Here is a 72089-nt window from a genome sequence, read left to right on the forward strand (position 1 = left end):
TCCCATGCAACCCAGTGGGATCAGTAAAGAGAAATGTCAAGCCGTGACATTGCAGAGTGGAAAGACTATGGTGGGGGGGAGAAAGAAGCCTAGCCGGATGGCCCCAATTGCGCTGGAACCCGAGATTGCAGTGACTTGAAAAGAAGAAGGAGAAAAAGAAGCGATAGAGCTAGAAATTGTGTCCACCTCAGAGCTAAAAGAAATGGGGACCGTGAGAGTACAGTTGCCACCTTTCCCACAGAGACTCAGAAAGAAGAAGAATGACGAGGTACAGTATCAACGCTTCATGACTATGTTAAAACAATTGCATATTAACATTTCGTTCACTGAAGCGATTGAGGAGACGCCCGCATATGCGAAGTTTATTAAGGATATGGTGACCAAGAAGAGAGGTACTGGTAAGTTTTCCATGGTGGCTTTGACGCAGAGCTCGAAATCCATAATCCCATCAAATATGCAAGATCCTGGGAGCTTTACTATACCTTGCTCCATTGGAGGATTGTACATCGGGCAAGCATTGTGTGACCTTGGAGCCAGCATCAACTTGATGCCTGTGTCAATCTTTAAGCAGTTGAATGTGGGGCAACTTGCACCCACGATCGTGACTCTCCAATTAGCAGATAGATCTTTGGTGCATCCAGAGGGAAAGGTGAAGGACGTGTTGGTTACAATCGACAAATTTATATTACCAGCCGACTTCATCATCTTAGATTACGAAGCCGACAAAGATGTGCCATCATCTTGGGGAGACCATTTTTATCAACAGGTCGTGCCCAGATTAACGTACACAAAGGAGAGATCACCTTGAGCGTGAATGGATAGAAGCTCAAGTTCGAGATCATCCATGCCATGAAGTTTCCTGATGAAGAAGACCTAAATGAATTTGACGACGACCAGAGTTTGAATGAAGAAGAAAGGCCTGACGATGAAAAGGAAGATGAGGATGTAATCTCATCCATTGTTGCATGTAATGCAATCATAGAAAAAAACAAACAAGGAAGATGAGATGATCGCAACCCGAGAAGAAGAGCCAACAGTAAATGAAGAAAGAAAAACAACGCAACTGTCCTTAAAAGAACCATCAATAATAGAGCTGAAGACTCTGCCTAATCACCTAAAGTATGCATTTTTGGGGCAAAATGAAAAGCTGCTAGTAATTATTTCATCTGAACTTAGTGAAGACCAAGAGAATGCGTTGCTGAGCATTCTGAGAAAATATGTGCGAGCAATTGTATGGACACTCGCAGACATTCGAGGAATTAGCCCCGCATACTGTATACATCAAATTCGTCTCGAAGAAAACCACAGAGGATCAATCGAACATCAGCGCAGACTCAACCCTGCGATGAAAGAGGTCGTTAACAACGAGATAATTAAGTGGTTAGATGCGAGCATCATTTATCCGATAGCAGACAGCACGTGGGAAAACCCCGTATAGTGCGTACCGAAAAAAGGTGGGATGACGGTAGTCCCCAATGCAAATAACGAGCTGATACCACAAAGGACTGTCACCGGATGGCGTATTTGCATGGACTATCGTAAGTTGAATGTGGCAACAAACAAAGATCATTTCCCTTTACCATTCATTGACCAAATGCTAGATCGTCTAGTCGAAAATGACTTCTACTGCTTTTTGGATGGGTATGCCGGTTATAATCAGATTATGATTGCTCTCAAAGATCAGGACAAAACCACATTTACCTGTCCGTATAGAAGTTTTGCTTTTCGCCGCATGCCGTTCAGCCTCTACAATGTGCCAAGCACTTTCCAAAGGTGCATAATGGCCATCTTTTCAGAATATTTCAAAGACTCTATAGAAATATTCATGGATGACTTCTTCGTATATGGGCACACATATGAAGTTTATCTTGCCAACTTAGAGAAGATATTGAAAAGATGTGAAGAGACGAATGATGCGTTATTTTATGATGTGAAATTATGGATGAAATGCAGTGATGGAATTGCATTGAGCACTCAAGTTTTCTCAGTGGAGTCCAAGTGTAAGCCTCACTTAGTTTCCTGGTAAGTCCAGGGTCAAACTCAGGGACTTGGGAAAACAATATGCAGTGGTAATTTTCAGGAAAACTTTGTGGTAACCGGTAACTCAAATAGTTGTTTGATTTTGTTGATTGCGGTAATGAAAAATAAACAATTGCGGCGGATTTCAGAAAAGTTTGATTGTGTGATAGATGCACTGAGTATGCAGATGAACGGGTTGAGAAGGTCTTTAGCTAGCATTATTTGGGAATGCATCAGACTATGCGATCATGCTACACCCATGCACAGCAAGTCATTTTCCAATGCAAATACGGTGCTCCTAAGTCTAGAACGCATGTGTTGAATGCAAAAGTGTCCATAGAGCTTATTCCTAAGTCTTTACTCTTTTCCTATGCAATGATTCAAGATACACAAAGGCAAGGTGACCGCATAGAATCATATCCTATCTCTGGGATGCATGCGATGCATTAATAGCAAACAGTGCTTATTCTTAAACTCCTATCTCTTGATTATGCGTTCTAATCTGACTCTCTCGAGTCTAGATTCTAACCTGACTTTCCTAAGCCTAGATCCTGTCCTTAGACTACCCTCCCGAATATCTCTAATGGACGAATGAAGCATATATAACACAAGATAATCGCATAGAATGAAGATCCCCAATTGTGCTAACTAATTGTTTCTCAACCCATTCAATGGATTTAGCTACTCATGTGTGATAAACAGAAAGTGAACAGATATAGAGAAGTAAATTTCATTTCTATAAATGAGTTTGAATACACAATAACAATGGAAGATAAAGGTAGAGAGCCTGGTAGCAATCCTTTGCTGCCCAAGGCTTTTACACTGGCAACTCTATTCGGTTCAAAAGATATTCCTACTTCCGCAGGAGCTGGTCCTCTCTCTGATCTTGAAGCTTCTGGCACTCTCCCAAGCTTACTGGAACGATCTGTCAACACAACCTCCTTCTCTCGCGTCCGCCTTAAAATAAAAGAAAACCTAAGAAAAAGGCTAAACTATCTAAGGAAAAATTCTCTAACTCTCCGAACTCTTTTTCTGAAGGTTGCCTTCAGAATTTATAGAGCTTCTGGGGTGAAAAGCAGCTTCTCTCTTATGATTGCACAGAAGGGATGGCTTTAATTCTCTGACTGATGCGCCGAATATTTATCACCGAAAAGCTGAGTGTACTTGTTATCGTCAGCGTCTGTCAACTTAATTTAGATTTGACCGTCATCAGCTTTCTGTCCCATCGTGATTAATTATGCCTTTCACCTAGATGTACCCACCAAGTTGCGCTGGCTCTATGCGACAATCCTTCTTGAGCAGATGTATGCGAACACCAATCACCGCAAAGCCTTGCAATAATGCTGCACTCGTTCGTTGATTTCTTATGATCACTCTTTTCGCCTTGCGTCAATGCATATTCTGCATAAAAATACAAAAATCAATTGTTTCTATGCGATGAACACATGCGATCGCAATGTCATGAATTTAACACTTTTTGGACGCAATCTAACATATTTTATCAACACAAGCCAGCACTGTTTAAGAGCTTAGCACTGTAATAACGTGCGTTTCTGCCCATTATCAACGAATCTCGTACTTAACTGAGAAAAATGTCATTTTATGGTGAAGGAGGGCATTATGCTGAGGCATAAGGTATCCAGGGACGGGTTGGAGGTGGACAAAGAAAAAATTGAAGCAATTGAAAAACTCTCACCTCCAACAAGTATTAAGGCTGTAAGAAGTTTCCTGGGGCATGCCGAATTTTACAAACATTTTGTTAAGGACTTTTCAAAAATATAACGACCGCTGAGTGCGTTGATGGAGGCTAACAGAAAATTTGACTTTGACAACAATTGCCTCAATGCATTCAGGATTTTGAAGAATGCATTGATGACCGCGCCCATGTTGATCGCACTAGAGTGGACACTTCCCTTTGAATTAATGTGCGATGCAAGTGAATATGCGATGGGATCAGTTCTGGCACAGAAGAGAAAAACAATATTACATCCCATTGCATATGCGAGTAAGACTTTGAATCCTACTCAGACTAACTACACCACCACAAAAAAAGAGCTACTTATGGTGATTTTTGCATTGGAGAAATTTACAGGATATTTACTGGGAACAAAAGTACTCATCCACACTGACCACTTGGCGATAAAATATTTAATGACAAAAAAGGATGCGAAGCCGAGGTTGATCAGATGGGTTCTCCTCCTCCAAGAATTGGACATAAAAATAATTGATTGCATGAGGATGGAGAACCAAGTTGTGGATCACCTATCCAGATTGGAGAATCCAGAGGTTGACTACAATCAGTCAGAGGTGAGTGTGGTGTTCCCAGACGAGCAGCTGTTTCATATTGAAGAATTGTCGTGGTACACAGACGTGGTAAATTATCTAGTTTATGAGCAATTCCCTGAAGATTATACCGACCACCAAAAGAAGAGGCTCAGGCATGAATGCAGATCATATTTTTGGGATGAGCCAAATCTGTATAAGAAGGGGGTAGACAAGATTCTGTAACTATGTGTACCGAATGTTGCTCAACAACGCATATTATCGCAATGTCATGATTCACCATATGGTGGGCATTTTGGAGGACAGCGCACCGCAGCTAAAGTATTACAAAGTGGATTCTATTGGCCAACACTGTTTAAGGATGCAATTGACTATGTAATGAAGTGTGACTGGTGCCAGCGCACAAGTAACATTTCATGGAAACATGCGATGCCTATAAACACCATTTTGGAACTAGAGTTGTTCAACGTCTGGGGCATTGATTTCATAAGACCATTCCCACCATCGAATGGTCAAAATTATATTTTGTTACCTGTCGACTACGTGTCCAAGTGGGTAGAAGCAGTGGCATGTGCTACAAGCGATGCGACGGTAGTCTCTAAATTCTTGAAGAAAAACATTTTCACTCGTTTTGGCACTCCACGTGCCATAATAAGTGATGAAGGGTCCCACTGTCGAAGAATTGCTGCGCAAATATAATATCCTCTATAAAGTTGCTACCGCATACCATCCGTAGACGAATGGTCAGGTGATGCTTGATTTTATGATGTGAATTATGGATGATAAACGATGGTGAAATTGCATTGTGCACTCAAGTTTCTTCAGCGAAGTCCAAGTGTAAATTCCATTGAGTTTCCTGGTAAGTCCAGTGTCGAACTCAGGGACTTGTGAAAATAGATTGCGATGGTAATTTTTATGAAAAATTTGCGGCGATCGGTAACTCAATTAATTGATAGTTTGTTGTTGATTGCATTGATGAAAAATAAACAAATGCGGAAGATTTGAGAAAAGTCAGTTGTGTGATAGATACACTGAGTATGCGGATGAACGGGTTGAGAAGATCTTTAGCTAGCGTTACTTGGGAATCCTATTGAGAGTAATGTGTCCTAATCTTAGGTTCCAAAGTTGGGTGTTTTTTTTAGGAGAAATTTTAAGTCGCTTATTTTGAGTTACGACAATTTTAAACATCTATGTTATGGAGGACATTTGTTGCTAACGGTCTTAGCACATATAAATTACTTTCCAGTTGAGCAGAACAAACATCAACACCATTTTTGGTAATAAACACTTTATTAAATGAAAAATGTAGTTGATATTTACATTCAAGTAAACGCTTTACAAAAACTAAGTTCCTCTTTAAACAACTACAAACACATAATTCAGAATGAGAAATTTGTTCTATAAAGTTAATTGGAGACCTCCCACTAACACAACTGAGATGACGTGTCCAGTTCCAACTTGCATCGTCATCTCACCAGCACCAAGCTGCCACCAGGAAGTAATTCCCTTGTTTGGCCTTCTTCTTCTCTGCCAAATATATGGGGCAGATCCTCTTCGAGTGCCCATCCTGGTTGTAATGGAAACATTTTCCCTTTTCAATGCTCGATGGTTGCCTACCCCTTGGTACAACAGGTTGTGGGTTAGTAGGTGCCTTCCCTTTACCACCCTTCTTCTTCTTCCACTTTCTGATGTCGGAGGCAGAAGGTGCAGACTTAGTTCCAGAGGTCAAACTGTAAGACCCTAACACTAAATCTAAAGTGGGAGGTTAAATAGAGAAGAAAAATCCTAAGTAAGGATATTGGAGCAAAGGGAGAAAAATATCAAAATTATCCAAAAAGGTGACCAAAAGTCTAAATGCCTATGAAGGGCTTAAAACATGTTGGACGCAAGAAGGCATGGAGAAGGGAAGCAAGAAAACTTGAAAAATGGCTAAAGGTTGCATACACCCAACGCAAAGGCATACATGAGCCATGCGGATACGGGCATTATGCATGCATTGAAGTGAGCATGCAAGGTGCACCCATGCATTGAAGCCAAGCGCATAGGCCATGCACAAAGCACACAGCCATGCGTCGAGGACGAGCACGCAGCCCATGCGTCGATGGTGTATGACGAACGCACAGCCCATGCGTCGATGGTGTATGCCGAATGTGCAGCCCATGCGTCGATGGTGTATACCGAGCACCCTGTCTATACGTCGAACGGGCAAGTGGGCAAGCCAACCTATGCGTCGAGACTGCAAGTCTGTCGGTAGCCATGCATCGATGCACTATGCCAAGCGAACGCCCATGCGGCGAGCAAGCCATGCAGCGAGACACGCCCACGCGATCGAGAGTGCCTACGTGGTCGAGCATGCCTATGCGGCTAAGCGTGCAAGTGCCTAGATAGCACACCATGCGTTGATGGTCAGCACCATGCGTCCATGTTTAATAGGTCGAGCAAGCACCACCTAGCAAACCATGTTGAGGGTGAGCGGCCATCCTATGCGTTGGTGATGGCAAACTCATACGTTGCTAAGTGGGACTTGATGAAGGAAGGGTGATTTGCTATGCATTAAGGATAAATGGTAAGGCTAATTGATGGAGAACTTTAAGGGAGGATGCCAATGGTATACGAGCATAAGTCTTAAACAATTTAAGTAGAGAAATATGTGAAGTATTTAAGTAATTTAGGTGGCAAAAGGAGGATCACATAAAATTCTAGTAGGAGGTGGCTAAAGGAGATTCATTGCAACTGAAGTCTTATCACCCAAGAAGGAGGTGGGTGAAGGAGATTTCATGCAAAAAAAGAGATTTTGGCTGGCAAGCTAAAATGAGAACAACTCAAGGCTAGGCTTGGTAGGCTGAATGTTGGCAGCTCCAAAGTGAGACAAATGGGAGTTGAGTTGTACATGGGGTGAGTTTGAAATGGCTATAAATAGAGGGGTTGGGCAGGAGGAATTTATTCATACCATCACTTAAATTGTGTGTTGAGAGCATTATTAGAGAGTTACATTTGAGTTATTAGACTGCCAAGTTGATTTGGCAGATCGAAAGAAACAAAGGTTGCGTTGGTGAGGCATTGAGTCAGCCGGATGCACAGCCAGCCCACACTCTGCACGCACGCAGCGCTGCATTCGTCCGTCCGCACGCGCCTCCTTAACGCATCTCGCATGCCAGCCTAGCGTAGCTGCCTTCCCTGTACAACGCATCACGCCCAGCGCAACGCACGCCCAGACATGTCAATCCCCTGTGTGGCACAGCACGCCTACCCTGCCTACTGCCCAACACCCAGCTGCCTACCATGGTCCAAATAACCTCTAAAGAGGCTAATTTTAGTATTTTTGGCTAAATTGAAGTAGGGTAAGCTGATGTTTTCATTATATAATAATATTTTGGCTAGTTTGACATTATTTATTGATATAACAAATATTAATTGAGGAATTTCCATGGATATGGAGGAATTCTCAGGAAGGTATTCTCAAGGTGATTTTAGTGGAAAAACTTGTTAAGAGTGAGTGTTTACTTAGTTTAATGCGTTGATATGTGGATAAATGTATATGTAAGTGCCGAATGCATGCTTATGATGTTATGTTGTTGCCATGATATTGTTTGTGAAATTGCTATGGAAACTGAGATTATACCCAGATTACATAAGTTAACATGCTTAATAAAAGGTGCTTGGCGGGAAAATATAGTCGGCCTCGGTCGACGGGAAATAATAATCGGTGATGACCGGCGGGAAATCTAGTCAAGTACCTAAGCATGACTAGCGGGAAAAGAATTGTCGATGTGCACATTGGCGGGAGAAGTGGGTTATAGGAAAGTTTCCATAAAAAGTTTTATGTGATTGATAATGTGTCCATGATATGAGCATGCCACGTATAGCATGGAACTGGAGGATGATAATTGAATGAATGTACACATGATCATGCATAGATTATACTAGAATTGTGATTATGTGATTTCTTTCCCAAAAATATGTTTTGCAAAGCGGAGCATTCAGGAAGGAGTCTACTAACCATCAACACACCAGGACTTGGTAAATTCTCAGGGCATGGCTCGGATAATGTAATAAAGAATATAAGAAATTGAACTATGTGTATGAAAGTTAGATAGAGTGTTGTAAACATGTTGAAGCCTTTAATAGATAAGGGGGGGAAATGTTGAATTTAAATATTGTCTTAGAATACTACTGGTGTACCTTTACACTCCCTTCTAGGCCTTGGGGAGTTAAGGCTACGGAGGGGGTGTGACAGCTTGGTATCAGAGCAAAGGTTTACGTAAAACCTAGAAAAAAAGTTGAGTCTAGCATAAGTATAAATAGAATCATGGAAGAGTAAAGGAAAAAGGGATAGGTTAAAGCCAAAGCAGCATCAGGAGAAGCCAAATAATATTAGAAGATAGGCCAGGTCAAAACCTAAAAAGGAATAAATATAATGAAATATATTAGGAAAAACCTAAAGTAGAATCAGGAAAGGTTAGGAGAAAGAAATGAGGAATAATAAGTGGACCTAGGAAAATATGAAAAAAAGGGAAGTGAAAATAAAGAAATTAGTAAGTAATAACCTGAATAATGTCCACTGTAGGAAATGAATCCAAGCAGACAAGACTGGTGGTGGAATGACTCCGAAACGCGAACTGGAGACCGCAGTGCTAACCCAGTGGAAAACCTTGAAAGATCTGAGAATAATGTGAATAATAATACTGAATATCTTATTACTTTGAATAATGAAAACTTGGTGGAATCCCAAACTAACATGGGATGTCCACAGTGTGGTAAAAATCATAGCAGTCTGTGTCTGAAAGGGACCGAAATTTGCTATGGGTGTGGCAAGGTTGGCCATATCCGCAAAAATTGTTATACCTTTCAGAGAAAAACAAGAGAGATTCAGAAAAAATATCAACGAGAAATCGCTGGTTCAAGTTCAGGAAGTAACAACATACTGCCTGAACTGGCGGTGGACGAAGAATGGGCGCGTGCAGGAAAGAAGGATATTCCTCGACGTATGGTGATCGAATTCGAGGAACAGCCCACTTATGACTCTAACAACGCAGAATCCTATAAATTTTGTATTTTCAGTAAGGAAATAGGACATATTCAAAAGAGGTGTGTATAGAGGAACGAGAGGATGCGCCTTAACTTTAAAAACTTACGATTATTGGGGAATGAGTAAACAAATAACTATGTAGACTGGAAGAAACTACTAACGTAAATAGCAACAATGTTCATAAATAAAAATAGTATGTTGATAACATATGTCTAATTTATGTGTGAATGATTGTAGACAAAATGCTGAGAAGTGGAAAACGTAGAACAGGGCAACCCTCTGGAAACGAAAGTGAAAGTACCTCAAGCCATCCAAGAGAAAAATCCAGGGAGGAAGAACAAATGGATAAATTCACCCAAAAACTCCAAGCAAGCTTAGAAAATATAAAATCTGATCCCGAGAAGAAATATGGGATAGAACGATTAAAGGCATTGGGAGCCACAAACTTTGAAGGAACAAAGAATCCTGCAGATGCAAAAGCATGGATGGATCAAATAGAAAAATGTTTCGAGGTGATGAGATGTCTTGAAACTGTAAGGTAAGTCTTGCCATATTCTTACTGCAAAAACAGGCAAAAGATTGGTGGAAGCTACTAAAGAATAGGAGAGGCAAGCAAGAAGAAATATGTTGGGAGGAGTTTCGAAAAGCATTTTTCGAAAGATTCTATCCCCGATCATTCAAGGATATGAAACGAGATGAGTTCCTACAGCTCATACAAGGAAACTTGATTGTAGCAGAATATGAATTAAAGTATACAAAATTATCCAAGTATGCTTTAAACATAGTGGTAGATGAAAAGGAACACTATTGGAGGTTTGAAAACAGGATTAAAACAAGAAATTCAAACTCCTGTTACAACAACCGCGGAATGGGGAGAATTTACAAAGCTAATAGAAGCCGCGATGAGAGTAGAAAGAAGTTTAACGGCAGAAGAAGTAAGACCGAAAAGAGACTCATCAATGAGTCGGTGGCGGAGGAAAGAATCAAGAAAATGCTAGTAAGCCTTTTCAACCTTGTTTTATGATAATTTCTTCCTATTCCACATTGTTTCGCTATGATTGTAATCACCATCATCATTTACACTACCTTCGACACATTATCAGCCACTGTCACTCACACCGCACCATCATCCACTTCCATCATACTCATAGTTTAGTTATTTAGTTAGTTGTACAAAACATTCTCAATGCATATTTGAAAAACTCATCGCGTTAAGATCAAAAATTAGTTTTAATGCATCTCACTTAACAGTCCTTGTGTTCGACACTGTACTTACTAGAACTCTACTTAGGTTTACACTTGGGTTTTAAAAGATAAAACATTGCGTTTAAAATACAATACTCATTTCCATTAGTAGAAATGCATGGCATAAGGCTCTAAAATTACATATCACTCTGAAACAAAACAAGTTTTTGGTACCATTACTGGGGACTTCAGTAACTAATTTGTGTCCGAAATTTTTTATTTTGATTTTCACAGGAACTCAATAGCAGGAGTATTGTACACTTAAACAAGATGATCACTTACTTATACACAACTTACTAAAAATGCTAGTTTATCTTCCTCAACTCATTAAGATTTAATTGCTCATGCTCTCGAAAAGAGATATGGATAGATTGAATATGGAAGAAATTGTATTGATATTAAAAATAAAGAGTTTTTCAATCTCTACAACTTAGTACAGAATGAAGATGTGAAGAAAAATATGAGAAATAATATAGAATAGAGATGTGATGTCGTTGGTCGCAATCTCTTGCTTCTTTCAATTTGTTTGGTCACTGCTTCATTGTGGTTGTGGTGATAATGGAGCTCTTTCCCTCCTTTTCCGAGAAGAAGACTAAGTTTCCACCTAGAATTATTCAAAGAAGAGCTTGGAAGATTAATGGCAATGGTGGAGTAGAGGAAATTTGACCAGAGCTTTGGCCTATCTTTCAATGGGAAGTATGATGCTTAGTCATTTTTTGAAAGGCTATTTATAGGCGTCAAAAGGATAGCTTCCTTCTTCTTTAATGATTTGCTGACACCTTTGCATTTAATTTCATGCCCTTTAATTCCATGCTCTATTGCATCGACTATTTGCGTCACAGATTCATTGTTTTACTATGAATGACCCAAATTAGCTACCAACTCACGTCTTGATTTGACATTCGCCGCCCATGCATTTTGTCTTTTTTCTCTTCATGTTTCATCTCATCGTGTGGTTTCCTGTGTGCAAGATTTTGCACTGGTCTAATTTCTTTCTCTACATCCAAGACTCCAACTTTTTGTTTCCTTAGTCGATTTTTGCTTTATTTCATTCAAATCCTGCATTCAAAGATATCAGATTTTACAATTTTCAAGATTTATGAGTGTTGTAGTGCATGAACGCAAGGAGTGATTATCTTTATGAATTCCATGTCAAGTTAATGCCTTTTCCTCTAATTTTTTCTAATTATTCTAAATAAAATGATACAATAACTTGTATTTCTATAAATTATCACATATTCCTTGCAAATATTAGGGACGTATGTATAAAAGAGTAAGTGTCACCTAATTTATATGATTTTTCACCAGAAATTATTCGACCAATATTTGCAGGGGCCATATTCGAAATGAAGTCATTAATTGATAAATAAATAATTGGCAATGATAGGAGTTGGGTTACTTCCAAACTAAGGTTCCTATCCATGGTGAAGAATTGCAACTTTTCGTACATCTAAAGGCATATTTTCATCCAAAAGTCATAATAAATCTGAAATCATTGTCAATTATTTGCTTATCAATAATGCTCCAAATGATCTAGGCAATTGGAAAATTTAGAGGAGCGCCAGGCGAAGACCCTCACACCCATTTAAAGAGCTTCATTGGGATATTTAACACCTTTGTGATCCCAAATATCATGTAGAGGAGATTCAATTGTCTTATTTTCATTCTCTTTAAAGGACGAAGCAAGACAATGGCCTATGTGTTAGAACCAGGCAAAATTACTTCTTGGGAGCAAATGGCGATAAAATTTTATGAAGAAATTTTTTCTGCCTACTGAAAATGCAAAAAGACGAAGAGAAATTATCAACTTTCGACAAAAGGATCTGGTGACTCTGAGTGACACGTGGCAAAGATTTAAGAGATTAGTGAGAAATTGCCCGCATAATAGCCTACCAAATTGTGTGCAAATGGAGATGTTTTATGATGAGCTTACTGAAAATTCACAGACTACAGCAAACTCTACTGCGGTGAAGGGGCCTATTAGAAAAGACATATACTGAGGAAAAGGCCATTTTGGATAGGATTTCACATAATTATGAAGATTGGGAGGATAATGGTTTTGGATCACAATCAAACTTGAGAGGAAACAATTCAAGAGCAACGAACAATGATGCAATAGCTACTCTTAAAACTTAAGTGATTGCTTTGAAAAACCTACTGCAGATGACTATTGGGATTGTTGTCCTAAATCTCTTATATTTTCATAGTTTGTAAACTTGAATATACAAATTGTTATTAATAAAATAATCGTTATTTTATATGTACATCAACTCAATCCAATAAACTAAGACCATAGGTTATTTTATGTCACTTAAACATATATGTGGTAAAATACAGGTGAAACAACCTGACTTATACTAGGCCATAACTACATGCATGCATAAATCTCAAAATGACTCTCTCACAAATTTTAACTAAATCAAACAAATTTTATTTAATAAATAACTTTTGTAAAATGTAAATAACTGAAAATTTTTTATTGGAGTCCCCCTGAAATATAAGTTCAAAATAAATTTCTAGAAGTTTTATAAATAAAAATTTCAACAAGAAATTCTAAGTTCAAACATCGAGACAAGAACTTAAAATACTAAAACATGAAAACATGAGCGAAAGCATCTCTCTGGTCCCAATGACACGATCACGGATTTCTTTCCATTCGCCAGTACACCCTTGCATTTGAAAAACATAACATAAAAAAAGGATGAGTATAAAATACTCAATAAGTAATCTCACTACCGAGGTCAAGCTAAGCATCTACGTTCTCTAGATATCACTTTCTAGTGGGACATGCATAAACCTCTAGTTTACATGGGATGGCATCTAGTAGATAATTGAACCTACTCTACCATAGATGAGATATACCCACAAACCTCTGATGAAATCTCATAAGAGATCACTAACCTTTGGTGAAATTTCGAAGGAGATCACTAATCTCTGGTGAGTCCCAAAAGAAACACAATCCTCTAGTGAAATCTCGAAGGAGATCACCACCTTTGGTGAATCCCGAAGGAAACACAAACCTCTGGTGGGTATCTAACTATGGGTAGGGGGTAACTATCACTATCATAAATAACATTCATCATAAACTAAAGTCCCACAATCATGTAAATACATATCATCATGCTCAATATTCTTCTAGTAAATCATGTAAAAAATTTAATCCATGCTTGCACTCTTAACATGTTTTAAAACATAATTAAGATAAGCTTATTTTTCCCCATGCATCTCGATGCAAACAGTCTTAGAATCCTCAAAATTATTCTTAAATTTATCGTCTGGCACAAAGGTAGTTCCAGTAGTAAGATTACTTACCTCAAATTGAAATTCCAAAATTAATCCAAGAAATCAGTCTCCAACAAAAATTTGAATTAATAGCTCAAATGCTTTGTTTACTCCAAATTTATCCAAACTTCACTCAAAGATTCAAATGTATACATAAATCATAGAGAAGAAATTGGTTAGATTAACTTGCTTCTTGTGAAGTTGACCACCAATGAGTATTGTTTTAATCAATCTTGATATAAAATCATATTCAATGAGTTAATTGGGCGATTATAAATTATTTCGTTCATCCAGCGTAATTCCTTAAGCTTAATGCAATTAGTTCAAGATTTTAGAATGTATTATTATATTCGTATTGGCTAATTGGGTAATTATAATAGTTGGTTAGGTTTCTAATCAATTTGACTAGGATTAAATAAGAGATTTGATATAGAGTTCAATGATCAATTAAACTAATTGGGGAAACATCAAATTAAACCCAAGCTAGACCTTTTCATTATTAGTTTCACATATCTCTCTCTTGCTGTCATTTATTTTCATGCAAATTTATCTTTCATTGAACTCAACTCCAATCACAGACTCCTCATCAGTTACCTTGGAATCGAAGGCATTATAACTAAGAAACACAAAGGTTCCCTATGGATTCGACCCATACTTAAATTTATTTTATTTGATTGGAAGGATTCAACAACCTTTTGGTCCGATCATTCCCCTCACATTTACAACTGTAAATTAGAAAATTGGATCTTCGTAACAAATCCCTCACTTTCTTCCGGATCGACTTGATCTTTCTGCTAATACTACGTAGTAGTTGTTGCTGTATTTGATAAGTTTTAGAAATTTTATTTGATGGTCGGGAAGGACTCCACAACAAGTTCCTTTCCTTACAGTCAAATTCATGTCGTTGTCAAGGAAACTTGTTTGTTTTGCTTAGTTAAGTTTCTAGTTAAAGATTTCTTATGCTTTTGATTTGTTTTTTTTTTTTAATGTCAGTTCTATTATGGCAGATGAGGCACTTCATCAATGTTGTTCGTTGTGTGCAAGGCGAGCTACGCAACGAGGCCAAGGGGTTAGTGAGTTTTTTGAGTTTAGAAGTTAAATTTCTTAACTAATTTCTATTGTTCAAGTTTTGGTTGATATGCAATTGAAGAGTTTGAAGTTGTGCAGAATCTGTTCATATAAAGGTCACTTTTCTGACGCGTGCCCTTGTCTGTAATGGAGCCGGAGGCCAATAGTCACCGCCTTGATAGATTATCTTGGTCACTGGGAACCTAATCCTTATATCCATCTTGGATTAAAGGATCAATCTTATGGCTATAGAGAATCTATATGACTACTATCCTATCGTGTCCTATTGGTAAGAGTTTGCTCGGGCAGCTGACCAAGGTATGTTTCTAGAGGATATAGTGTTCTTTGACAATGACGACAATGACATGGATCTCATGCCATATATAGAATCAGTAGTCAAAACGTAGGAAGAACATGTAACGACCTAACTTTTTGAGATCTCTAATTGGGGTCATTATTACCGTGCATGTAATTTTAAAACAAAAGTATTTGGCTAATGTTGCTCTTAAACCCCTTACCTAAGTAAATAAAATTTGCAATTCACCGAACCTACTTCTTATACTAACTAGTAGTATAAGTGACAAATCCGAGGTCGAACCTTAAGGAACCTTATGACTGACTATCTCAATTTAAGAATTCCTTGACTAAAGGGGGCAGTTTGTTGGTTTGTAAAGAAATTAAAATAAAGAAGCGTGCATGATTTGATTAATGTGAGACAAACAAAATTGAGCACAAAACTGACATGAAATTCTCAATGTAAAAGTTCTTGGGGAAACATGTTCATTGGGTCAATTCTATCACTAAATTAAAAAATATTATAAAAATTCCATAATTCCCCAACCTATTAGGCTAAAGACCTAATATCCCAATTTGCAAACAAAAATTAAAATCTTTATTAGCCCTAAATTATTCAAAATCACTTCCTTGATAGCAATTTCATTTATCCTAATTTGCTTTAAAACTTAGGGTTTCTTTGTCGTGACATGCTTTAAGCCGGAAAGCCTAGGCGAACGATTTGTTGGAAGAATCTAAATTAGATTATTCATGTAAGAATTCCGAAAAAAGTCTTTATTCATTACAAGAAAACCTAATTCTGCAACTTTATCTACCATTATGCAAAGTAACCAAGTAGAATTTGCAAACAAAAAAACAAGAAATCAATGAGAATCAAATTAATATTGGATTAATTTGAATAGTTCAAATTAATTGAGGAAATTAATTATATAAGACATAATTAATATAAAATTAATTATATATAATATAATTAATATGATGTATATGATACATTATATTGCAAAGTTTTATTGAGAGGAAATAAATATTTGAATTTGATTCAAATATTATTTATATGAATGTGATTCATATAAAAACTATAGGTTAAATCTAATATGAATTTGATTCGTATTAAATACGATAGGTTAAATGAGAGATTAATAAACTATAGGTTATATTATATTTTATATAATATAAATTATAGGTTATTTGTTATATTTGATATGACATAAGGTTTGTTGCATATATATATTAAGGTAATTAATATATATATTTGTATTTTAGATTAATTTTTTGAATTTAAAATTAATCTAAATTAAGGGAGGGAGTTACCGTAACTCTATCTACTCACTCTCTCATTTAAACGTGAAAATTGGTTTCACATATTAGTTTTTACAGAGATATCTTCTCCTTCACAAGAAGCTCAAGTGATAGGTTCTGAGATCACAAGTATTCTTTATAAAATAAATCATTCCTCTCAAACCAAGAACTCCCCTCCCTTCCAAAATTAAAGCGAAGCCAACCACTTTCACCGATTCTCACACTCTGAGAATACTGAGGTTTCTTTGTGGTGGTGTCCACATTGGATTTTGGTATTGTTGTCTTTGGAGCATTTGAATTCATGGGAGAATACGTTGTGTTCATGACTGGAGAGAAAACATGAAGATAAATTGGTCTTCAAGGGTAAGTGTGACTCTCCCTTTGTTTCTCTTTAGTTCTGTTTTAACAGTATGCTGATTTTATGAATGTTTATCGCATAAGTTTTCGTCGATTCTCTGATTTGCTACTATTCTATAAAACTAAATTAAGAGACACAATGCCTTTCACGCTTCTACTTTAGTCTTCAAAACCTTTAGGCATACCCTGCCAAAAACAAGTCTATAAGGAGTAGTTCCTAACGGTGTTTTAAATGTAGTATGGTACACCCATAGAGCATCGTTGAGGCGAGTGCTCCAAATTTTCCTCTTGGGGTTAACTATTTTCTCTAAAATTCTTTTCACTTTTTGGTTGGATATCTCAGCTTGCCCATTAGTTTGAGGGTGGTACGATGTAGCTACACTGTGATGAACCCCCTACTTTCTTAAAAGTGCTTAAATGGTTTGGCTGCAAAATTGGGTTCCTTGGTCACTTATTATGGCTCAAGGTATCCTGAATCTACAACAAAATGTTATTTTTAAAAAAAAACCTTGAAACAGTAACAGAATCATTATATCTAGTAGGGATAGCCTCAACCCACTTCGATACATAGTCAACTGCTAATAAAATGTAAAGATACCCAAATGAAGAAGGAAAAGAGCCCATAAAGTTCATGCCCCATACGTCAAACACTTCACAGTCAAAAGTTGAGTTTAATGGCATTTAATTTCTCTAAGACAATAAACCTGACCTTTGACATTTTTCATAAGACTTACAAAAGGTACGCACTGACAAACAAATAATTCCAAAATAAGCCACAATCCAAGACTTTCCTAGCAGTTCTTTTTGGGCTGAAATGACCATCGCGTGCGTGCTCATGAAAAAAATATAGAATAGATTGAATTCCTCTTCGAGGACACACCTCCTAGTGACTTAAGCAGAACAAATTTTCCAAAGATGGGGAGGGCCACACACAAAGTATTTTGAATCACTCTTAAGCTTAGACTTCTTAGATGAAGGCATGTTAAAAGGAAACTTACTGGTCATAAGGTAATTTACCATGTCGAAAAACCATGGAATGAAAGTGGATACCATGAATAAATGCTCATCTGGGAAGTCTTCTCTCATTGGAATTGGTTCTTCTTTTTGCACAATCCTACTCAAGTGGTCGGCTACTGAGTGCTCTAATCCTTTACACCAAAAATCAGAATTTGCAAAAAGAAAGACCAAACAAAGAAACACTTCTTCCGATCTTTCCATGCCATCTATGTTATTCAGTCCAAGTCGGATGGGGCACCAAAGATTTTTGGTTGTGTCTAGGTCTCGTATGGTTTTGGTTATATGTTGAGCTGTCTCAATTGGATCAATAGCTTTGTTTCCACCAAAAACTAATCTTCCCTGGTCTAAGGCAACACAACCAGATGCTATGTACAGAAGTATACACCTATCTTCTATGCATTCCTTCGCTGTTCTTAGTGCTACTTCCTTTGTTTACTATCGGAGTATGATAGGGCTCATCCTCTCAGTAATGTTTTCTGCTACTTTTATTTCTTCATCCTCGAACCCCTTTCTTATCCTTGGTTTTCAAATTGAACTCTTGTAGAAGGAGGATCCATCTCACTAGCCTTGGCTTTGTTTCCTTTTTCAACATAAGGTATTTAAGAGTGATAGCTGGTAGAAATACAAGCTATTGAGGCCTTTTATTTAGAATTATGAGGGCTAATAAGTAGAATATTGTGTTGATAATACTAAGAATTCATGTGAAAAGTGAGCTTGCATCGATCAACACTGAAAATCTCGGCTAACCCAATATTATGCATTATTCGGCGTCAACATGTCTATTTTCGTAGCTATCGCAGGAGTTGATCGCATGTGTTCATCGCATGGATGTTGCGGCTACAGAGTGATAACCATGATAGAAGGGTGATCGTAAGGTTGGTGGAATGCGATGGTACTTCGGAAAACAAACATGAATGCATACCTTGGGAGTATAAAAAAGATGATGTTGACATTTCACCTACCGCACCAAAAGTGACAGTGATTCAAAGTGTGACCACCAATGCTGTCGGCATTTGAGCTCTATAAATAGAGCCTTAGAGCCTAAATTCAAGGTATCTGAGCTTCTGCCTTAAGGCAGATCCTTTTGATCATAGATGAGAGTATGAGCAAGATATTCTTTGAGAGTTCTTCATTCCTTCAACCCATTCTGAGTGACGACTGGAGCTTTTCCAGAGATAGAGCTTGAGAGAGACTGCTCCACCACCCATCCATGCCACCACCGACAGCCTTGACATACATCTGATGGAAGCAAGTGATTGCCTACATCTAGCCCTCCACCTCTCTTTTTATCTGTGTATTGTATTACATTTTGGCTTAAGACATTAATACATTTTGTAATCAATGCATCTCTTTATTTCCTTCGACACCATCTTCATTATCTTCTTCTCTATCATCACTTATTTTCATTGCAACGAACTAAGTAAGATCACAAGCGTTATCGCATATTCAATCATGCGTCATAGAGATATGAAACATGTAGTAAACCACCGAGAGGTGTGCATTGTGCGAGCATAGTGAGTCAATCCTCTTCGCTTAGTGTGAGGTTGTCACAATGCTTGTCTATAGCTGATTAGCCGCAACTAACTGCCCAAGAGGGTAAGTAGTGAAACTCACCAAACAAAGTAAGTAGTGTTCCTAGAGATAGGAATAATCTTATGTTCAACCCAACCATGCGTTATAGAGATATAAGCTGCGGCTGACCACTGAGAGGTGTGCGACGCGTTAGTGTGGCGAGCTGGGATTACCCTTGCGATCAAGCTTAATGATGCGGTGATTTATCTCCTCCACCATTCTATTTATTTTTCCATGCATCTTATTACGCGTTAACAATTACCACGTCTCTACCAATTCTCATAGTCATACTTCCATTACTCAATCTGTTTAGTTAGGAGGAGTAGCACATAGTTTTTTAACTTCTTTATTCTTTTATTCATCGCCTCAAATGCATTGCTTCGTAACATTTAGCTACAAGTCCCTAAGTTCGACCTCGTATCACCCGAGAAACTTGTGATCTCGTTATACTTGGTGAGAAAGCAAGAAAACTTGTGATAGGAACGAATGATCATCGCATACACAATTAACGCATATTCTTTAGTTCAACGCATGATCATCGACGCATGGAGATCAACGCATAGCATAAGATATGCATTCCGTATTTTCCTCCCATCAAGTTTTTGGCGCCATTGTTGGGGACTTGGCAGGTAATAGTTTGTTAAGTTTTTTGTTTTCATAGGCATCTCATGGGGGTATTGTAGCTTGTGTGACCCAGTTGTAAACAATATTTCAATGAAGGTGATGTGTTGAGAGCCAATATTGACCCCGAGATAGAAAGGCTATCCGTCGCACGAGCTGAAAATAATCTGAGGCGCGTATCAATCAACATACGACCATCAAATGCTGGAAGCTCCGATGGTCAGGACGAGTCTCTTGACCTAAGCAGTTGAGATCAATCTCCTACATGGAAGACTCCTTGCGGTGGCTTCACTCCAATTTCTCTAGGACGTCTTCTACTCTATCTTTACTTTGCTTTCCTAGTTAACTTTATTTTATTTATTTGATTATTGTCATTTTGGAATTGCGGTTGCTTTCTTGTATTTGGTGTGTGTTCGCCCCTTGTGGATGCGACATTAATTCCCCTCGATGTGTAGTTTCAACGAAAGAATTCTCTCCATCATTCAACGCATGGCTATGACCGCATGAATTCTAAAGTATGGTCGCAATTGTTATTCTGCTCGTAGGTTCTTTTCTTGTTATCTTTTATGCATTATCCTTCTGAAATTCTCTTGTAAAAGGAGGATCCATCTCACTAGCCTTGGCTTTGTTTCCTTTTTCAAACGGTAGGCCCCATTGTGGAGGTTGAAGAATACAGGTGAAGGTCAAATGGCTTTTGAGAGTGTCAAAGGCATCCTTGTTTTTTTTTTTTTTTTTTTTTTTTTTTTTTTGTCAAAGTTGAACTAGCATCTTTTTGCAACAAAAATGATAGAGGCAATGCGATCTTTGAAAAATCATTAATGAATCGTCGGTAAAATCCTACACTTTCAAGAAAAGAACACACTTCCCTAACACATGTGGGATAGAGGAGGTTCGCAACAACATATATTTTAGCCTTGTCTACCTCTATTCCTTTTGCAGAGACTAGATGTCCTAATACAATACCATGGTTAGCCATAAAGGGACACTTCTCATAATTAAGAACTAAGTTTGTTTCAATAAATCTTTTCATGATTAAGCTAAGGTTATGCAAACATTCTTCAAATGAATTCCCATAAACTGTAAAATCATTCATGAAGACCTCTATACATTTTTCTATGAAATCAGAAAATATACTTAACATGCACCTTTGAAAAGTATATGGGGCGTTACAAAGCCCAAAAGGAATCCTCCTAAAAGCGTACGTTCCAAAGATGCAATTGAATGGGCAATTGGAATTTGATAGAAACCTTAAAAACCATCTACAAAATAGAAAAATTATTTTCCGACAAGCTGTTCTACCATTCGGTCAAGAAAGGGTATGAGAAAATGATCTTTTTTAGTTACCTCATTTAATCTTTGAAAGTTAGTACACATTTGGCAACCATTTTGAACTCTCATAGGAATTATTTCACCTTTTTTATTTTCAACAATTGTCATGTCGATTTTTTAGTACTCCATGAATAGGACTTACCCACTTACTGTTGGGCATGGGCTAAATGATATTGGCTTTGTGGAGTTTTATTATTTCCTTGAGCACCATCTCTTTCATAGCGGGGTTGTGTCTCTTTTGTGGTTGCACCGTAGCCTTTTCTCCATCTTTTAGAATTATCTTATGCATGCAAAGGGACAGGCTTGTCCCTTTAATTTCCTCTAAGATCTAACTGATTGCCTTTTTATACAACTTCAAAGTTTCCACCAAGGTGTTTTCCTGAGAAGCTGTCAATTCTCTAGAAATGATCACAAGAAAGGTGTTTTCTTCCTCTAGGTACACATACTTGAGATGAGAAGGGAGAGCCTTTAGCTCGATCCCTTGTACCTGAGGATCAACCAAAACATCATCGGAAGATTTATCGTTTCCACAAAAAAAACATTAGAAGAAAATAAAGAGTCATTTGAAGAACCATCATTATTAAAATCAATAGAAGAGGTCACCAAACCATCACACTTGTCCTTAACAGTAAAAACCAATTCATCAATAACATCAAAAGTATAAATCAAACATATAGACAAGTATTCTTCTTGAAATTTCATAGCATCATAAATGTTGAATGCAACTAAAATTTTTCTATATCTTGTAAATATTTTCAACAGTTTTACCATTTGAAATAATTTTCCAATTAATTATCTGTAGTTTTATATGAATCTCATTTATATAATTAATATTTAAATTTTATTCAAATATTTATTTCTCTCATATAACCTATAGTTCTAATTTGAATCTTATTTATATTAATTTTAACATATAGTTTTAATATGAATCTCATTCATATTAAATTTAACCCATGGTTATAATATAAATCTCATTCATATTATTTATTATTTAAATCTTATTCAAATACAATATTCTCTCATATAATAAAGTATAATTTTGAATCTCATTCAAAATTAACTTTATATTGTAATGTATTTATATACATTGTATTAATTGTATCTCATACAATTAATTTTCTTATATAATTTGAACAACTCAAATTAATCGAAAATTAGATCATTCCTCTTTTACCCTTTGTGAATTAGAAAATAGACCTAATGAACCTACAAATTAGAAGTTCCAATAATACGAGATAATTAATTAAACTCTTTAATTAAATTAACCAAATTTCATTAACTACAGGTCACTTCACTAAAGACCCACAGTTGCACTCTACGTACTGTAGATATATTTTTGTGTCCACGGATATAACCAATCAATAGTAAGTCGACTCTTCACGAATAGCTCATAATTACAACTGAGTGAAATTACCATTTTAACCTGTAATTACATCTAACTACTTAAGTCCCACTGATCTTCTAATGAACAACTTGTTTATGATTCTAATATTAACAAAACCTTCTCGGGCCAGTGAGAGGTAGGGCCCCATTGTTCAAGATCTGGAGTGAATGCTTAAGGGAACAATTCATCTGCTTACAGTAAAGACGAGAAGAAGTGAATTTCATCTTGTGTAGCTATGTTCCTAGCTCCATACTCAGACAAATCCCCAAAATGGTAGGCTTATTGAGTCGGTGGATTGGGTCAATCTCACCCATACAAATCAAAGGAGTGCCCTCATAGTCAGGAGTTTATAGCTCACTCATGATTAAGGTCGAGTTATCTATGGTCATCCTATGAAATGTTAATCTCTTTTATCAACAGTATTATAAAGAGAGATTAATCATTTTGTGATCTTTGTATAAGATCCTTCCACTTGCATTCTCTACATGAATAATTAGGATCAAGTCGCTTGTAACACTTTACAACTTTTGTAACAATTACAAAATGGGTCATATCCATAGTGTCACCAAGATAAGACACTTAACTTTATCCATATACTATAGACTATTTAGGTTATTATTTGAACATGATTCACCTGTATGTCTACTCAAGTTTCATAAAATAATCTTAGATCCTTCTTTAATGATTAATTGAATATATAAAATAATCAATCATTATTTCAAATAACTTATTAACTATGAGGGTTTAGGGCATACATTCCAACATGATTGTGGCTAAAGTAGACTATAATTAACCATTTTTAATCATCATTTTTATAAAATAAGATAACATTTAAATGTATATTGTAAAATATTTGTATAAATATTGATGCGAGAGTAAAATTTTAAAAAGAAATGAAAAATAATTACAAAATAATATCAAATATTGATAATTAATTACAAAATTAAAGGACATGAAATATTAGCATACAAAATAACGGTAAATTGTATATTATATTATAAAATGGGGTGGATACAAAAATGAAAAATCATAGCATTAAACTTACATAACATGATACTATATAAAAGTCAACGTTAAAGTAACACAACATAGTGGAAAAGTGAGAAGAAAAAACTTTAAGTATTTGTTTAAGGGTTGGGATTGGATGGGTTAGACATCCTAAGCCTAACCCTTGTTTGGGGCATGGCTTCCTAAATCCTTTTCCTATGGGTTTGAATAGTGTTTACTACTCAAACCCATGGGTTACCCCCTCATTTTCTTTTCCCAATTTAATCTAGGAAGTACATTGGCCAACCTTCGGTGACCACCACGGCCAACTCCGGCAGCCACCTCTAGCGAAACGCTGCTAGCCAACTTTGGCACACCTCCGGCGACCGCCAGTGGCCAACTCCGGCCGACACCTCCGACGATCGCCACCGGCCAACTCCAGTCACCACCTTCTGCAACCGTCATTGACCAACTCCAGCCGCCACCTCGACGACCATCACCAGCCAACTCTGTCCGCCACCTTGGTGACTGTCGTCAGCCAATTTCCAGTCGCCACTGTCCAACTTCGACTACCACCAACCAACCTTTGGCAACCCCCTTTCCCCCACACTAACAAATTCTCTCCACCCTCCAACTGCCACAACCGGCGACCACCACCAACCAATCTTGAAAAATATTAATAAAAATACTCTTAGTATATAATAAGCTAGACAAATTTGTATATAAAGACACTTTTAAGAAAAATTGCAATGCATGTATTATTTTTTATTTTAATGAGTTTTTATCAAAAATGTTTAATTAAAAATGAATTTTTGAAAGATTAGTTATATTTATTTAGGTTATATGTGTATAACTTATATATGTTTGAAAGCTTGAATTTAATTTAATAATATTTTAATTTTTTTGTTGGTCAATTTAACTAGCTCGAAAACTTAGAATCATTTTCTAAAGATTTAAAATGTTTAAAACAACTTAGCAACCAAATAAAAACTAAAACTCAGAATTTATGATTTTTTATTCCTCAAATGTAATTTGATAAGAAAAAAAAGTATAGTTTTTCAATCATTGAATTTAATATTAAAATACTAGTTTATTTCAATTTTATGTCAACATATTATGATAAAAAAAAAAGATCATTTTCAAATCAGTTAAAGTGACAAAAATCTATGAAATTTTATTTCAAAATATAGTAAGATTAAAATATTAAATTATTAAAATAATAGATTAAATAAAATTATAATTTTAGTCAAAATCTCTATTTCAAAATTTTTTTAAAAATATTCTTCTAAATTTTTTTAGTTTATTTTAAACTTAACTATATTAAAACAATTAATATGACAAATTTTAACTAATATAAAATCTAATTGGTGATTAAATACAAGAAAATATTTCACAAACTAAATATTTATAAATCTGTCATTCATTTCCAGGCTACTTTAAGCATGGACTCCAAACACATACATTTTAAACCCAGACTTCCAAAAACTGTATTCCAAACATACTTAAACCTCTGAGCCTAGGCTTAACTTTCACAGGTTTAAAATTCCAAACATGCGCCAAACGCCACCTACAAGTATATAGAGCTTGAGAGAAAATGAGAGGAATATTACTCACATCAATTGAAGTTTGAGGTGAAATGATGTGAAAGTTCAATGGAAAAGATGAATGAAGTTAAAAATAAATATATGTTATTTTCCTCCAATTTGATTTCTTGAAAATGAAATCATGGGATGATAAAAGGAAAAAACTTTGTTAATTCAATTTTGAGGTGAAATGACATAAAAATTCAATGAAAAAAGTTTAAATGGAGTTAAAAAATAAATATGTGGTTTCTGAAAATGATGTAACATAGCTAATTACTTAAAAAAAAATCTGAAAATTACTAGAAATTGGAATAAAATTGAAATTCCCTCCTAAAATTGAATCTGAAAACCGACATTTTCCTAACTCGTATGAAAAAAAAAAAAAAAAAAAAGTAATTACAGTTTACCTCTTTTTTGTCTTTTTGATTAAAAAAAAAAAAGCTGACTCTTTTATTTTTAAGGGAAAAAAAGAAAAGAAAAAGAAAGTTGAAGGATTTATTTTGTAATTAATAATCCCCCATTTTTAGGAATCCGGCCGAGGACAAGAAATCAGGTGAATTATTGGTTGTGAGTCTTGTGACGTGAAGCTTACGCAATTAAAAGATAAAATCTAAACAAAAACAAACTGATATATATATTTTTCTCTCTTATCCAAACAGTATTTATTATTTAATTTTGATTCAAAAAGAAAAAAAAAAAAAGCCAATTAATTTTGAATTAAATGTCTCAAAACAGAGTCCAAAGGCAGAATCAAATATGAAAAAACGGTCTCAGCAGAAGAAGAGGAAAACAAACTCACAGTCATACGGTTTCTTCTTCACCTAAAATCCTCCATTTTTATCGATAACCAAAAATCCTCCATTCATATCAACACAATTCCTCTGCTCCTCTTCTTCCTCTTCTTCCTTCCTCCCTCCCTCACTTTTCTCATTCATCCCTTTCTTATTGTTCCACTGACTACATCAAAATGAGGATTGAGATGGAGGCCGAGGCTGTTTCAGCGTCTCGAAATCATTTGGTTTTCGCTTACTATGTCACTGGTCATGGCTTCGGCCACGCTACTCGTGTTATTGAGGTCACTTTTCTTCATCCAATTCCATTGATTACGTTTTTAATCAACTCTTTTCTTTTCTTTTCTTGTTGAATTCTGATTTAATCAACGCTTTTTTTTTACATTGAAGTGTTTTAGAGGGGGAGTTTTCAATTTAAGCTGAATTAATGATCAATTTTTTAGTTTATTTTTCATGTTTCTGTTGAATTTCGATTTTGGGGTTTTGGTTTATGGGTTTTACTTGTTTGAGGGAATGATGATATGGGACTTTCGAATTTCCCCATTTTTGTTTTAGTTGAATTGGTTTGTTGACATTTTTCTGCGGCGATCATATCCTGATTATCGAAAATTTTGATGTAATGCTTATATGAAAAGGTTGTTCGGCATCTTATACTTGCTGGGCACGATGTTCATGTGGTTAGCGGTGCTCCTGAGTTCGTTTTTACTTCTGCAATTCACTCTCCTCGGTTATTCATACGAAAGGTAGTCCGATGTCCAATTCAGTTTTATTCTTCCCCTTGATGTTTGATTAATTTCTTGTGTTTTACGTTTGCGATTGTAAATTACTTTTCATTAGATGATTTATACCAATTGCAAGTTCATGCAATTTTGAATGAATGCCCATGCAATTGCATATGTAAACCATATCAATCCTACGCGAAAATGATTTTGTAGTGGTTATAAAAGTCTCATTACTTGTCAGGTATTGTTGGATTGCGGAGCTGTTCAAGCAGATGCTCTGACAGTGGATCGCCTGGCATCACTGGAGAGGGTGATTGGAGAAATTTTCGTTTCTCTTTTCTTGTTTTCTTCTCCCCAGTTGCTTGTTGATTGTTTCCATCATTTCCCCCTGATTCCTTAAGAAAAGAAAATACATTGGAGCTACTTCACTAACTTTTGATTCCTTTCTACTGGATCCTTTTATTTTTTCTTCTAACTTTGTTGATGATTTTTTCTTTGTTTTTTGATATATTAGTATCATGAGACAGCTGTGGTGCCACGTGCTTCTATTTTGGCAACTGAAGTAGAGTGGCTCAACTCGATCAAAGCTGACTTAGTGGTAAATGCTTCTCGTAATATGTATACTAAATAGTGCAATGCAAACTGCGTAGTATGATTATCATGATACATCGTAACATCTATCTAGTATCAGACATTAAATGACCTTGGCGAAATATTCTTTTGCTTTAAACCACACATTTAATATACAAAAGGTTTGTGTCAAATTTAATTAATTAATATAAAAAAGGTTTGATGGATTTACTTTTGTTGCCATGATTAAGCAGGTTTCAGATGTTGTACCAGTTGCTTGTCGTGCTGCTGCTGATGCTGGAATTCGCTCTGTTTGTGTCACAAACTTCAGGTAACTTTATTGTTTGTCTATTTCTTATTAGTCGGAACTTCAAGCATCTCTTAAATTTTAATGCTCTTTTTGCTTGGTACTAAGAGTTTAAAGGTTCGGCCAGATCTTGCATTGGTTCAAAACTTTATTATTTAGCTAATGATTGTATTAGTTGATACTTGCAGTTGGGATTTCATCTATGCGGAGTATGTGATGGCTGCAGGGCATCATCACCGTTCTATAGTCTGGCAGGTGAATCGTTCTCTTTCTGCATTGATATGTTGTAATATTGCCAACGAGAGAAAAAAAAGAAAGAAAGCTTATCCAATGAAGTCTTGATGATGATTTAGAGTCACGTTAAAAGAGTATGGCCTTGTTTTAACATTACCTTGTTAATTTCTTAGCGTCTAAATCACTCATTGAATGAACTTATGCTGATCTTACAAAGTGAATTGATAACATTTATCGTAGACTGTTATCATTTTTTTTCTGGATGTGATGTATTTTTCTCAGTAGGAATTCCATGGGGACCATATCTTCACAAAGTGAGTTTAAGTCAAGATATGGTTTTCCAGCCAACTTCTTGACCAGATGTAATTTCCATAATTGCAGACCACTCCGATGGTGGCTGTATTTTCAGATATATTTTGATGCATGGATCCTAAACTCTAAAAAGTATTTTAAAATAAATTTTCAATGACAATCTTCTTTCATCCTCAGTCTGTGTGGTAGGATAACTGAGATAATAATGTTTATAATTTAACATTCTGTAATCTTCTTATAGTAGCCCTTGATTGGTCATTTCTTTGTATTAACTCATTATATCTCTTTCCAGATTGCTGAGGATTATTCACATTGCGAGTTCCTCATCCGCCTCCCAGGATATTGTCCAAGTACTAATGTCCTACCAATTTGTCTCATTTTTTTAACTGTATCACAACCACCCGAATCACAAATTCTAGTTCTGGGAGCTGGCTTATTTAAATTTTATATTTATACAATGAACCCCTGTTTTCAGTGCCTGCTTTTCGTGACGTTGTTGATGTACCTCTAGTTGTTAGAAGGCTTCATAAACAGCGCAAGGAGGTACTGTCTTGTGAAGTTTTGTTAAATCTCTCGATCATTTTAAGTCATTAATGGTTAATTCACCATTCTAGGTCAGGAAGGAGCTTGGGATTGGAGAAGATACAAAGTTAGTTATCCTCAATTTCGGTGGGCAGGTCTGTCAAATTTATTTATTTTCCACCTTTTATTATGATCAGTTCTGGTATATTGTTCGTTAACTTCTAAATAATCCACAACTTTACTTATTGAAGTAACTCTATTAATTCTTTCATTGCGTTCTTTTCTGAAATTTGGATGCCTGTAAAGACAGTGTACATAACTTACTCTGTTGACCTAGATAAAATTTCAAATGTAGCCATATAATTTTTACAAATTATTTCAGGATTTCTTATATGATTGTCATTGCTTAGTCTTATTAACTTTTCCCTTATTTTTTCTCTCCCACTGGCAGCCTGCGGGTTGGAAGTTGAAAGAGGAATACTTACCCCCCGGCTGGCTGTGTCTGGTATCTTTTGGACATCTTATTTATATCATTTTTATTAGATAATTAGGTGATTCTATGATCACAAACACTTATATTGTGGCATCTTGACTATTGGTTCAGGTTTGTGGTGCTTCTGAAACAGACGAGCTTCCACCAAATTTCATCAAGCTTGCAAAAGATGCATATACACCTGATCTAATAGCTGCTTCCGATTGCATGCTTGGTGAGTTATAAATAATATTGTCAGTCGTTGGTCCCTGAGCTGAATCGGATTAATAAGGGTAGATTAATAATCTTCCTGTTCTTTCAGGCAAAATTGGATATGGAACTGTCAGTGAAGCATTGGCATTCAAGTTACCTTTTGTCTTTGTCCGCCGTGATTATTTTAACGAAGAACCATTCCTGAGGAATATGCTTGAGGTGAAATTGAATTGTTGTCTAACTAATCTGTCCTCCCTGTAACCTTGTTATTGATAATCTAATTATGTTGTCATCTCATGAACAACAGTATTATCAAAGTGGAGTAGAGATGATAAGAAGGGACCTACTCACAGGTCATTGGAAACCATATCTCGAACGTGCAATTAGTTTGAAACCTTGCTATGAGGGTGGCACAAATGGTGGTGAGGTATAGTCTTCTACACATTGTATCACCATTTTGTAGCAGTTCTTTAGGATTATATTTGGTTTGTTTACTTTCTTTTTCCATAGATAAAGATGATGTGCTTCTACTTCTACATCCATGTGGTTTGATTGTTCTATTTTCTAATTCTCTCTTTAAAAGTTTAGGTTGCAGCTCATATCTTGCAGGAGACAGCCAGTGGAAAAAACTATGCATCAGATAAGGTTAAAATCAACTTTTAAAGTACTCATTTCTGATTTCTCATAATGATGATTCTTTCCACAGCGTAGTGAAATTTGTTGTTTGTATATGGTTAGTGAATGAGACATCCTGTGTTCTTATTCTCATTTTTCACTGTCAAACTATAGTTTAGTGGAGCCAGAAGATTGAGGGATGCTATAGTTCTTGGCTATCAACTCCAAAGGGCCCCAGGACGAGATCTATGTATTCCAGATTGGTTTGCCAATGCTGAAAGTGAACTTGGTCTTGCAAACAAATCACCAACCTTACCTGTAGAAGGGAGAGTCGCTCATATGGAATCGTGAGAACTTTCTGTGCTTGAAATGTAGTTTATCTTGAAAACAGGTAGCTTCTTGTTCTTGAATCTAATTTCTGTTGCTGTGTGTTTATGACTTGTAACAGATATATGGAAGACTTTGATGTGCTTCATGGCGACGTTCAAGGTCTTTCTGATACAATGAGTTTCTTAAAGAGCCTGGCTGAATTGAACTCAGTATATGATTCTGGAAAGACTGAGAAACGCCAAATGCGGGAGCGGAAGGCTGCTGCTGGGCTTTTTAATTGGGAGGTTGCAATTTTGTAGTTGTATTTATTGTTATTGTTATTGCTATTATTATTATTTTGGTATGGATAAAATGGAAATTCTTGTATGTATATTTGCAACTACAGGAAGACATTTTTGTGACAAGAGCTCCAGGGAGATTGGATGTCATGGGAGGCATTGCTGACTACTCAGGAAGTCTTGTTCTTCAGGTAAAGTTACGCTTTTAAAACTCCTATTATATATTTCGAACGATGCCTTTCAGAAAACAGAAAATGCAATATTCATTTTTGTATTGTTTTTTCTTAAATTTAACCGTCCAAAAAACACAAGTGATTTTTACAGTAGTTTCAAATATTCTAAATAGATTAGTTCATAATTTGCTTAACCTAAATTTGACATTTTTTTGCAATGAAAGGAAAAAAAATTGGATAGATTCTGAGCTGCATCCATCTTTGCAGTTCACCCAGCTGTACAACTACAGTTTGTCACATAATAAACTCTTATTTATTCCTTATATAAATATCCTCTAGTTTTTTCTGTTGTATGGTTGGAGTGGGCCCCAAAAAAATAGGTGCAGCTTAAGATGCTCAAGTATTCCTGTTTTCTAATTTAATAAATTATTTTACATTATTATAATGTCTTTTATTTTGACTAATTCTTGGAAACTAAAATCTAATTAAAATGGAAAATTATAAGCATTTAAAAATCTTTTTCTTCCACCAGAACATGTGAAATTCATGTTGTGAATTTCAATCTCCATGATTCTAAAATGTTCTTTCCGCCATCTACTGTTGTAGATGCCTATAAGAGAAGCATGCCATGTAGCTGTGCAAAGAAACCATCCTACTAAACACCGCCTCTGGAAACATGCTCAGGCTCGCCAGAATGCCAAAGGAGAAGGATCCAAACCTGTTCTTCAAATTGTAAGCTGCAACCGTAATTTCCATGGACTTGTATTAGCATTAAATCTTTCTTTCTTTTTCTCACCAATCATTATTTTCTACTTGATTAGGTGTCGTATGGGTCGGAGTTGAGTAACCGTGCCCCGACGTTCGACATGGACTTGTCAGACTTCATGGATGGGGAGAGGCCTATGTCGTATGAGAAGGCAAGGAAATATTTTGCTCAAGATCCTGCGCAGAAGTGGGCAGCATACATTGCAGGCACCATATTGGTTTTAATGAAGGAGTTGGGTGTTCGTTTTGAAGATAGCATCAGCTTGTTGGTATGCAAAACATACCGTGTTTAAACTTTTCACATAAAGTATTTTCTAAGAGAAAATATAAAATGTGGAATAATAATATGGTAGTTTCTTATGTAAATAGCCTCTTTATTTTGCTCAATAATAATGGTTTTAGATAAATCTTCTTTCAACTTTGGAGATTCCTCCACCATTCAGGATGGAATTCCGATTGTCCTTAGTCATTGATGCTATTTAACGTGGGACAGGTTTCTTCCACAGTCCCAGAAGGGAAGGGTGTATCGTCATCAGCCTCGGTGGAGGTAGCTTCAATGTCTGCCATAGCTGCTGCTCATGGTAATATTTCTAAAACTATTCCTTTTTATGGAATAATCATTTGAAAATGAACAAAATAAATTGAAATGGAAAAATATTACAGGATTAAGTATCAGTCCAAGAGATCTGGCGCTGCTTTGTCAAAAGGTATGAACTTTAACTGAGGTGGTGATATTCAACTATATTGGCTATTTATGACTCTTTATTATCTTCATAATTAATATGCTAACTAATTAGGTGGAGAATCACATAGTCGGAGCACCGTGTGGAGTGATGGACCAGATGACATCGGCGTGTGGGGAAGCTGATAAATTGCTAGCAATGGTGTGCCAGGTATGATATAATGATATCCAATCCAATCGCTGCCAATTAAAGCTAAACCAGAAGAAGCATCATGTTCTTCAAAAGAAAAAAGATACCTCGCGAATGATCAACTTTTCTTATTCAATTTGGGATCTTTTTTATGCCAAGTGCACTACTCTTGGGGCAGGTCAGGTCACAATGACCCCCTTTTTGAGGACGAACCCCTTATCATAAAAAAGAGTCTTCTTGAACAGATAGGTTTTGCTCCTGTGAAGGAGGAAAGAGGTGTGGGGATAACCTCGAGTCCTGAAGGCCCTTTTTCATATATTTCATCATTAACAACCCCCTCTTTATCGTACATGAGTGTACATACACACGGAAAGCCTTTTTAAACAGTTCTTCACTAATACAAGTCAATAACTCTCACCAACTATCAATAGTTTTACAGAGTAATGATGTGCATTGGAATTTGATAATGTTTTGTTTTGCAGCCGGCAGAGGTGATTGGGCTAGTTGATATACCTGGTCACATTCGATTTTGGGGAATTGATTCAGGAATTCGACACAGGTAATTTTTTCTTCTTGTTATCGATTTTTGTTTTCCCTTTTTTTGCCTACCATTTTGCTTTTTCTCCTTTTAAAAAGTTCTATAAATAGGTTTATGTCTTTCAAAGTTTTATCTTTTCCATCTTTTCATCAGCATACAATTCGAATTGATGATTTAGCAAAACTAAATAAATATTATAAAATAATTATCTTTAAATTAAATCCTTTAATATCATAAAACAAAACTAGAAAATTCTCATAAAAAGGTTTAAAAGCACAAATACCAAAACAAAATGTTGAAACATCAAGACTTTAACTTTTAATACATAAAATCTTGAAAACATGAGCGGAAGCATAGGGGACTGGTTCCAGTAGCTCGATCACAGATTTCACTATACCTTTTTCTGAAAAAGAAACATGAGAAAAGATAGAATATAAAATACTCAGTAAGTAAACCCACTATTGGGGTCAGGCTAAACATTTATGTCCAATAAATACAACATGAAATGAAACACTATACTAGTGGGACTTGAAGATTTCTCTTATTTGAACCCTCTGGGAATGCATCACTTTCATACACCCCAGGTCTTCTCTACGAATGTAGGGATGTGCACCCCTTTCGTACACATGGTTATGTATACACCTCTTTCGTACACACATAGCCCACCGAGCGTACACCTCTTTCGTACACCCCAGTCCCCTCTAGGTATGTATCACTTTCATACATACTAACCCTAGTACATCTTTTTCATGCACTAGCGCCCTTGGACATGTACCACTTTTATGCAATCAAAGGGTGTGGAAAGGAAAAGAGATCACATCTAAATTCATACTATATAACATTCACATATTCATGAGTCTCATAAAATCTCGTAATCGATGTCATGTTGTCTCAACATACATGTTTAATGTAGTGTTCATAAATCATCCTTAGTACATCACTTTCATATACTAGATCACATAATAATTTGCATGGTATACATTTATACTCACATAATAAGTCACATGAAGTTATGCTCATCAACATATATCTTATTTTTGCCTAGCGCTAAGACGTTCTAGTAGTATTATCACTTATCGTAGAATTTAGGCCCGTACTCAATCGTCCTTTTAATATATCTCATAAAATCCTAGATCATGCTCATACATATAACATGTTTCAAACATATTTCATGCTTATTTAAGTCTCAGAATCAACAAAATTATCCTTAATTTTATCGCTAGGCACGAAGGTGGTTCCTTACTTATCTCAAATTGTAAGTCCAAATATTACTCTCCAAGCAACAATCGATAATTGAAACTCAAATTAAAACCAAAGTATAGCTTGCTTCCAAAATCGTTTCCAATCTCCCAAACAAATGGCCCAATCAAATGGGTCAAAACCGTTTTGATATTGTTGAACGACGACTCTAAATCTCCTTGAAATCTCAAATTAATCCTCCACAATCAAGATTCAATCAATAATTAGGCCAACTATCCATTTGATTGATTAAAATCTTTGAAGGATAAGAACCAAGACCCGCCAAAATTTGGCAATCCGGTCCTTCTAACATCCGAAACTCTGTTCCAATACACACACATATATATAAATATACATATACACACACACACACACATATATATATATATATATATATTTTCCTCATCCAATTTTTTTTTCTTCTCTTTTTAACGGGGACTTAACTTGACGCACGCGTGAAGAAAAAAAGAAATTTCCTTTTCTTTTTCCTTATCTTTTTTAACTTTTAGCTCAAACTTCTATATATATATATATAGAAACTCCTTTCCTAACCTCATCCAATTCTAAATTCCCAATTCCTTATGGGAAAATTACTTTAAATCAATTATTCTAATATAATTTATTTAAATGAATTATCTTTTCGAAAAATCTAAATCTCTCAATTTTCCAAATTAAATTAAAATTGAAGTCAATCCCAAATTCTCCTTAATTTAAAACTTAAATTTCAAAATCCCTTCCCCAAAAAAAAAAATTAAATTATCTTTTTACAATAATTCAATTTAACCTAAAAAAATTCAAAATAATTCTCAAATCATTTAAGATAATTAAATTAAAAATTACACAAAATTTGGGTTGTTACACTCTCTAGCATTCCTCTTTGGCCTTTTCCAACTTACCTTTATTTCTTTAAATCTGTCTCTCTCATCTTTTCTCTCTAACTTTTTCCCTCTATATTTGATTTCTTTCTAAAGTTTTGCTGGACCTCTCTTAGTCTCTTCCATATCTTCCTCTTTATCAACTTTTTTTCTACGAGTTTTCTTTCTCTATTACACATCTTTCCAACTTTTTAACCTCTCTTTCTTACCAACTTTTTCACATCAAAGTCGTTCTCCTTATTTTTTTTTTCTCCATGACCTTTCTTTCCCCCTCTAAGCTTTGTCTTTCTAAATTTTATCTCTACCTCTGTTGCATATATCTCTCTCCAACCTGTTTGAATATATATTTTTTTTTTGTTCTCTAAAACATCTCTATAACCTTTCTATTATCCTAATAAGAAAATATTGGAGGACGCCACCATCGTGCGGCGGGTAGATGTACTACATAAGTGGATGTATGAGAGAGAAACAATAAATGTATTTCAAACAATTTGACTTTGGTTAAATGTTCAATGCTAGAACAATTAAATAGGTTTTTAAACTTTACAAAGTTTCTAACATATCCTAAACTTTCAATTTTTAGATCTCTAAATTTTAGAAATGTCTAATCAATCTTTGCCTTTAAAAATGTCAAATAGATTCCTAAATTTTCAATTATGTATCTAATAGATATTTGATATATTCAACATTTTTTTATAATTGACGACGAATCTATTAGACATAAAAAAAAAAAAATGTGTTTATTTTCAAATTTAATTCTAATAATTTTGTTAAATTTAAAAAATGTTTATCCAATCAAAGATTTATTAGATACAAAGTTGAAAGTTAAAAGACTTATTCGACACTTTTTAAATCAAGGAACTTATGGAACACAAGTTTGAAAGATCAGGAACCCTAATTGAGATCTCCAATTTTCTATCAATACCTCATCCTCTTCGATTTCTGGCCCCATATTCTGGTTGTTACAAACTTGATAGTCCGAGAATGAGGTTGTAATATAACATTTTTTCCCCCAACTATTCTCTACCTCCCCCAAATCTCTATTTAAAAATTGTCTTCTGTTTTCTCCTTTCTCTACCTTACTTTTCTCTTGAACTCATAGTTCTCTTAATCCCCTCCCCCGATATTTCATAAATTGAAAATGGTAATAACAAAACCAAATTAAAAAAAGAGAAAACAAAAAAAGAAGAAAAAGAGAGTTGTATTTTCAAAATACAGAAAACCTCATCAAACAGTAAGTAATCTCCATTGTTGGTGATGCAGCGTTGGTGGAGCAGACTATGGCTCAGTTAGAATTGGGGCATTCATGGGGCGGAGAATGATAAAGTCAAGAGCATCAGAGTTGTTATCAAACTCCTCATCACTGGCCAATGGCATAAGCCACGACGACTTGGAAGACGATGGCATTGAGTTACTGGAATCCGAATCCTCCTTAGATTATCTATGCAATCTCCCACCTCACCGCTACGAAGCCATGTACGCCAAGCAGCTGCCGGAGACAATAAAAGGGGAGGCTTTTATGGAGAAATATTCAGATCACAACGATGCCGTAACGGTGATCGATCCAAAGAGGGTCTATGGAGTCAGGGCCCCTGCTCGTCATCCTATCTATGAGAACTTCCGTGTGAAGGTTTGCATTTGCATTGGCTTTACATTTGCAAGGCTATACATATATTTAGTTTGATTGATTGGTTGTTGAACATTTGGGTTTAAAGGCCTTCAAAGCGCTGCTCACTTCTGCAACTTCGGACGACCAACTGACATCTCTTGGAGAATTGTTGTATCAGGTAGGTACCATTTGGTTTTGTTTCGTTTGCACTTCGTTTTGTTATTTAGATAATAATAATAAAAATGGTGAATTATTTGTTCCATGTGGAGCGCAGTGCCATTATAGTTACAGTGCATGTGGACTGGGGTCGGATGGGACGGACAGGCTAGTTCAGTTGGTTCAAGATATGCAGCACTCCAAGTTATCCAAATCCGAAGACGGAACTTTGTATGGAGCAAAGATTACGGGTGGGGGCTCCGGTGGAACCGTCTGTGTTATGGGTCGAAACTCCTTAGGCAGCAGCCACCAAATCATTGAGGTCTCTAATTTCTTCCTTTTCTTTCACATCCCTCTTTCTCTTTAAAATTACTACACTTTGATTTTAACTAACCTTAAGTTAATGGTTAATAATATTGATTTGGAATAGGTGGTTTGTTTTATTTGCAAAATGCATACTTGAAAATGAGTTTCCAAACTCACATTTTGGGGAATAAGAAGCCCAACCTTTGGTTGGCATCTATTTGAAGGACTAAATCCACCCTCTCTTCCCCATTTACCAACAATACTAATCTCAATTAATGTGTATATTGAAATAGATATGATTATATAATTATTGAAGTTTCAATGATCCAGATTCAGCAAAGATACAAAGGAGCAACAGGGTTCTTGCCATATGTTTTTGATGGTTCTTCCCCTGGTGCTGGTAGATTTGGATACCTCAAAATTCGCAGACGCTTATTGTCCCTCAAATCTAAAGGGCAATAGGAAGATCATGCACTTGCGAACCCCAACATCGGGTACAATTATTAGATGTACAAAGCCTCTTAGGATATACATTTTTTGTTTTTGTTAATAAACTATACTGCGTCACAAATATGAGGATCAAGGTAGAGATGTCTTATCCACCTTGCGATATTGACTAACTTGCCTTCATCGCTATTTATCTGCGGAATAATTAATAATGTCTCTTTAAGGTTTCCATGAACTCCTTTGTTATGTTTTTATGATACATTAATTGGCTCTCTCAATTAATTTCCTTTTTGCATCCTTTATTCGTTTTCTTACAAAATGGAAACAAAAATCTGTTGAACTGAGACATGGTAGAGAGATTAAGATGGGTCCAAAAGAGAATGAAAGGTTATTATTATTGTTTTTTTAGTTCTAACGATATATAGGTGGAGAGTTTGAACCTCTAACCACTTAGTCGATAGTATATACTTTACGTTAGTTAAACTGTGTATGTTGATACACAGTTGAAAAGTTGGAGAAATTTTAGAAAGAGAAGATGTTATATGAAAATAGAAACGATTGAGATTTGTAGAGAACAAAAGAAATTAGAGGATTGTTAAGAGTGTAAATTTAGCTAAAGAGGAAAAAGTTATATACATAAATAAATTAAGTAGAATGGTAAGGTAAGCTTATTGTGTCAAATAAGCTTACTTTCTCAATTGTTGTATTAAAAAAGTCTCCATTCCTTTCATGTGAATTCTTATAAACAAATTTCATCAAAAGAAAATTAACAATGAAAGTAGTAATTTATGTATTTTATGATGAGTGGAGGTCTCTTAATTTTTTCAATAGGAGAGATATTTGTGCAAAATAAGTGAGATGGAGTAAAGAAAAAAAAAAGAAAGTTAACAAAAGAAAATTCTTAGAGTGAAAAATATAAGTTAGGTTAAATGTATGATATAATGAAACTGAGAATTGCTCGTAAAAAAAATTATATACAAAGGGCCAGAAAATTTTAGATAACAGTTGGAGAGTAAAAGGTATGCCGAGAGAAGGAAAAATATCTTTTTTTAAAAAAAATATCAAATTACAATTTTTTTTTGTTGAAAATTTTACTATATTTTGTAAATATTTTAATTTATTTTTCTATATTTGAAACCAACCTATTGTTTGTTAAAACTATCTTAAGTTGTCCTTATGATAAGGATTTTTCTGATGATTAAAATCATAAGGACTATTTATAAGATTTATCAAACTTTGAGAACTAAACTCCAATTTGTTCCATACCATAAAGGCAAATTTGTAATTTTAATGATTTTATCAAATCATAAGGACTATTATTTATAAGATTTATCAAACTTTGAGAACTAAACTCCAATTTGTTCCATACCATAAAGGCAAATTTGTAATTTAACTTATGAGAAAAATATTGGTCTCTTAGTTTTTGGTTAGTTTCAGTTTAATTCTTAAGTTTCAAAATGTTATATTTTTAACCCTAAGTATTGTTTGAATTTTCATTTAGACCCTTGGTTTCAAAGGATTATTTTTTTACTCTTGAGTTTTGAGTTTTGTTTACATTTAGTTCCTAAGTTTCACATTTCATCCTTAGTATTAATGTTTATAATTTAATTTAAAAGAATTAAAAAAAAAACGAAATCAAATAGTTTTCACCCATCCCATCATTATTAAAATTAATTTTAAAAGTTTACTTTATAATTGTTTTAAATTAATTATTAAAATTAATTTTAAAAGTTTACTTTATAATTGTTTTAAATTAATTAACCGAAAGTTTAACATCAAAGACTAAAGTGTTCAAATGCTTGAGGACCAAATGAAAACTATAGACTAAATAGAGAAAAGAAAAAACTAAGCTCAAAATTCAAGGGAAAACATTTTAAATTAACAAACTAAATAGAAATTAACCTCAAAATTTTAGGAATAAAATGTAATATTTTGAAACTTAGGCAGCAAATGAAAACTAGACTAAAAACTTAAAAACCAAAATGGTATTTTTAAAAAAAATAAAAACATGTTTTTCTTTTCTTCTTTATTTATAAAACTTATTTACCATATACAAAATGTCAAGAAAGATTGTCAAATGTAGAATGTCTTGCAATAAATAAATAAATAATTGATGTCAAGTCTAGTACTTGTCAAAGCTAGCGATTTCAATAATAAAATCGAGGGGGTGATGGAAAAACAAAAGGCCTACTGTAAAGCAGAAATTACTTTAATGAAATCAAACATTTATCTTACAAATACACCCAAAACTAAACTTGTAAAACTCTATATAAAGGGGAACTAAGTCAGAAACCAAGGTAGAATGTTCTTATCTATTTCGTTAAGCTTTTGAAAATCCTTCAAGAATCTGAAAATAAAGCTCCTCTCGTGAATGTAGGTCTCGTTGTTGAACCACGTAAAATCTCGTGTTCCTCTTCTTTTTTCCATCTTTGCATGCTTTGTTTACATCTGCAAATCATCTTCTTCTTCTTGACCGTTTCATCTGATTCTTCTCTTCTTTTCTTTCACGACTGCAAAAATAGAGAGAAAACTCGAGTGAGTTCCTTTTCTCCTTTTTGTTGTTGAAATAAGGTCTGCAAACGATGAATAATTATGATTAGAAACCTTCAACGTGTGGAAGGATCATCAGCAACGTGACCATTTCTCCAGCCATTTGTTCCATCACAGACCACCAGTTTTGAGTCTTTCTTTCAGCTTGGGCCTCGGTAGATTGTGAAAAAAAAATTTAAAAAAAAATCCCAGAAAGTGGTATCATACATGCAAGAACAAAGAAATGTTTTCAAAAACTTTAAAGAAAGATAATCTTTGAGTTTTTTGAAGCAAGAAAGAAGACAAGAAATGGCAATTGCAAGGTATGACATAGAAAAAATTGATGGAAATAGAGATTTCAACCTTTGGAAGGCCAAGATTAGAGTTGTATTGGGGCAACAGAAAGCTCATAAGACCGATCTCTTTAAAATTCCTACTATTGTGATAGAAGATGACATAAAAAATATGGAGTTGATCGCACATAGAACACTTGTTTTGAATCTCTCAGAGAGTGTACTTTGACAAGTGATTGCTCTTAAGATGTGGATAAAGTTAAAGATCTCCCTAATAAATTGTTGTTGAGGGAGAGATTCTTTACATTCAAGATGAATTCATCCAAGACTTTGACCGATAACCTTGATGAGTTTAAGAAGATTACAGCAGAATTTAAATGTAACATCCCAAATTTTTCAAGTAATTTTCATTAAATTATCTTGAAATATTTGGACGTTATTTTGATAAATTGGGACTAAGAGTTTAATTTGGGAGACAAGATAATTAATTTAAAAGATATTTGTAAAGAATTAGAATTTTAATTCAATTCAAGGAAAAATTGAATTAATTTACTTGGAGAAAAGTGTGTTTTAAATTCATTAAATATTTGGAAGGATGTATCAACTATTGGATTGTATATTCCCTTTAATTTCTGTTTGGAGCCAAAATTAAGTTAATTAGGAAAGTTAATTGGTTTAAGATTAATTTGAGAAGAGATTTGAAATTTTTCGATTATTTTGGATAAAAATTTGAAAATTAAAAAAAAAAGTTTGGAAAAGATTTGATAAGAGAATTGGAATTTTTGGATTATTTTGGATTTAATTTAAATTAATTGCATTATGGAATTTTCAATTTAGTTAAATTGTGAAATTTCTAATTTAATTAGAATCTGGGTTCCCAAATTAATTAGATTATGAATTTTCTAATTAATTAAAATATGGATTTATTAATTAGAGAAAATGTCTCATTTAAAAACGAAATCTAATCTATCTCAAGTTATGGAATCCCAAATAATATAGGATTAGGATTATTTTTCCTCTATAAATACAATCATCCACTACATTCTAAAGAAAGGTCAATTAGAGAGAAAAATCGCTGTTACTTTCATATTTTTTTAGCCATTCACCATTGTGCGTCCGTCGGTCATCGCCGCTCGTTGGATTTTTATTTGGTGAATATTAAGACGTGGAACTTTTTGGATTAGTTATAAATGTTGGGAATTGGATTTGAAATCCTAAATTATGATTTATGCGTAGATTTGAATCTTTGAGTGAAGTTTGAAATAAATTTGGAGCAAACAAAGTGTTTGGAACGTTAATTCAAGTTTTAGTTGGAGATTGATTTCTTGGATTAATTTTGGAATTTCAATATGAGGTAAGTGACTTTCTATTGATTTGCCTTCGAACCAGTCCTCCCTATTACTTGGATTGCTTATTTAAGATTACTTGGACTGTTTACTTAAGAATACATGGACTAATTACTTAAGATTATATGGACTGTTTCTTGAGACTGTTAAGACAGATTTGACTGATTATTCTAGACTATTGGGACTAATAATTTATGACTGATTCAACTAAATGACTTAATGACATTGACTGGCTGGATTAGGCTGTTTTGTCTATGATGATTTTACCATTATTGAGGATATATATGAAAATTTAGCCCTAAGTTAAACGACTGTAATATATAACACAGAGTTGTATGAAAATTGATGCATGCTAAGTTATAGAGTTCCTATTAGTTTTTCTTATTTGGGCAGGTGTATATATATGACTATATATATGCACATTATGACTGATTCATGTCAGTTCTTTCGGGTTCATGTCTATGACTGATTTGTGGACCTACAGGTTACACACTATGACTGATTCATGTTCATTCATGTTCATGTCTATGATTGATTTGTGGACCTTCGGGTTACACACTATGACTGATTCATGTTCCTTCGGGTTCATGTCTATGACTGATTTGTGGACCTTTGGGTTACACACTGTCCTTTCGGGTTCATGTCTATGATTGATTGGTGGGCCTTCGGGTTACACACTATTGAATGATCCGTGCTCCTTTAGGATCATGTTTATAACTGATATGTGACCATTCGGGATCACCACAACTGATATGATGAGTGTACATCGATGCCTAGATAAACTAGTTAACATGTAACCTAGAGGGTCCAGTAGCAGGTCACTTATCGAGTATTGTTATACTCATCCTTCCTTCCTTTATGTTTTTCGGGGAATGATAGGAGCAGGTTGACGAGTGATAGACGGGACCCGTGGCAGAGTCATATGGGGACAAGAGAAATTGCTTTCGCTCAGTCTACGTTTTTGTCATTTAAATATTTTGAAACTAGAATTTAATGTGAGATAGTAAATTTTAATGTTTTGAATATGAATATTATTTTTAGGGGATCCGAATAAAAGTTTTGTTTATTTATTATTTATTTTTTTCTAGTTTATTTTGGAAAAACTATCCTTATTGTTTTGAATTTTTATGGTAAAAAATATCTAGATTTTAAATGTGTATTTAGTTCAAAGTACTCGAAAGGTCAGGTCATTACATTAAAATTCAAGATGACACTATTGAGGCAGATAATAGAGCCTTTATGCTACTTAATTCACTTCCTGAGACATATAAAGATGTGAAGGCAACCTCAAAGTATGGTAGAGATTTAGTCACCACAAATAGCATCATTTTAGCACTTAAAATCAAAGAAATGAAGATGATGTCTAACAAGGAGGAAAAACCTAGTGCCGAGGGATTATTTTTGAAAAGCAAGAACAAATATCACAACAAAGTGAAGGGAAAACAAGTTTCCACAGATGAAAACAAGGAGAAGTCTAAAATTAGATGCAAATATTGCAAGAAGATTGAACATCTAATCAAGGACTGCAGAACTTTGAAGTGAAACAATGAGCAGAAGAACAAAAATCAAAATCAAAAGGTTCAATCAACATAGTTAGGAGAAGCCTCAGTAGGGGAAGATTCATTCTTCTACTCAAATGCCTTAGCCATCTCTAATTAAAGGGCAGAATTTGAAAATCCAGCAAAGAGCATTGATTGGATTCTTGACTTAGGGTGTTCTTTTCATATAACACCCAACAAGGTCTGGTTCAATACCTACAAGGACATGGATAGAGGAAGTCTACTTGGGTAACAATCATTCTGTTCTATGGTTGGCATTGGCTAAATTCTCCTAAAACTAGAAGATGGGTCAGTGAAGCTACTCAGAAATGTTAGGCATATACCCAAATTAAAGAGGAATTTGATTTCATTAGGCATGCTTGACTCAATAGGCTGTGAATACAGAAGGAAACGAGGCTACTGGGAAGTTCAGATAAATGGTTTGTATGTGGTCCAAGGAGTTCAAAAGAGGCAATTAGCTTTAGTTGTAACTCTTAAAAAGCCTACTGATGGAGACCTTTGGCACAAAACACTTGCCTATATTAGTGCAAAAGACCTTCAAATGCATGTTTGTGGGGTTCACTAAAGGAGTAAAAGGTTTCGGACTTTGACATCCTATTGAAAGAAAGTGTGTGACCAACAGAGATGTTATTTTCAGGGAAACTGAAATTTTTATGCAGAAAATAAATACCCCTGAATAAACACCTCAAGAGTTGACTGATAAAATTAAGGTGGAGCACTCTCTCTTGCCTACATCAGCTTCCTCAAGTTTAAATCCTAAAGATACTAGTGATATGATGCCTCAACATGAAAAAGAAGAAGAAGAAGAAGAGGCAGCCACTGAAGTTGAGCAAGAGGGTACAAACTTAAGAAACTACTCCTTAGCTAGAGATAGGCAAAGGAGAATTACAATACACCTACAAGGTATGAAGCTGATTATGTAAACCTAGCATTGATTGCATAAGAAGAAATGAGTGACTTAGAATCATCCACATTTGAAGAAGCAGTGAGTTGTGCTAATGCAAAGAGATAGATAGAAGCTATGAATGATGAAATTGAGTCCCTAATGAAGAATGAGACTTGGTACTTAGTTCCTCTTCCTAAAGGGTGTAAACCTATTGCATCTAAATGGGTGTACAAGTTCAAGGAAGACATTTCTAAGGTTTAAGAACCTAGATTCAAAGTAGGCTGGTTGCTAAGGGATGCAATCAGAGATGGGGATTAGACTACAATGAGACATTCTCACTAATTGTGAAACAAACCTCTATCAAATTGTTTCTATCCATAGTAGCACAACAAAACCTATAACTAGACCAGCTTGATGTCAAAACAGCATTCCTTCATGGCTACTTAGAAGAAACCATATATATGAGTCAACCTAAAGGTTATCAAATCAAGGAGAAAGAAGAATACTACTACCTACTTAGAAAGTCTATTTATGGACTAAAACAATCACCTGGGTGCTGGAATAGAAGGTTTGATGAGTTTATGCAGAATAGTGGTTTTTTAAAAAGCCCCTATGATAGCGGTGTTTACATCAATGCTGGCTAATCCAGTCTATTGACTTCTATATGTGGATGATATGCTACTATCAAGTAGTTCTAAGGAGAAGTTGAAACAAATTAATACCTCCTAAAATCGGAGTGTGAAATGAAAGATATGGGCAGTGCAAAAAGGATACTTGGCATTGATATCGAAAAAAATAGAACATAACGCAAATTACACATCAGTTTAGCTAAGTACTGTGAGAAATTAATTCAAAAGTTCCATATGAAAGAAGAAAAGTCAGTTTCTACACCCGTTGCATAACATTTCAAATTATCAGCACAAAGTTCACCAAAAGATACAAAGATTAAGCATAAAAAATTAATGTTGACAGTGCCTTACTCCCAAGCAGTGGGAAGTCTCATGTATTTAATGATATCTACCAGACCAGACATAGCTTATGCAACTGGTTTGGTCAGTAGGTACATGGCCAACCATGGCAAGAGACATTGAGAGACCACAAAATGGATTTTGAGATACCTAAAGGGTATTAAAGAAGCTAGATTCTTATATCAAGAGAGCAATGATTCAGAACTTGAACTATTTGGCTTTGCTGACTCAGATTATGCAAGAGATCTCTATAAAAGAAGGTCACTGTCAGGATATATTTTTCTTTTTGAAAGTTGTGTACTTAGTTGGAAAGCTTCCTTGCAATTAATTGTAACTCTTTCTACCACTGAAGTAGAGTTTATTGTTCTATCTGAGGCTGTAAAAGAAGGCCTATGGCTAAGAGGTTTATTTCAAGACTTCAAAATTACTCAGATAAAAGTAAAAATTTATTGGGATAATCAGTGTACTATACATCTATCTAACATCCTCAGTATCATAATCACACTAAACATATAGTTATGAAGTACCACTTCATCAGAGAACAGATAGAAGAAGGGAAAATCGAAGTTCTTAAAGTCCATACATCAAATAATGCCTCAGACATGCTGACGAAAGCAATCACTTAGCTCAAACTCTAGAAATGCCTCGACATCATCGGATTTGAGCTACTTGAAAAAGGATAGTTGAAGAGTGATCAATGAAGAGGAGCTAAATATTAATCAACTAAATGTTTATTTCAAGGTGGAGAATTGTAAAGCAGAAATTACTTTAGTGAAATCAAGCATTTATCTTACAAATACACCCATAATTAAACTTGTAAAATCGTAGATAAAGGGGATCTAAGGTAGAATGTTCTTATCTGTTTCTATAAGCCCTTGAAAATCCTCCAAGAATCTTAAAATAAAGCTCCTCTCGTGGATGTAGGCCTCGTTGCTGAACCACGTAAAATCTCTTGTGTTCCTCTTCTTTTTTCCATCTATGCATGCTCGGCTTACATTTGCAAATCTTCTTCTTATCAACCATTTCATCTGTTCATCTCTTCTTTTCTTTCACGGCTGCAAAACAAAGAGAAAACTCGAGTGAGTTCCTTTTTTCCTTTTTGTTGTTGAAATGAGGTCTGCGAACGATGAATAATTGTGATTAGTTTAGACCTTCGACATGTGTGGAAGGATCATCAGCAACGTGGCCATTTCTTTAGCCATTTGTTCCATCATAGACCTTCAGTTTTGGGTCTTTCTTTTAGCTTGGGCTCAGTGCATTGTTAAAAAAATAAATAAATAAATAAAATAATCCCTACCTATTAGGTTTTAGCAAAAATATTGGAAGAATGGTTGTTCACATCAGAAATGTGAAGTGATGGGTTTTGATCACTAGAAAAATGAGCATATGCCTTTGGTTTTGAATTAAAACACTTTAAGTTAGGTGTACTAACTCTAGTTAAATTCCCTTTTGTAATCACTTGTTCAAAGTAGGAGAAAATGGTGTGAGTGATAGAAGAGCTTTTAGAGTATTTCTTGTAATTATGATTGGAGAGAGAATTATGTGTTAATGTAATAGTTTTTTCATAGTGGGTTTTCCCTAGTGGGTCGTAGTTTTTTTTTTTTTATTATTGGTGTTTTCACATAAATTCTTGTGTTTCTTAATTTTATTATTTTTCTTTTAATTCTCCATTTTTTTTTCTTATTTCTGTAGTAATAATGAGATTTTTTTCTCAACAAATAGTATTAGAGTTTTAATTTCGTAGTTTCTTGAATTACTTAGTATGTTTTGTTGTTGAAACATTGTCTGACCTACCACATCAAAAAAGAGATCAAGTTTGATGTGGTTCCAATGGAGATTCTAAGAAGTAGATGATAGACTATTAAAAATGGTGACAGATTGGATACATGAAAAAGGATCGTCCTAACGGGAGCATGCTTGTTAAATGGTTCTGGGTCAGATGCTAATTCATCTTCATTATCTCGGAAGATGACAGTTTATTCTTGTGAAGAAACTCAAGATTCATCCTCGTAATGTGTTCACTTTTTCCATTATAGAGGATTGTTGTTAGCAGTTCAAAGAGTTTCTACACAGCCATTGGGTTTAGCAGTTATGCAAGGTGTATGGTGGAAGTTATGTCAATGGCTGAAGAAGTTTCGGATGAGCTAAGTGGGTGGAAGTTGCATCATAAATTTCAGTAAAGTATATTGACATGCATGTGAAGAAAAAGAAAAAAAAAAAAAAAAAAACTAAGAAGGTGGCATTCAAACTGGTCTACTTTTATGGTGGGGAGAAGGTTATAGTTCTTTGAGTTGAGAATTATGATTGTTCGTGAAGGCAATGAATGTAGCAGGAATTTTGAATTCTTCAAATATCTTGCTAAGTAGATTTTGTTAGGTTTTGACAAAATATTAGAAAAGTGGTTGTCCCATATCAAAAGGTTAAAGGAAATGATGAGCTCCAAATACAACAGAGAAAGTCTATACATTTGGTTCCATATCGTCTCAGATAGAAATACTTTAAGCTTAAGCATGCTAACTCTAATTAAATTCCCTTTTGTATTCTTTTATTGATAGAATGGAAAAAATGGTGTGAGTGGAACAAAAGTTTTGAGCGAGTGCTTGTAATTGGGAACGGGGAGAAAATTATGTGTAATTGTAACAATTTTCACACAGTAAATTTCAATATGGTGGGTCATGCAGTTTTTTTTCCAATTTTAGAGTTTTCCGTAAATGGTTGTGTTTCCTATTTTTATTGTTTTTCTTTTAATTTCTCGATTAATTTATACTTAATCTTATCATATGGTAGTGAGAGGTTTTTTCCAACAATATTCTTCGGGTAGAAATGTTCCAAATAAACCCATAAATATGCTTTTCAATTGCAAGTAAATTTGGATCAATGTTGGTGGAAGAAATTGTGAATTGTTACACTTCTCATCCAACTGTCTTTACCTAACATGGAATTTTGAGGAAACCTTGTAGAGTTGTTTTCTTGTTGAGAGAAATATCATAAAAGCGTTGTTTGAGTGACAGTACAAGACATAGTTGGATTGACAAGTTAAGTAGACCCTACTTGGTTGGACAATTAAAAGGCTTAGCTAGTGTCTTATATGTTTGTCAAAATAATTTGAAAGATGATCAAATACATTATATTTTGAACAATAAAATCTTCCATTCATACATAAACTCTTTGTCACATGGCATGAGTTCAATAGGTTCATAATATACCCTTTAAAATTCCAACTCTCTGATCTACCTTCAATTTATAGCTTATTAGCTTATTGATTCATGCTAAGTTTATTTGAAATCGAAAGTGAAAAAAATCTACTATAGTGCGTTGAATATCATTTTGATCGATGTATTTTATGTATTTCATTCTATTTTAGTTTTGGCAGTCTCAAATGACTAAATTTAATTTCATATTTCCAACAAATCATTAAATTTATCATTTAAAGTTAGTTTCATCAAAATTAAATACATAATAATAATAATTTTCATAAACAAAACATAACATGAACATATGTTTCTAGAGTACATAAATGGAAGGATAATAGTAGAGACTAAGTATTGCACATGCCTAAGATTCAAATCAACATTTATGTTTTGTGTTCACTCACTTGCTTCTTATAAAAAAATTTTCAAGGATGCTCGAATAACTTTGAAACTCTTAAGCTATCAAAAAGAAAGTTATACCTTATTGATATATACTTTACCTAAAAGTAGTAATTACCTTTTCATTTATGTTTTTCTTAATGATATTATATCCTCTGAAAGTCTCTAATTAGATCTGGCCTTGATTCATTGATATACACTTCTCTACTCAGCCATTACACTAAGGCCACATTTACACCAATTGAAAAAGAATCCATCAATGGCAATGTAAAAAGTGGGTTCGAGTTGATTACTTTTATTGTTGTTTATTTACTTTTCACAATCGTAATGAGATGTGAGGTCTATCTTGAAATTTGTAATCTAACCGTGTAATCTAATTGAGGAATAAAAGGTGTTCAATCCGATTGTGGTTGAAAATTACATGGGATCCACTATTTTTATTGTTGACATTATCATTACTATTATAAATACTGTTACTGTAGCTGTATGAAAATTATGAATTTTTAACAATTATTGTTACTTTTACTATTACTATTGTTGTTACCATCACTGTTATTGTTAACGTTAGAGTCAAACAATAATTTTGAAAATAACGGTAACAGTAAAATGTGACATATTCATAATTCTAGTTAAATTCGATTAAAAAAAAAACAATCCTATTGTTTGACAATTCAGGTCTATTACGGTTCATCAATGAATGAAATCTCATTTCGATTATACCAATTTTCATTACGATTTGGTAAATAGGGTCAAAATAGATTTAAGTGGACTTTTTCATAGGTTTGAAATTACACACAAACTTTGTGGAAAAAGAAGAAAAGAGAATTGGAATTGGGGTGTAGAGAGAAGGAGAACATGCGAGAAGTGGGCCCCAATGAACATGGGTAGAAGAAATAAATAGGTGTTCGCCACGTGTCCACGTTATTATATTTGAAAAATATTATCGTTTGGTGATCCACCCTGGATTTAGTAGCTGTAATTGGCTGGATATGAATCCAATGTGGAAAACTGAGGGTATTTCCGTCAAATCACTAATCAAGCCAAAGAGTTGTTGAGGATTTGTCAACAAAACATGAGGGGAGGGGACAGACTGTGAACCCCAACACCATCCTTATATAATTATTATTAAATCTTCTAATTTTTTTTTTAATTAGCCCAACATATTCCACTTGGCTTGCCCTTACCCTATAATCGTCTACCACGTGTCCACCTTAAGGCTATTTCTGTAAAATTACTATCCATTATTAGGTATCAAAAAATATTATTATAATATTTTTAGGTATAGTGCCGAAATTAAGAGGATAGAACTTCTAATCGATGTTCCGAATGTGAATTTCAAAACAAAAAAATGTGTGTTGTTATATACCATCTTGTGGAAATTATAGGTTCAAATACCATTTTGTCCTAATATTACTTTGGTTTCGTTTCATTTTGTTTTATATACTTTCAGATCATCAATTTTAGTCTATGTATTTTTTTCGATTTAATAAGATTTGTCATTTGTTGTTGATTTTTTTTTTTAAAAAAAAAAAGTTTCTATTGGTGTTTCCTTTATAAATTGTGAATAGTGGCTTTTCTTCACTGTTATTATTATTTTAACCAATTTTGATAAAAATTAACTTTAAATGACTATACTTTAAGATCAGTTGAAAGTATATACACTAAACTAGATAATTAAAAATATATGACTAAAATCAAATGAAATTTATGCCATGTTTACCAATCCTTAATGAAAATTGGTGTAATCGTAATGGATCACAATCGCAAACATAACTAGATTATTTTTTATCATGTTTATCTACAATTATAAACTTTTTTCACATTTACTGTTACCATTACCTTTACCTTTACCTCTGAGGATCAAACCATAATGGTAATAGTAAAAGTGTTACAATTTATAATTTTTCTTTTGAAACAGTAACAATAACGGTAACGATATGAGGTAATTTTCAAATACAATTAGATTGAGTATACTCCGCTCATCAATCAGATTGCATTTTTTGTTTACAGATTTAGAAGTGGGCCTCATGTGTTAGTAGATGAATGCGGTACACAAGCAAACAACACCAAATGTAATCAAATTGGAGCTCTGACTTATCATGTTTTCACTTGGGGTAAACGTGGCCTTAAAATACAATAACTAAAAACGATATTTTACATGAAATTACATTTTCTTTTTCTATCTTTTGAAAAGGCTTACCATGGCAACTAATAAATGAAGGTAGAATATGGTATAGAAATGTTTTCCTTTGAAAGAGAAACAAATTCATAACCCTAACTTGACAGATCTACCATGTCACCAATATCGAGCTTTTAGCTATATATGAAATTACCATAATACCCTTAAAGTATCCGTTATATGACTTTGAGACCTTCCCCACATGGGATTCCTGAAGAAGTGCAATATAAAACTACAGAACTTTGGGACCTTTTTATGATTAAAAAGTAGTAAATGATTTTAAAAAGGAGTAAATAATTTGATGGAAAGTTTCTTTTTTAATGTGCAAATTGTGAGTGTAATTATGATTTATAAGAACAATATGATTAAAAAAGGAATTTAGGGAATCTGAAGCATTATTGAGGAAAGACAAGGCAAGGCTGTCTTTCAAGCCTCCAACTTCACCACTGATCTCTTTTCTTTTTCTTTCATCTTATTCTTTACTCTCTTTCTTTTTTATTATACATTATATATATATATATATCTTTGCTATTGCTTTTCATTTCAACTTCCCACAAACACTTTCTCTAAATTTCTCCCTTTACAACCCCTTTTATTTTCTCTCTTTCCACATATCTCTCTATCTTTTGTTTGATAGAGAGAATAATGAAAATGGGTTTCCAATTTGTTATGGTTTTAGCCTTATTTGCCACTTCTTGTATGGCTCAGGCTCCCGGTGGTGCTCCGCTCAGCCGCCCACCACCCCCCGCCGTCCCTCCCCCGTCTACGCCTCCCCCGGCCGCCTCCCCACACCTGCCACCCCCCCTCCAGCTACCCCACCACCTGCCACACCTCCTCCAGCTACCCCACCACCTGCCACCCCGCCACCGGCTTCGACCCCACCCTCATCGCCTCCGAGCCAGCCACCAGCTTCACCTCCTACATCTCCGGCACCAACATCACCCAACTCGTCCCCAACCCCGCCACCAAAGGAGGGTCCAACTTCATCTCCGACTTCATCGCCACCATCGCCACCACCGGAAGGAAATGTCCCGACAGGCAGCCCTGGACCCAGTCCGCCGCCACCCCCACCGGAAGGGAATGGCGCAGGCAGCATTAGCCGGGGAATGATGGCGGGCAGCGCGGTGGCCGGAGCTTTGTTGGCAATGGTATTTGCTTAGAGAGGATGGTGTTGAAACGACACGCAGGGTGGGGGGTGAGATCTCCATTTTGGTGTTGTGTTTTCAATTTATTGATATGAAAATTTGATATTTTTATTTATTATGTAGCGTTGTTTTCTCTTTGATTATTATAACTTCTTCCCAATATTTGTGTATGGTGTTGTGTTTGGAGTTTTGATTATTGTTTTCCTTTGGTGATTCATTATTTTTATGTGTGGGACAGACAGTTATTGTAGTTGGATATCATTATGTACATCAGATCATCAATAAACATAGATTTTCATTCTTTTCTTCTCTTTTTTTCTTTCTCTTACAACAGAATGAGAATGAACACTCAAATCTCGAACATATTGATCTACAATGACTTAATCAGTTAAGTTATATAATGAAATTAATCTCTATATATGCATAGAAATATGTAAGAGTTTTCTAGTGGTTAAATTCAAGATAAATTATTTAATTAGAGTTGGAACGTCGACATACGAGTTTTCTAAAAGATGAGCGACATTGTGAAAGTTAAACCATATGGTGGAGGCCATTTTATTATATAATTTTTTCAGATCTATAGGACACATTTGAATAATGGAAAGTTCTTGTTTAAAATGAGGTTGAAGTCAATAAGGGTAAAGAGAAAAGAAAAAGATTCTACAATAGGAAACTTATAATTATAGTCTTTCATATCTAGACGTTCTCTAAGTTTAAATTTCATTTCAACTTTTTTTTATTTTAGTAGACAATTGATTAAACAAATATCTATGAAAAATAATTTTTTTAATCTTATATAGGATATTTGAAAATTTGGAGATTCAAATTGTATAGAAATCAAACATATATAGTGTATTTTTTACTCTTCACTAGTATATGTTTTTTTTTTTCTTTCTGAAATTCATTTGTCCATGCTTTGAGATTTTTATTTTGTTTTTCCTTTTTATAAAAATGCATTATAACCTTTGTTGAATGAGAAATTTTGGATAAATCATAATTTGCTACTTCATTTTCCAAATTAATGGCAAAATTACAAATGATTAAATTTGAGACTAATTAAATGTTAACATGTGTCCCAACTTGAAATTGAAGACATAAATTGGTAAAATCCAATGATTCCATATGTTTTCATTGTTACCATTGAACTAAATAAAATAATTTGATATAATATTTGGGGTAAAATCCAATTGAGTTCAAAAGTAGGCTCAATTTGGCCCAAATCTAATTAGTTGGGCCTAAGAGCCATGTCCATGGATCAACAAAACCCAACTCCCAAAGCCCACAAGAGAACTCTATAAATAGAGAAATTCTCAAGGTAAAAAATTTTACACTCTAGAGAGCTTAGAGCGAAGTTTTCCAATAATTTGAAGACCCCCTAACTCCTGAAGATACTCCTTGAAGCTCAAGTCCTAAAGATACAAACATTCTTCCAATACTTCAACTTCGAGGACATCAACACGCTCTGCTTCCTCAAATCAAGCATACGCATTCAAACATAGAGAATTAAAAGATCAACAAGCTACAGGTCGATTGTAACTTAAAATTTATATCTTTAAGCATGTGGACAACTATGTGATACTACTTCTAGATATGCGTTAATTATGAATATTCTTATAGTATGCCTTGCGTTGTCATAAGTTTCCTTACGTTGGAGCCAAGTGTAATTCCACCGCAAGTTTCTCGGTGTGATCCGAGGTCGAACACAGGGACTGTTTGAGGTTATTGTGGTATGTTCGTGGTATATGCGACCAGGTTTTTCAATCTTTAAAGAGTGCTTTGTACAAGTATATAAAATTGCGGTAAAGTAAAGGAAAGCAGTAAAATGCGATAATAAAATAAGTACAGTAAACCTAAGCTAGATGATACAAGATACAAGCTTCATGATACAAGATGCTGGGGTCCAGGCTGGCTGTGAAGGTTATGCAAAGAACATGGAATGCGGCAGCAAGTCTTATGTACAAACAGAAAGAGAAAGATAACTAATATAAATAGCGCAAGTTTCTTAATTGTGTTGAAGTTATAAGTACGATTCCACTTTTCTCTTGGCGTACACCTTTCAGTGATCGGCCGCGCTCCCACATGTCTGTGGTGAATCAGAAACGAATGTAATGAACGCAAGGTTGCTTCCATATTTGGAAGTACTACTCGCTTTAATTAATGCATTCTTCTAACCTTCTCTCGATAGATCAGAATGGCATCTTCACTTCTTCTCTCACAGGTGAAGATGCCGTCTAGCATGCTTTAGCTAAACGCAGTTATCTATTTAACACAAGTTAAGTACTCGTTTAATTCATATTAAATACCAGGGGATTAAGAAGACATCATGGAGAAAGTGATTCATGGAGGAACGGAAGTAGACAGAAAATGGAATTTGAAAGCAATCGAAACATTTAATATATCTATTAAGTGTTTGATACATGGTGTGTGTGAATGAAGAGATAAAAAAAATTGAAATACAATGATGAAAAGAGATAGAACAGATACAAATAAGCGCCAACATCTTGGCACCGATTTGAGTGGAGATCTGCTTGCCGGATTGGATGGATCAGATGGATGGATGAGCTTCCCTCTCAGGCTTGCTCAATCGGTAGTAGGGTTCTCAGCACAGAGCTTCTCGGCGGGTATTCAACATAATAGAACTGAGACTCACCTCTCGGCCTTGTCTCGTCTTTTTCTCGGATTTCTTCAGTTAAGCACCCAGCTCAGCCTTTTCTCTCAACACTTTAGCAGCAATTAGCCCCGTATCTAGTAGCATAAGTTTTTTTCTAAAATCTATGGGGTATTTATAGATGAGGATCTTTGACTCCGGCCTTGTGGTCCCCACTTGTTGTTATGGAAATTTTGAAGATGGAGGGATATTATTCCTTATATTATGCAATCAGACCGTCAATTCTGCACAACCATTAGTTGTACACGTGTCTCCATCCTCCACTTTTGCGTTGCTCAGCTGCATCTTTCGATCAACTGTTTGCATGTGGTGTTTATTTTTATTACCGCATGCGGTTGAAAGTCAGCTCTGGATCGACTATCGAATTGCCCCGTCATTGCGTTAATCGTTTCTTCATTGTTGATTGTGGGCGCAATGTGATAGAGATGCGTTGATCAATTTTTCTTCAGCCTTGAACGCAAACGGTGACTCGGTTTCCTGCAAAACAGAGTAAAATTCTCATTTCCTTCCATCTTAAAGATGTTAGTGGGTGTAATTGCGATAATTCATAATTATTGTATTTCGAAGCTAAGTTTCATACAATTGACGCATATTTATTCTCTTTTGGCCGCAATATCTAGATAAGGCAATCTAAATAACTTTTATTTCTACAAGTTATCATCGATCTGAATAGATCAACAAGAGAGAGGTTGATCCCATCCGATCAACAAACCAGAGACCAATCCAAACAGATCGACAAGCTAGAGTCCAATCCCATCCGATCAATAAGCTAGAGGTCAATCCAAGCAGTTCACCAAGCCAGAGGTTGAACAACAAGCTAGAGACCGATCCAAATCGAACAACAAGCCAAAAGTCGATCCAAGCATATCAATAAGCTATAGGCTGATCCCATCCGATCAACTAGCCAGAGGCCAACCCAAGCAGATCAACAAGCTAAAGGCCGATCCAAGTAGATCAACAATCTAGAGGCCAATCCAAGCATCAACAATCCAGAGGCCGATCCCATCCCATCAACAAGCTAGAGACGATCCAAGTAGATCAAAAATCTAGCAGTCGATCCAAAGCAGATCAACGATCCAGAGTCTGATCTAAGTAGATCAATAAGCCAAATCCAAGTAGATCAATGGGCCAAAGTTGATCCCAACTAATTAAAAAGCAAGAGGTCAATCTAAGTAGATCAACAAGCTAGAGGCTGATTTGAGTAGATCAATAAGCCAGAGGCTTATCCAAGTAGATCAAAAATCTAGAGGCCGATCCAAGTAGATCAATAAGCCAAAAGTCAATCCCAGTCGATCAACAAGCTAAATGTCGAACCAAGCAGATTCAACAAGCTAGAAGCTGATCCAAGCTGATCAACAAGCCAAAGGTGAATTCAAGTCTATTAACTAGTCCAAAGATCGATCCTTCAAAAAGATCATCAAGTCCAAAAGGGCGATCCTCCAAGAAGATCAACAAATCCAAATAGCCAATCATCTAAGAAGATCATCAAACCTAAAGGCCGATTGATAACTCTCAAAAGAGCTATAATTCCTAGCTTAACTCAAGCTCGTTAGTAGATTTTTAATGTTAATTTTCTTATTTTGTAGGTATTAAGAAACCAAGAGGTATAACCGAGCGTTTGGAGCCAAACGAGGTTAATTTGAAACAATTTGGAGGTAATTTGAGCATCCAGACTTCAAAAGAGTAAAAATGATCAAATTGCCCCTAACATGAGCGTCGCAATGCTCATCATCCTTTAGCCTAATGCTAGCCCAACATTGAAAGGTAGTAGTTGTGGATACACAGCAGCGTTGCAACGTCGTCCCTAGCACTGCAATGCTATGAGTTTTGATGGAATTTCCAGTGTCCACGTGTGTGCCTCTTGTGCAATCCAGCGTCAGGCCAGTGTTGCATCCCTCGCCCAACGCTCGAGGGCTAGCTGCATAATAGCGTTGCAACGCTGTCGCTAACGTTGCAATGCTCCGACTGTTTTCTATATATACCTCTCTTCTTTTTTAGGTCAAGTAGTGTTGGATTTTATAGAGGTCGAGGAGAGACCTGGTTTTCTTCTTCCTTCCTACCTTTATAGCATTATTAGGTAGGTTTTATTGATTTTATTTTTGGTTGTAGGCTTGGATTGAATTGCCTCTTTGATTTGTCTATGAATTCTTGAGATAATTTCCATCTAGTTCTTGGATTAAGGATTCTTTGTAATTTCTTGAGTTTCCTAATTTAATTGGTGTTTGCATTATGAATTTATGTGTTCTTTGAATCCTCTTTAATTTCTATACGAATGATTGTAAGGTTGACTTTTCACGCATAATCGTGCATGGCTAATCGATTTTTAGTTACGTCATGTTCTTACCCGAATGTCTAGCTAAAATCAATCAAGTAGCATTAGTTAATTGTGCATTTGATGACTATTCCTAGGATGCATGAATTGTTAGGTTCAAAGATAAAATTGGTTAATTTAATATGGTTTTCCTGATGATTAATTGACAAAATTGAATCCTAAATCATAATATATGTGTTTTTAGTTTTATATGGCCACTATCGAACCCAATAGAATTTAGAAGCATGTAGATTAGTTAGGGTATGACCTTTCCCACATTAATTAATAATTAGGATGCTTTCTTGGCTAGATTCTTGCTAGTTATCTGCCACTGTAGAGGCTAGTTAGATCGAATCAAGCGAGTAGTTGTGCATGCATAATTTGATTGCATAATTAATTGACAGAAAACGATAATAGAAATTACATTGAATGTCTATCTTGATATGAGAACTAGATAAATCAATCCCTGTTTACATTTATCCCTTGCAATTTAATTTCTCGCATGTTTTTCCATTCTATCAAACAAACCAAAACCCTATTTTTTACTACTTTCCACAGTCAAACTTAGCTTAAGAAGGATTTAATTCTTGGTCTCTCAATGGTTCTATCCTATGCTTGCCACTTGTGCTACCTAGTAGTATAAGTAATAGTTCGGTGATTTATAAGTATACTTTTGATCGAGTCTGGAGTTTATTAACGACGTAAATTTTTGGCAAAATAAAAATGTCACCATTACCAAGGAGGCAAGCCTTATTAATCTCTTTTAGCTAAATTTGACTTGTAAATTTTAAAAATCCTAAAAGTATTTTTCTTTTCTTGTTTTACTTGTTTTCTCGTGGCAGATGATTTAAACATTTAGTTTGCACTTCGTGCAAGGCAAGTGGCTCCGCGAAGAGAACAAGAGTTAAGGGAATTTAATGAGCTTAGAAATCAAGTTTCACAACAGACCTCGATTGTTCAAGATTTGACTATTAGGCAATTATAGATTTTGCGTGGTCCTGAGCGCGATTATTATCCCCCTTGGGAGATGCCTAGCCAAACTCTGTTATCGATGCACGCCTCTTCCTCCAATTCAGGTATTTCTTTAGAAGAATTGATTAAGGAGCTTTCTAATAAATCTTGTGAGATTGTGCATGAATCCTCCTTTAGTCATAAAAAATCCTTGAGTTTCTAGTAGGATAGCTTCCATTTTGGATCTGAATCTAGAAATGAATTTTAAAATCTAAGTGACCTCGTTGCTCAGATTACTGAATTAGTTGGGAGACTTGAAGTGTCTTGGATGTAACCATCTTCTGATCATCAATTGTCAAGTTGAGCAGCTGGTTCCTCATAGCACCAATCAAGGTAAGACTTTGGATTTTATAATGCGTGAACTTATTGATAGTTTTTATCAGTATGTGCAGGATTCTATTGAGTCTTACCTGGAGACTCAAGCCCCCAAACTTGTGAGGTTGGTCTTGTTTTTCAGTTACAAATTCCATGCTTACTCTATAGAACCGTTCAGAGCTTCCCATCGTTCATAGCACTGAGCTGAGTTCGTGGAGGAATTTTACCCTTTCGATAGTGATGATGATGTCTATCTTATGTCATGTCTAGAACAATTAAATGAGGTTAAGTATGAGCCCGTGCCTTATTTCACGGAGTCTCAGGTAAAAGAGTTAGAGGCTTTCAAGCCTCGACTTGTTCTTCCCTCTGGCATCCCAAATATTTTTTAATTTCTCTCATCTTTACCTTGCGAGTCAGAGTCAATTGAGTTAGTACCTGAGTCTTTTATTTTATTTTTCTTTTCTTTATAAATCTAAAAAATCACAAATTCGACCTGTCTGATTCTTTTCAAAAGATGGAAACCCTTATTGCCTTACTAGGCTATATCGACTCATCTAAGAAGAGACCAGAGAAATACGAGAATTTCTTTGTGCCTTTATAGGGGACAGGTCACATCAAGCAATCGACGTTAAAAATGTGTACTTCTTGGAGGCAACCAGGTGACAAATTTTAATTACTTTCTAGAAGTAGAATTTAAACTAACTGTTTTTTGTGTATAGTTTTCTTTCTTTCTTTTTTTTTTTTTTTTTATTGTTTTTTCTTTGTTTTTCTTTTTTTGTAGGTCTCTCCAAAGACTAAAAAGAAAGAAAACCAAATTGAAGAGATCGGTAACCCAACTATCACCCCGTGCCGATAATGTTATTAGGGGAGGTTTTATGTTCCCTTATACTTTTTATTCATAGAGCTTTATTTAGGGATACATTGGGGACAATGTGCCATTTTAAGTTGGGGGTGGGGCACCCATTGGGTAGTTTAATGTTGATCTGATCTGGAGTTCTTGAGCGTTGTACTCGGACAATATTGTTGGCTTGAATGTTTGTTTGCTCTATTGCTTAGTTTGTTATGATGAGTAGTTTATGGCGCACTCTTGTTGTGATAGAATTTGCATGAAAGAATATTATGAGAGCATAATCATGAATTTTAAGCCCAGTTTCAAAAAAAAAAAAAATCTTGTCTCTCATGCATTTTTAAGTCACTGTTCTTGCAAAATTAAAGTCTTGCATGCTTAGAATTGTATTATCAGGTTTATATTTCCGTTGTCACCTAGAAAAGTCCACCTTTGACTTAGGAGTAACCTTATTTATTTTAGAGTAAAACTAGATAAAGTGGATAAAAAAGGGCCTAGTGTGTAAATAAAAAAAGTATAAAAAAGAAAATTAGTTGCTTGGGAAATTAAAATAAAAAAAACATAAAAAAAAAGGTAATCGACGACTTGCCTGTAAAAAAATATAGTGTGTATGTGCATGAATAGAGGTGAAAAGAGTTACCTCCATCATATCTAGTTAGGGCCCGCACGAAAATAGTGATTAAGTTCCCGAAGGTTGAGTGTGAAAGCTAGCCCTCTAGGTAAAAGAAATACCTTTTAAAATTTGTTTGCGTGAGTTTAGGCACCCTTGTCTTAGTGTTGCCTTTTGTTTGCAAGTTTGGTATGTTTTTGGTCAATAACTGAGCCAGAATATGGGAAAACAGATTGAAGACCTTATTAAACCTTTCCAAGTCGTGCAAGCTTAAATAGCAACGGCTCACTCATGCATGAATAGATTTAGAATCATTCTTAAAAATGCACTTCATTGATTGATCGTAATCGAATTTCATTGTTGATTGTAAATTTCATCCTTTTTTTTACTGTTGAGACTAGAGTAATAACTAAATGTAATTTTAAAGAAAGCATGATGTTTTTTTGATAAACTTTTGTTTGAATGTGTGTTTCTGCGTTGCACGGGACGAGCAAGAATTAAGTTAAGGGTGTTTGATAGCTCTAAAAAAGAACTATAATTCCTAGCTCAACTCAAGCTCGTCAGTAGATTTTTAATGTTAATTATACTATTTTGTAGGTATCGAGCTGTCAAGAGGTAGAATTGAGCATTTGGAGCCAAACATTAATTTGAAACAATTGGGAGGTAATTTGAGTATCCAAGCTTCAAAGGAGTAAAAATGATCAAACTGCCCCTGACATGAGCGTCACAACACTCATCATCCTTTAGCTCAACGCTAGCCCAATGTTGAAAGGTAGTAGCTGTGGATACAGAGCAATATTGCAATGTTACAAGTTTTGGCAGAATTCCTAGCGTTTGCACGCATGCCTCTTGCGCAACCCAGCGTCAGGCCAACATCGCTTCCTCGCCCAATGCTCGAGAGCCAGTTGCATAATAGCGTTGCAATGTTGTCCCTAGCATTGCAACCCTCTGACTTTTTTCTATATATACCTCTCTTCGTTTTTAGGTCAAATAGTGTAGGATTTTATGGAGATCAAGGAGAGGTTTGGTTTTCTTCTTCCTCCTTATCTTTTTCAGTATCATTAGGTAGGTTTTATTGATTTTATTTTAGATTGTAAGCTTAAATTAAATTGCCTCTTTGATTTGCCATTGAATTCTTGAAATAATTTCTATTTAGTTCTTAAATTAAGGATACTTTGTAATTTCTTGAGTTTTATGATTTAGTTGGTGTTTGCATTCTAAATTTATATGTTCTTTGAATCCTCTTTAATTTCTATATGCATGATTGTGAGGTTTACTTTTCACGCATAATCGTGCATGACTAATCGATTTTTAGTTACGTCACGTTCTTACCCAAATGTCTAGGTAAACAAGTAGCATTAGTTGATTGTGCATTTGATGACTATTCCTAGGATGCATGAGGTTCAAAGATAAAATTGGTTAATTGAATTTGGCTTTCCTGATGATTAATCGATACAATTGAATCCTAAATCGTAATACATGCGTTTTTAGTTTTATATAATCGCTATCGAACCCAATAAAACTTAGAAGTATTTGGATTAGTTAGAGTATGCCCTTTCCGACATTAATTAATAATTAAGACACTTTCTTGACTAGATTTTTTCTAGTTATCTGCCATTGTAGAGGTTAGTTAGATCGAATCAAGCGAGTAGTTGTGCATGCATTATTCGATTGCATAATTAATTGGCAGAAAATGATGATCGAAATTACAATGAATGTCTATCTTGTTCTGAGAACTAGATAAACCAATCCTTGTTTACATTTATCTCTTACAATTTAATTTCTCGCATGTTTTTCCACTCTATCAAATAAACCAAAATCCCAAAATCCCACTTTTATTGATTTCTACAGTCAAATTTAGCTTAAAAGAGATTTAATTCTTGGTCTCTCTGTGGTTCGACCCCGTGCTTGTCACTTGTGCTACTTAGTAGTATAAGTAGTAGTTTAGTGATTCATAAGTATTCTTTTGATCAGATCTGGGGTTTATTAACGACGTAAATTTCTAACCCGAATACCGATCATCCATGAAGATTATCAAACTTAAGGATTAAAGTTTATTTTTCGGGAGAAAGAATCAAAGGATCAAATATTAGAGATTGTACAATATTGAAATTAATATAAATACAAAATTCAAATTTCACAGATCAAATTTCTCAAGAAACCTCGTAGAACGATATTATTTTTATCTTAATTCTTAGAATGATAATTTGTAGAAATTTCCTCTAAATGCATAAATAATGTCCTAATTACCACGAAGAAGCAACGTTATTTTATTGGAAAATGGGTGCTTATGGGATGACATCATTTTACATCTCTAAGTAAAAGGTAAAAATATGTCAAATTTTAATTGGTCAATGTGCAATCCTTTTCAATTGCGTAGGGTATGATATAATGTGTGTTTGATGTTATATTGTTTTGGAAAATGAGGATTTTACACTGCAACTGAGCCGTCTTTTCATAACTATCATTTCCTCTGTCAAAAGAAAGCAGGTCTAAAGTATATGAGTAGATTTAACACAATATAAAATAATTCGTAGATACAACAACATTTAAATTCAACTCTCAAAGTCTATCAAAGATAGATTCTATGAGTCTATCAGTGATAAACTCTATTGCTAATTGGACTCTATCAACGATAGACTCTATTACTGATATATATGTCATATAAAATTTGTTACATTTATAATTTTTTAAAATTATTGCTATATACCTAATTATTAACTCTAAAAGTACTATTCATTGCAATTAGAATCAAAATTAAATGATTTGGACAAAAAGTAGTGCACGTATAGTAGCCGAAGAAGGGGAAATTTTGTGTGACCTTATCCATTGTGGTCAAATTTATACAAAAAATTGTAGCTTTACATAATAGTTCTCTAAGCCCTTGATTCTTGGGCTTTTTTTCCCTTGTAGGCTCTAACTTAGATGATTGGGCTAATACTAATGGCCATGCTTACTTCTTTGAACCCTTTTTACCCAAATAGCCTATAATTAAGGCCCATATTCTAATAATAGTCCAAAGCTATTATTTATTACAAATAATAACCAACAAGCCCAAAGAATTCAGACAAAATTCGGGCTTCATTTACTCTTAAGTCTTTTTCTTTTATAAGACAATAAAAATAAATTTACAAAAAATTAAATAGAGATGTATTTGAGGAATCTGAATGAGTTCCCTTCATTTATTTCTAGAAAATAATAAATATGATTTATTTGTAACCCATGTTCAAAAAGAAAAATATGACATTCAACCAAATAATTCAACTAACATAGTGTTTATATTATCAATCTTGAAGTCGGAGGTTCAATTCTCTGACTGAAATAATCTAATTTTTCCAAATAGTCTCCACTACCTTCAATAAAAATCCTCAAGTAAACAACATTTACTCTTTACTAACAAAAGGAACCCTTAATTGAAGAGGAAGCAAAAACAATTGGCAACCATAGGGAGAAGAAGACATGAACAAAATGGTTTTAACAATTGATTGGTATTTCCTACCTTTCTTGTTTTATTACTGATATTTGGAGTATATATATGTTTTTTCCAGGATAATTATTTAAAATGATAAAACTGTTGAAAATATTTTCAAATATAAAAAAATTATTGGGGTTGATGCCCTAAATTTCGTGGTCTTATAGTTTGTTTGTATTTGTACAAACATATTATTTATCTAATAAAATAAATTGTATTTTATTTGACATTTAGTTGCATTAACCCAAAATCAATAAACTAAGATCCAAGGTAAAGATCTAACTTAAACATGTATGTTGAGATATACAGGTGGATCATGTATAAGTAATAACTTAAACAGTCTATAGTTGATGGATAAGACCAGGTACCTTATCCTGGTGACACTACGAATACAACCCGCTTTGTAGTTGTTACAATTGTTGTAAAGTGCTACAAAAATGACCTAATTCTGATCATTCATGTGAAGACATATGAGCATGGGTATCCTATATAAAGAGTTTGTATAAGACTAGACCACGAAATGAATAGTCTCACTTCATAACACCGTTGCTAGAAGAGACTTACATTTCACTAGGATGACCACAGGTGACTTGACCTTAATCTTGATTGAATTATAAACTCTTGTCTATGAAGACAGTTCTTTGATCTGCATGGGTGATAGTGGCCAATTTTATCGACTAAATATGCCTACCATTTTAGGGATTTGTCTGATTGGGGAGCTGGGAACACAGTTACACAAGAAGAAATTCACTCATTCTCTATTGTTAGGATTAGTAGATAAAATACTCCCTTAAGGGTTGATTTCGGGTCTTGAACAATGTGGCGCCACACCCTCTCCATGGCCAAGAGGGGTTTAGTTATAGTTGAACTATGACTAATTGCTCATTAGAGGGATTAATAGTACTTATGGAGTTAAATGTAACTACAAGGGTAAAATGGTAATTTTGACTCAGTTGTATTTACAAGAAATTTGTGAAGGGGTCAACGCACTGTTGATTGGTTATATCCAATGAACACAGAAATATATCTATAGTATAAAGAGTGTAGCTATCGGTCTTTAGTGGAGTGATCGACAGTTAATGAAGGTTGATTAATTTAATTAAGTTTAATTAATTAATCAATTATCATTAGATCTTCAATCTATAGGTCTATAAAATCTCCTTGATAGCTCAATAAGGATCAATGAGAATAAAATTAGTTCTGGATTAATTTGAATGGATCAAATTAATTAAAAGGAATTAATTATATAAGAAACAATTAATATAATGTATATGATATAATATTATATAATGTTGCTCCATACATTTTTTTTATAATAATGTAATTTCAGTAACGTTATTATTTGGTAATTTCATTTTGGATCTCAAATATAATGCGAGAATTTAAGTTTGGCGAAAAATTATTCAATTTTGAATTTCAATGTGAAGCTATGGCAGAAATTAATTTTCCTTTCGAAACGGAAAGAATTTATTATAATTATACCTTCCTTTTTAGTTATTACAGTTATTATTATTATTTTTGTTAAAACCCCCCACCAACCCTTCTACTTCTTCTTCCTCGCACCGCACGACAACACCACCATCCCCAAATTTTTTCCTCTCCTTTCTTCCCACGAATGCCGCCTCTGTCCAAACCACAAATGTCGCGCCCCTCTTCAGACCGCGAGCATCTATTCAGCGGCATGCCTCCTAAGTCGACTCGACTCCCTTTAGTCGTCTGAGTCACGAAGCAGTCGTTGCCACTCGATTCACGAGATCAGCCGCGTCTCTGATCGTCGAACCCCGACGGTATCACTCGCCAACCCGCGCTGGTCTCTATGGATTGCAGGTCGTCGCCCAGGGTCTCGAGATTCCACAATCACTTGCGCCCAGATCTGAAGATTCACAACCCGACGGCCAAGCCGCTCGCCGTCAGTCACGCAAGGGTGCTTCGCCGTCGTATCTCATCATTTGTGCTGCCAACAGTAAGAGTCGTCAGAACTTGTGGATTTGGGTAAGATTGTGCCATTTTTTTTAATTGGATTTATTGGCTAATGGTGTTCTACTTCAATCTATTGACACATATTTGTTTGGGCTTTAAAAATCAAGTTTTGGAGAAGTTTTGAAGTTAAAAGTGTGCTGTCAAGAGGACTTGGTTGTGGTTTCGACAAGCTTTTGAGTAAGATTATTGGGAATTATTTGGCTAATTTGGTTATTGGAACTAAGCTCTTTTATTAATTGCAATTTGGATTATGTTTAGGCCTAATTCAAGATCCATCTAAGCTAGGAGGAAGATTAATTTGCTTGTCATTTAGACATAATTTTTACTTTAAGGTAAGTAATCTTACCACTGGAACTGCCCACGGGCCAGGCTTTAGTTGTATGCTAGCATGATGAGTGTATGTTATGGTAAATGTTAGCATGTTGATTGATAGTATGACCTGAATCAAAGTACGTTCTGGCACGAGTTCTGATTTGTTTACTATATACTTAGGCACTTGGTTGTTAGTATGAGGTGGTATGTATTTCCATTTGTTGGTATCTGATCTGCTGATGTTGAGACATACGTGTATGTTGTGGAACTATGATGTTAAGGTATACATGAATGTTGTAGAATATGTTGTTGAGGATTATATGTATGTGGTAGAGCCATGGTATCGAGGATTACATGTATGTCATAGATTCATACGGTGTTGATTTTTGAATGTTGAGACTGTGTGAATGTCCTCACTGATTAGTTAGATGCTCACCAGTTTGTGTTTCCTTTGGGATTCACCAGTTTGTGTTTCCTTCGGGATTCACCAGTTTGTGTTTCCTTCGGGATTCACCAGTTTTGTGTTTCCTTCGGGATTCACCAGTTTGTGTTTCCTTCGGGATTCACCAGTTTGTATTTCCTTCGGGATTCACTAGTTTTTGTTTCCTTCGGGATTCACCAGTTTGTGTCTCCTTCGGGATTCACCAGTTTTTGTTTCCTACGGGATTCACCAGAGGTAGTGAGCATACTTAACTACAGTAGGATAGGACTCAGACTTTTATCTATTTCATGTGTGTATATGTGCCATAGGTGGGTATCTAGAGGACATAGATGCCTAGCCTGACCCCCTGGTAGGGTTACTTACTGAGTATTTCATGCTCATTCTTTCTTATGTTGATGTTTCAGGTAAGGGTAGAGATACACTAGCGATGCGCAGCGGAATTCGTGATCGTGCCACTGGGACTAGTTTTTACGCTTTCGCATCATGAAATTTAGAGTCCTTATTTTTCCCTTAATGTTTAGTTTTACTATTTGGAACTTATTATGAAGGATCGTTTTTTTTATACTTTTAATAGTCTTTATGAATCATGGGTACCCTATTATTATTTTAACAATTGCATTTAATAAATGGCTTTTGAACTCTCTTGTCTATTTAGCATTTATTTCAACATAAAGAAGTGTCGTTTTAAGTGTCATGCATGCATGTATTTTAGTAACGGCCTAACTTAAGTCCTAGGGGGTCGGGTCGTTATAGTTGGTATCAAGTTAAAACACTGCAGGGTGTTACATTAATAATCGTTACATATAAAGTTTTGATGAGATAAATAAATATTTGAATTTGATTCAAATATTAAGTATACGAATGTGATTCATATAAAAACTGTAGATTAAAATTAATATGCATATGATTCATATTAATATTATAGTTCATATGAGAGAATATTAAACTATAGATTATATTATATGTAATATAATAAATTATATGTTATATATTATTTGGGGATATAATATATAGTTTCATTATATTAAATAGTTAATCTAACAATATGAATTTGATTTTTATTAATACTATAGGTTATATGAGAGAATAATAAACTATAGGTTATATTATATGTGATATAATAAATTATATGTTATATATTATATGAGATATAATATAGTTTAATTATTTAGGTGGTTAATATAATTAAATCAAAATTGATTTTAAATTTTGAATTAAAAATCTAAAACTCCTTAGGGAGTTATTTTGATAGAGTGGAGAGTTATTCCCATTCTTCTCTTATATACGTGAAATACATAGAGAGTTTAACTGGCATGTGTTAGATTTGGTGTCCTAAATCTCATATATCTTGTAGTTTGTAAAAGAAAATTATATATTTAATAAAATAAGAGGTACTTTTTAACATTCAGACTGCATTAATTCAATCCAATAAACTAAGATCCAAGGTTATGTGATGTCATTTAAACAGTATGTAATAGATATACAAGTGGTTCATGTTCAAGTTATAACCCATATGATCGGTAGTAAATGGATAAGTGATAGGTCTTTAAGAAAGATATATTTTCTACGTTAATTCCCTCAAAATTGTGTTATTTGTTTGCTTTTAAGTTCATTTTATAGGTAAAATAGTCCCATGTGAGTTTAGGAGTCATTTCGAGAAAATTATATGCCACTAGACCCAGCGTAACGACCCTCCCAAAAGCATCGAGCAACGCTTGAAGACAATAAGCAACCATCTACTGCACAACAGGTAGTGTTGTAACACTCCAACAACATCGCAACGCTCCAAAATTTGACAAAATTGTCACATGCGCCGTGTGCAACCCAGCGTCAAGCACAACATCAAGAACTTAGCCCAACGCTTCTTCACTTTTTTACAATTTAACATTGCAATGCTAGCCTCAGCATCGCGACACTATACCTGTAACTATAAAACATTCTCTTTTATTTTTAGTGAGAGGGAGGCAAAATTCTTCATGGAGTCTGGAGTTTCTCTCTTCACCAATTCAACTCCTTAGTAACTTCGTCTCTAATTAGTTAGATTTTAATTTCTTTCTTTGATTGTAAATATTGTAATGAATTTGTGAAGTAATTTCTTAAATTTTGTTTCTAGGTTCAAGAATTCTTGCAATCTTCTTGAGTTTTTTGCTTATCTTTGTAAATTGCATTACAAAATTATAGATTTTTTAATCGGTTTTAAGTTCTAAAAGCATGTTTAAGGATTTTTATTTTTTAAGCATGTTAAGCCAAGATTTTTAGTTTTCCTATAATCTTGATTGGATATGTTGCTAGGATGTATTCATGTAGAAGAATGTCTAGCTAAGGTCTACCAAGTGGCAATGGTTAATTTTGTATTTGATGGCTATTCCTAGAATACATAAATTGCTAGATTCAAGGACAAATTCGGTTAATTGAATGTGACTATCTTGACAATTAATCGACATAATTGAATTCTCAAACTTAATGCATATATTTTCTATTCTATATGGATGCTATCGAACCCAATAGAACTAGAGGTATATAGGTTTATTAGAGTTAGGCCTTTCCAATTTTAATCAATAATTAGAATGCTTTCTTGATTAGATTTCGTTAGCTATCCGCCTTTGTAAAGGTTAGCCTAGTCAAATCAAGCGAGTAGTTGTGTGTATAATTCGGTTGCATGACTAATTTGTAGAAATCGATAAAAGAGATTGCATTAAATATCTCAACTTAAATTAGAAATAAGATTGAACCACTTTTGTTTATAATTATCTTTTATCCTTTGATTTTTAAGTATGTTTCTTGCTTTATCAAACCCTCGTTTTTATTGCTTTCATAGTTGAACTTAGCTTAAGAAAAGATTAAAAAAGTCTTCCCTGTGGATCGATCCCATACTTGCCACTTATGTTACTTGTTAGTATAAGATATAAGTTTTGGTGATTTATAAATATTTTTATTTTAGTGAGAGTCCAACTAACGACATCGATTTGAGCGCAAAAAATAAGGTTGGGTGCCTTATCCTGGTAACATTACGGATATGACCCACTTTATAATTGTTACATGAGTTGTAAATGTTACAGATAATATGAGCCTTTGTTCATGTGGAAATATGTGAGTAGAGGTATCCTGTATAAAGAGTTTATACAAGATCGGACTGTAAAATGATTGATTTCATTTTATAACATCGTTATTTAAAGAAACCAACATTTCACCAGGATGACCATAGGTAGCTTGACCTTAATCTTGAGTGAGTTGTGAACTTTTTTCTATGAGGAAAATATTTTGATCTATATGGGTAAGAGTGACCAAGTTAGCCGATTCAACAAGCTTACCATTTTGGGGATAGTAAGGAGCTGGAAACGCACCTACAAAAGAAATTCACTCTTTCCCGATTATAGGAAAAGTAGCTAAATTGTTCCTTTAACAGTTGATTCCAGGTTTTGAACAATGAGGTTTTAGTTTATACTTAGACTATAAACTGTTTTTTCATTAGAGGAACCAGTGATACTTAAGGAGTTAGATGAAACTATAGGGGTAAAATGGTATTTTGGCTCAACTGTAGTTATGAGCAATTTGTGAAGGGTCGACTCAATGTTGATTGGTTATATTCATGGACCTAGAAATATATCTACAATGCGAAGAGTATAGTTATCGGTCTTTAGTGAAGTGACCGGTAATTAATGAATATTGATTTATTTAATTAAAGAGTTTAATTATCTCATATCATTGAAGTTTCTAATCTGTGAGTCCATTAGGTCCCCTGTTAGCTCGCTAAGGATAGTAATAAGGAATTATTTGAATTGTTCAAATCACTTAAAGGAATTTTATATTAATATGATTAATATATAGTGTATTCTGATACATTATAGAATATGGTTAATTATAAATATGATCTATAATTCAAACTACATAAGAGAGATATATTTGAATGACATTCAAATATGAAATTTATATGAATTGGATTCATATAGAATTACAATATTAGAGAGGAATGAGATTCAAATATTAGATTTATATGAATTAGATTCATAAAGAAATGTATGCAATTAATGGTTAATTAATTAACCATATATTAAATATGATTTATTATATAGTTGCTTAACTTATATGTTAATTGATTAATTAATGGTTAATTAGTTAATTAACAAATGCTGGAGAATGAAGACTAGTATAAATATGTGATATTTAATTAACTGTATATTAAATATGATTTAATATATAGTTATTTAATTTACATATCAATTGATTAATTAATAGTTAATTAATCAATTAAGAAATGATGGAAAATAGAAAAACTTGGAGAAGGGGTTACCCTCTCCCTATATATACATCATTATAGTCCATTTAGGGTAAGGTTTTTCATTTTGTGAAAAAAAAAAAAAAAAAACTAGCCTCCACTCTCAAAATCTCTTTATTCTCTCAAGAACATTCATCTATCTTTCATTCCCTCTTCTAAGGTGTTAGAGCCCACACATCTAGCTACTTAGAGTTCTTTAGCATAATGGGGAAGCTCCTGTGGTGATGTCTTTATTCATTGAGAGTTTCAAGATTGGTTGGTTGCAAAGGAGAGGAAAACGTGAAGGCAAGGGGATCTTCAAGTGTGAGTTTTCTTCTTCTCTTTCTTGTCTTTTTCTTCATTAGGAGCATGCTTAGGCTTATTTGAATTTTTATCCTATTTTATGAGATTTTGTTCACTATTTTTATATTTTATAAAATTATTTTTTCAAAATGCAAGGTGATCACACGCTTACATGGGAATTATTTTTCATTATCTTCATCTTCTTCCTTGAAATCTTTGTGAAAAAATTCTTTCAGAAAATTTCCTCCCTTGGTTATCAAAATTAATCAATAGAAGTCCACACCTCTCTATTAATTCTCATCCTAGAGAATAACTCGGATTCCTTGTGGTGGTGTCTTCTTGCATCTGTGTTTGAGGTTTTGGTGCTAAGTTCTGGAGATCAAGAAAGTCAAGTTTGTGCTGTGAACGGGAGGATACGTGAAGATACAATTCTTCAAGAGTGAGTTTCCTAATCCCTTATCCTCTCTGTAACTTTGGTAGAAAGCATGCTTAATTACATTTTTGTTTATCCATGTTTCCATCCTTCTTAATTTTATGTTTTGCAAAACAAAATTGGAGACGCGATTGCATTCGATACTTCCACTTCGAGGTATTATGAAATCTTTCAATTGGTATTAGAGTCAGGTTATGTCTTTGATTTTCATTTTTGAACATCAATTCAGAGTTTTTGATGGTGTATGTTCTGCATTTTGAATGTTTATAGTTTGCGCTTGGATGTTTTGAAATTGACATAGTTGTTTACTACTTTATTATGTCAATTCGTAAGGGACCGCTGTATTTTTTTTTTTTTTTTTTTTTTTTTTTTTTTTTTTTTGTATTTTAGTTCTTGCAATCGAGCCTGTAATTGTCTTTGTCGCTTGTGATGAGGTTATGACTTCAATTTGGATCGAAGGAAGTTTTCTGCCTTCGAGCGTAATGCACAACATAATTATGTTGTAAGGAAAAATGCTCAGCGTAGCTACACTCAGCATCAACATTGTGGTGCTGATGTGGAGCGCAATGCTACTTACAACGTAACGCTACACTTCCGATGGAACTCGAGACATACGCAGCGAAATTAGGATCTAATTACACCCTAATTGCTTTTAATTAAAAGGAAATTACGCATTCAATTGAAGGAAAAACAGTAATTAAAAAGGGATGAGATGCAACCTTTGTAGCTCCCGAACAACGCTTTTCCTCGTTGAATCTCAATCTGAACTCTTTCAGACCACCACTAGAGTTAATCTACTATTTTCTGGACTCAGAACCGAGTTGTGGGACCCAGTGGATGAAGAACCCTGAGAGAGAGAAAAGAGATGGAAATAAGGAATGAATTTGGGTTTGGGTTTGAGTTTTCTTTTTAAACTTCAC

At 34.6% G+C, this 72089-nt stretch overlaps 1 protein-coding gene and 1 long non-coding RNA gene across 2 annotated transcripts; one reads left to right on the top strand and one right to left on the bottom strand.

The window, feature by feature from the left end:
* Nucleotides 1–26104: 26104 nt before the first annotated feature.
* LOC120091363 (L-arabinokinase-like) lies at nt 26105–37997 on the top strand. The gene is made up of 27 exons (XM_039049361.1): nt 26105–26444; nt 26796–26903; nt 27124–27192; nt 27397–27480; nt 27707–27783; nt 27948–28014; nt 28598–28655; nt 28781–28848; nt 28920–28982; nt 29279–29332; nt 29432–29534; nt 29622–29731; nt 29820–29939; nt 30101–30157; nt 30302–30474; nt 30576–30741; nt 30843–30926; nt 31515–31640; nt 31730–31942; nt 32167–32254; nt 32337–32380; nt 32471–32566; nt 33028–33104; nt 36461–36827; nt 36913–36984; nt 37081–37284; nt 37599–37997. The coding sequence occupies exons 1-27, from the start codon at nt 26337–26339 to the stop codon at nt 37728–37730; spliced, it is 2988 nt and encodes a 995-aa protein (XP_038905289.1). The 5' UTR covers nt 26105–26336; the 3' UTR covers nt 37731–37997.
* A 1906-nt stretch (nt 37998–39903) lies between these two features.
* LOC120091107 lies at nt 39904–46426 on the bottom strand. Its single transcript, XR_005485659.1, has 2 exons — nt 40320–46426; nt 39904–40225 (listed from the first exon to the last, which is right to left on the bottom strand). It is a non-coding gene; the product is annotated as an uncharacterized LOC120091107 (long non-coding RNA).
* Nucleotides 46427–72089: the final 25663 nt, after the last annotated feature.

The sequence above is a fragment of the Benincasa hispida genome, chromosome 11, assembly GCF_009727055.1.
Source record: "Benincasa hispida cultivar B227 chromosome 11, ASM972705v1, whole genome shotgun sequence".
Lineage (NCBI taxonomy): Eukaryota > Viridiplantae > Streptophyta > Magnoliopsida > Cucurbitales > Cucurbitaceae > Benincasa > Benincasa hispida.

Coding starts and splice junctions, on each gene's coding strand:
- LOC120091363 (XM_039049361.1), top strand. CDS start 26,337: ATGAGGATTGAGATGGAGGCCGAGGCTGTTTCAGCGTCTCGAAATCAT. Junction 28,849..28,919: donor TTCATAAACAGCGCAAGGAG/GTACTGTCTTGT, acceptor TCACCATTCTAG/GTCAGGAAGGAGCTTGGGAT. Junction 30,475..30,575: donor AGAGTCGCTCATATGGAATC/GTGAGAACTTTC, acceptor GACTTGTAACAG/ATATATGGAAGACTTTGATG.